Here is a 59215-nt window from a genome sequence, read left to right on the forward strand (position 1 = left end):
CTAAAATAACACAGCCAACAATAACAGAAGCCAGTCATGTCATGTATTTTTTAACGGTCCACACACACCCAGGTACACACCCACACAAACACACACGTGCCGACTTAACCTCGGAGGTCGGATTCCATTGGCCGGAACGGCAAGATAACAGAGACCACATGCTCATGTTTACATACCTTCAAATTTCAGGCGGGATTTGCTATTGGGGCTGAATAATAAAGTGAATCCACACTTCTTCTGAGCAGACAAGCAGAGGAGACTTGCCTTCACACATTTGGGGGAAGAATTCTGGAGGAGACACAAGATGGGAAAGAAACAGCCGTCACTTTTTCAGCTGATCAGCCTGTTGTCGTTTTCTAACCAAAGGAAGGAGAAGAGACGCAGAGAAGTTGGTGAGTCAGTTCTTTCTGCATGTATGTGAGCTTTGATTTGACTTCATATTCTAATAGTAAATGTGTATACGTCAATGCAAGTCAGAGCTTAGCTTAGCGAATAATGTACTGGATATATTGTGCGTATATTAAAATATATGGTATATGTGTGTAATATAAACACACGTGCACATACTTTATATATCCATAAATCCTTAAAAACAATTTAATTCACTACTTTAAGTAAAAAAAAAATAAATTAAATTATTATTCTATTTATTTTAAAATAAGTGTTCATAATATATAGGAAACATTCATTGCTTTTGCCTAAAATCTCACCAATTTGGCTCAATAAATATGATTTTATATAAATCATATTTTTTATAAAGTTCTTGTAAGTAATTTCTTATATAATGTGTATAAAAAAAGTCTAGACATGCCAGCTTTAATGGTACATTTTTTTGTGATATACAAAAGGAAACACACATAAATTCCACCTCTACTGTGAAATATAACATGTTCAACTAAGAAAAAAAAAATTGTAAATTTAAAAATAAACAATTCAGATAATGTTGTTGCACAATTCTACCTGAGGGGGTGTGGCCACATTCAGAATCAACCAATGTGATTGGTTTATTTGAAACACAGGCACATCACCAGTCATAAGAGGGTGTGCACACTTGCGCAACCACATAATCAGATGTTAATTTTCACTTTACCTTTGATTTATTATTTTTTTTTAGTTAATTCGTCAGGTTTTTGGTGGAAATGTTTTGAAAGTATTTGTCTTTGTCTCGTTTTTTTTGTATCGCAAAAAACCTGGCCTTGAAATCGGGGTGTGTAAACTTTTTATATCCACTAATTGATGCTCTTCTTCCTCTTCTTTTTCTAAATCACCCTTTTTTCATTTTCAACTAAAAAAAAAACTCTCCAGCAGTTGCCTTACAAAAGAATATGGAGTATGTCAAAAATATTTTGGTTTCTTAGAAAATTATGACACCAATCCAATTGAAAACATTTTGTATCATCTTGATGGTGACCTGGAATTTTTTCCCACCACTGTTTTTATTTAATTTGTATCTAATCCTGGCCGTGTTCTTATGTTCTGTACCAGTGTATCGCAATTAAACCTTGTTATTATTAGTTGAGGACAGACAGGAAATGCCTGTCCCTCAACTGCAGTCGGTTGGAGTGTTGTGCCGACAAAGATGAAGTCATGGTTTTCCCAGACCCGAGAAGGGCAGGGCGATGGGAACAAGACGGAAGATGAAGGACAGAAAGGAGGCCAAATGAAACATAGGGGGGAAAAAAACAACACACAATGCACAATGTCTTGACAGTAAAGTCTGTTCCTCCTGCACTTTGGATTAAATATTCATCCATACTTGGTGCTCCAAATGGACTCGAATTCTACGGGGAAAAGAAACCATCAAGTACCTAAGCCAAAGTCTCAAGATTAAAAGTAACATTTGACAAACTGTTTGAGACTGTGTAAAATAGGAACAATAACTTTCTTCATTTAAAAAAAAAAAAAAAAGTAATTCAGTTTCTGAAGCAAAATTGGTTTGCTCCACTTTTTGCACTTTTCTCAAGGTACGACTTGTGAATATTTCACACTATGATCCGCAAGTAAACTCCGATAAAGACAGCCAGCTTACTACAGATTGCTTTTTGTTTTCTGAATGTGGAAATACTTCTGTTTGGTACAGGGGCAGATCCTATTCGAGATAGAAACAAGGCCACGTGCCACCCTAAAATCCTGGAAAATCCTCAACAGTTTGCCTTATGACTATGATGGAGCAATTTTTCTAAATGGCTACGACATATGACTCCAGCAGGGATGGCAACTGGGCTGCATCTCACACCTGGAGTGGCCCCTTGAGTAATTAAAATAAAGAAATAATGATGATGAAAAAAAGTCATCGACATATATCCGATAATGTGAGTTGGCCTAAACATCTTTTTACAGATATAGAATGATATGCAGGACAGACATAGTACCTCAATAAAATTAACATTTGGTGATTTTTATGAAAAAAAAAAAAAAGGTACAAAATGAGTTCTTCCACTTAGTATTGGTTTCTTGTTCAGGGGTTTTGTGCCATCTTTGAATGGTAATTTACATCCACTTTAGTTATGTTATGTTGCTTCAAACCCTTTTTTGTTGGATTAGGATAGTGGATCTTTTTTCATGCATTTAAAATGTATTATCAAAAATTAAATATATCAAGAGCATGCCTTTTGCATGTATTTTATCCATATTTAAAATAGCATTTTCGTCATACGTACATCTATTTGGAAAGTGCGTGGTCCTATGTGGCCCTAGGAAGCACTGATAAAAAAATTGTGGGTCTTTCACATATTTAAGTTGCTCATCCCTGGTATACAGTATAAAAACAATAGATAATGTTTGATGTAGAGTTTTTAGCTTGTTTCATTAACAAACTCTTAAGAATGTTCAAGTGGCCCTTAATTCCTTTGATTTTTTTTCCATGCCTCTGAGGTAAAAGTTTGAACAACCCTAAATTAAAGCATTAAAGATGCCAACCATTCCCTTTTCCTTTTATGTATTAAAAAATTAGGCTAGTTTTGGTTTTCTCTGAAGTAACCCAACCAATAAAATTTGATATTGAATTAATGGCTTAGTGGCTTTTCCAATGGGATACTTGAATGCTCTCTTTATAGTGATAAGAATAAAGTCTATTCAGGCCAGCTCCACTTGAAATGAGACTCATGTGACAGGATCTTCTTTGTGTGTGTGTACCACTTTGCAACACAAGGCTGTGCTGTTCTTCTGTGTTGCTTCGTCTGCCTAGAGAGCCATGTGTTGCACAGTGCAGCCAAATACGTTTATGGTTCAGGAGATGATTTTAGTTAGAATAACCTGCATTGTTCTCTGACAGTACACATGGATCACATGGATCTGTTTATTCTTTTCCCTAGCGGCTGCATTTGTGACTTCGAGCAACAGATATGTATTGAATACTCTTTTATTTAAGCGATGCATATCCCTAATATACGGCTATCCGTTTTTTGAACCGCTCACAGTCACACCTAGGGACAAGTTATAGTGTTCAAACAACCTAACATGCATGTCAAAATTCCTTCATCTTGTACTAAAGTTTCAGCTTCATGGTATTGCTATACTGTCGTTCTTTGTCTTGTTATAACGTTATAGTTAGAATAGTTTGGGAATTTTCATTATAGCTAGTTTATATTTTATTTGACCTTTTTTTTTAAATTCTGTCTAATCCATTTTTAGGTTTGTTAATTTTCATTTATTTATTTTTTTAAAAAAATTTAGTTGGGTTTTTATTAGTTTTAATATTAGCTTTAGTTTTTTTTTTTTAAATCAGCGATTTATCTGGAGTACAAGATAAAAAGGCCACTGCGGATTGTGTAATAAAGTAAAGTAAAGAACAGCCCTCAAACGACTGAACTTCTTTCCACTGTACAGATGTATAGCAATAATGAAAAAAAAAAAAATTTAAAAACAAAATCTGACATCAATTGCAAAGACGAAAACAAAGGACATTTGGCTATAATTATAGTTAGGTTTAATTCATTTTATGAACGTGAGATGTATTTTCAGTTAGTTTTCTTTTTTTCTTTTTTTTTTTTAAGCATTTCTGTTTTTAGTTCATTTCGATACCATTTACAAACAGGTGATCAGGGTCCAAGCTGGCTAAATATGTGGGAGTGGGAGTCAGAGCAACAATTAGTGAGACAGGCAGCTTGAGAAAGAACGACTTTCACTGTCTAGCTATGTGCAAATTCCTAATTTGAAGTGAAGGCCTAGAAGGTTGAACCATAAAAACAAGAAGCTTTGGGGCAAATCAACAAGAACTTTGGTCTCTTTCTGCATTTGACATCCCCTGAGACGTTAGATAGACTTTAGGACAGGAAGTTCTCATATTTACAATCCCTTAAAATAGCCTCGTCACCCGGCACTCTCAGTATATCGGTGTCTTGTCCAAAGTGGGGGCCCCTGCAGAAGTTTCTCACACGTGTCACACGCCAACGTCCCGACAAGAGAACTCGAGAGAGTTGGGAAGAGATCTCAGGAATGGAAAGGAGGTGGGAACAACTTGAAGGAGCGGGAGAGAAAACAATGAGGAAGATAAAAGCGAGGGCTGATGGGGTTATGGAGAAGGTTTGTGCATGTTGGTTGGGAACAGGAAAAAGGGCACATATGAGAGGAAGCACTCAGCAGTATAGATGAGCTACCGGTCAACAGAGTATCTTTGAAACTGATGCCAAGTTCTCCCCCCCCTGACTCTTGGAGTCATGCACAAAGGTTATGCAACGAAACGTTTATGTCACGAACATGTTCAAATGACATCCCATTGATGACAAGTTGAACGAGGCTACAAGTTACCTGGTTCTGGATCTACTTGTTTACCTGCTGCAGCAGTGGGGCTGCATAGTGTACATTGTAACGTCTCCAATAAATGTCCTGTTCACCAGCTCAGTTTACAAGGTTCCCACTCGCTCACTCGCTTCCATGACAGGCTATCTTTGATGTCTGGTATGTGGTGGTGATACGCCGACGGAACCTTTAGATAGCAGATAGCTGATAGCACGCCACATAACTGCATGGATAGTAAAAGCTCCTGCTGCCTATAGCTTTTATGTTTAAATGTGAAGAATCTTGACAGCACTGTGAAAATGTTTTGGACCACCAAGTTACAACCCACTCGCGGGGTCGCTGTTGATTATGAGCATATATATATATATATATATAATTTTTTTAAAGCTAAAAAAATAAATAAATAAAAATTAAAAACTAAAACTAAAACTAAAACAAAAAAAACCATTGCAAGTTCACGTGAGAGCACCCTTGTTCTTTTAAACTAAAAAAAGGAACATATACCAAGTTGAAGAGAGCAATACTAAATTATCTACACTGTAAGTCTATTTTCCTAATTTAACTTGAATTGTTTTGGACACTCATAGGCTCATCCCTGCACATCATCCCCTGCTGAGTGAAGAAAAAAAAAAAACGCTATTGGAAGTTAGGCGACTCAGCCAACACGTTTTGCCAGATAGCAGCACCAAATTAGCCAAATGGCCTCGTTTGATAAAAACATGTTCTGCCCTCCAACTGCCCCCCTTTGAAGATGTCGGCGCTCGTGCTCATGTTGTTCTACTTCAAACGGGGTCAGCCAAAAGCAGGCTATCTTACACGGAAAAACAAAGCGAGCCTTTGCTGATCACTCTTCTGTGCTTTTCGGCTCATGTGCTGCTGCTGCAGGGCTGCACGTTGTCACCAGTCATGAGAGCTACTTCTCCATGGGAAGCAATTATGCATCGTTTGCTTAAAAAAAACAACAAAAAAAAAGACACGGTAACACATCCAAGTGGCTTTGTCCCCTCGTGTGCTGAAGTTTGCTTTTGTGAACAGTGATAAGAACACGATCAGAAGATGAAGGTTTATTGAGCCTGAAGCGCTTCTCTGTGAAGGGCATCCATCCGTCTGTCCGTCCAGCACAGAGGAGGAGGACATCAGCTTCAAACAGCTCCATGGGAACGGTTTCCCTGGAGACGTCAACTAACAGGAGCTGCTATCTAGCGCCACACATGCATTCTAATCAGCGGTGAGGTGGCAGACATGCCGTAGCTCCGAGCTCTTAGCATTTGTGACATTTTTACATGGGAAAAAGAAAAACACTTTAGAAAGGACTGCAGGTGAAATCACCAGAGATGAAGCAAATTTGAAAAATAATCTTATTGCGATTTTTTTTAAATCTCTCATTATTGCGATTGTGATTTATTATGTGATTATTTTTTCCTTGGTCCTCAACCTACATACTTTTTTTTAAATACAAGCAATATACATTTATTTGTAGTACAATAAACAACATTGGTTTTATTATACATAAATGTTTTAATCCTGTAAATTAGGCTACAAATGAAAATGTTGATTTATCGACTTCAATTAGAGTTACTAAACTAAGCAAAATTTAATTACTAAACACGTCGACTTGTAGTTTTGTTCACTACAACTTCACAAAATTCCACCAAACAAGTGCGGCGTAAACATGTTTGTAAAATACAAGTCAGATTCCAACAATAATGCATCTTGTGGCTTTATCACTTCAACTTTTCGTGTTTTGATGTGACACTACAATGTGTATTTTGACTGATCTGTCTAACTGGGCGAAAAACAAAATGGTCAACATTGGACGGCAATACTTGCCTGAAGGCTACAGCAGATACATGACAACTACAGGAAGTACATCTGAGATTACATAATTTAGGATCAAGAGATGCCTGCTTTACTGTTTGTTTGGCCATTCAATGAGCAGATGTCGATTTAGAAGATGACAGCTGCTGGCTGCTCTTGAACTTCTCTCATTTAGGGGGACACATGACAATCTTTCTTTGAACCAGGGATTACCACAAGCAGGCCTGAATTTCTTCCCTGGCTTCTACGGAGAGACCACACAAGGTTAATAATAGCAGTAGTATTTCAGGTCACGACTCGAAGCGCTCATTGGGTCACTCAGCTCACTCTGGTCAAGGTCAGGATCATGTTAGGCGCCACTGGAGTTACAACGTGTCAACAAATACGGCTGGTTGTATTGTTCTATACGTGGACCCTATAGATGAGGGATACGCAAATAGAAATCGGAAATGGCGATAAATATGATATGATATTCAAAAGAAAAATACAAATATGAATTATACAACATAACTTGCATTTTGACATTAATCAAAAGAAAAAGTTGTACAACAATTAAAAATGATCAAATCTGTCATGAAAAGAAAACAAAAAACTATAATAAGGTAGTTAAGAACATTTTTCTTTTTCTCTTGTGTGCGTGTAGTAATAAGCCAATATTATAAATAATTAAATAAGTAGACCTACAAATTATCTATCAAGATTGCTGTTAAATTAGCAACATAACATAGCAATGCTTCTACTTTTCTTAAATTGTGGGCAGTGTCAAATGTTATTTTCATCATATGCCCCGAAAAAATAGACTGTGGGCCATAAATGACCCACGATCCGGATTTACGTCACCTGTGACCTAGTTTGAGTGTCTTAGATGGTATAAGGATAGAGCAGTGCGTGTGTTTATTGGGAAAAAATATAATTGAGACCAATTTAGACTTAGCATTTTTGGAAAAACACTCAAAGGAGGAGAAAAAAAAGATATATGGCCCTTTTACATCTCAGAAACTTTACACTGCAGTCAAGACCCTTGTGTATTCACAACACAGGAAAAATAAAGTCCCTGATAACTTAACCCTGCTGGGGGGGAGAAAAAGTTTCCAAAGACTCTGCGGGAACATTTTTGTTTGGGGCAGGGTCTGCAACCCTCAACAACATTTCTGGTTCGATGGCGATGGCATTTTCTTTTTTCTGCAGTTTCTTTATCTCAGTATTTTTTTGCATTAACGAGAAAAAGTCCCGAAAAGCTTCCACAGATGCAAGGAATTTTGGCAGACGGAGTTTTGGACTGACTATCGTGTTCATATGAGCCAGAAGAAGTAAGAAATAAACTGTCCCTCCACTGAACTCAAAAACTGTCCAATTGTATTTGCTCTTGTTTGGATTTCACAATAATCCAAAAATGTCAACAAAATGAGTCTTATGTAGTCCAGAATTCCACTTGACCGTGGCTCAAGCTTCGTCAAATCGTGTTTAAATAAGCTTAAGCAAGCTTTACTCTACTTGATTTTGTGTCAAAGTTGTGTCTCACAATTTTCACATGCATGCAGTTTTTGTATATTGCTAACTTTTGGCCACAATACATTTATATGACAGAAATTTAAAGATTTATGATTAATTTCAAGGAATATTCTTAAATAATCAGTCGTTATTAAAAAAATATTTGATTCTTAAAATCAATGTCAATCATATTCACACGTTTATCTTTAACATGGCTGCGATGTCTTTGTTGATCATACCATCCACAGTCATTCTTTGATGGCATCAACTGCACAAAGAAACCAATCTTCCCCAACACATTCATAATAAAAGCAGGCAAAAAAAGTAAAAAGCAACATTTACAATTCAATAATTAAGATATTTTTGTGTGTCAATCGCAGCATGCAAAATGATGTCTGCCGTTAGCGATAATGGCGCTAGCTGACTAGCTAGCAAAGCAGCTGATGAGACAGAAGTAGAGAAGAAGATAAGTGGCATTATTTAGTAAATCAAGCTCAGCAAAAGATTGTTTTTTACATAGACTTGATTGTTTTATTATTTCACAGAACCCTGACTGCGGCTTGTACGCTAAGCAATGACGTCTCGCTTACAAAGGGGTCACAAATGTGCAGATGTAAGTGGCCATCCTTCAGTGAAATGCGTCACCTTGGCCTCCCCCACTAAAATATTTTGCGCTACGACTCCCATTTACATCATGTGCAGAAACTAAAAGCTCCTGATATTTTTGGTGGGGAATGGCTTCTATAGATTCAACTGGAAGTTGAAAGGTTCTGAATTGCTCACTTCAGCGATTTCCCTGAACTGCTCAAGTTTGCTTAATGAGATTTTGGATTGGTTTCTCCTCCTGCAACTTCAAATAACGCCATTTGGTAGCTGGAGGGCAAAATTCTGACAAGCCTTGAATTGCTTGCGAAGCCCTTTCCTTTGGTGTCATAAATTCTAATGATGTAAACAAGCCTAATTGGGAGCTTCTTAACAGTGCTGCTTCATATATCAAGTATTTATCGTGTTCCCAACATATATGGCTGTATATATTTTATAACTTTGCTTAAAATTGAAATGCTGCAGTTGAAAAACACACATCCATCTTTTTAATGGGAGTTTCACAAAACATTCATTATGTTGTTGGTACGAATACATCAACATAAGGCAAGCACCCAGCACACTTCCTGTCATTTTAATTCCTACTGTCTTATTAAAGGCAAAATATTGTCTTCTGTTTTGAAATGGAGATTAGAGAATACATAGTATAACCTTGTAAATGTTTTGCCAGAAATGTGCTAAGCATGCCAGTTATGTGGAGTCTTGTTAAAACGAAAAAAAAAAAATGTCCTGGATTTCCCCATTGTTTTGCCAAGCGACTGGACACCACTCAGAGCTGCGATTAGTGACAACAGCAGATTGATGTCATTTCCGCTGCATTAAGCATGTGACTGTGGAAGCACTTTAGAGCTAAAAAAAAAAAAAAACTTGACCTGTTGGGAATTATTCTTATTAATTATGAAAATGTTTTCTTCATACTTGCATGCTATGATGACATATAATTTAAAATATTTATGCTACTTTATTTTATTCGTACATTTAATTGATACAACAAAAGACAACAATTGGCATCCAGTAATAGTTAATCTTGCACTATTCATGGAGAAAAAAAATGAAACTGTATATTGTAGCTTTATATGAATGAATTTGGATTTTGAACATCTGCAGCCATTAGCTAGAAGAAGTTGACTGTGTTGTTCTAAGCTGAGTGTATTTCCTGCTTCTCCATCAGTGGCGCATCCGCTCCTTAGCTCACAGAACACTGAGACAATAGAACAGATGGAGGAAGAACACTGTCCATGCATGCATCTGGCTTAAATGCATTGATGGGCCATTTTTAGCACATCTCCCACTGACACAGAGGCCTAAAACAACATTAAAGAAAAGTCTTGCTGCTGTTTCGTAATCCAGAACCAGAAAACCACTCCAAGCGCAAAAACGCATTTCTAACAATGAGCAGTAAGCGTCAAGATGTTCAGATGGAACCTTATTGAATTTCCTGTGGGTCTAATTCTTTTCAACGCTTGACTGCACACATTGTGTTTCAGTAGCGGGAGAGCTGTCATGTTACGTAAGAACATGCTTTTAGACACATCTAGCGCAAGTCCGGAAGTTCCCAACACCCCAAAGAATTAACGTGTTAATTAAGGCTTCCATAGGAATGCGGCAACAATTTCCAGATTGACTTCCAACAGGATGTGGGGATTATGCCTCACCCATTTCTCTAGTTTGCCACATTCCCTGTCTTTGTCAGGAGTTCAGGCATAGTTGCGAAGATGTCACAAATGTAAAAAATTGTTAAGAGTCAGGAACAGACATACTAAAACTCCTTCCTTTTAGTATTGATGTAAAACGGAACAAGGTTGAACCAAATCCATTAGGAAGACTGGTCAATCTCTGACCAATCGTTCCCACGGGAATTAACTAAACTAATCCTCTCGTCATTGTCAAAAGTGCACAAGAGAGCAAACATTAAAGTATGAGCTTCACGCGATCAGGTCAATAAGTGATCAACAGGTTTGAACAAAACAATTTGATCAGCGATTTGGTTTGAAGATGTAGCACTATAATATGTCAGCATGCTAACAGGGGGGGTGTGGTTTGTATTCCCAAGAATTGGTTCCACATATCTGTGTTGAGTGAGAAAAACAAAACGTCACACACAACCAAGTACCACATATAACGACTGCCATATTGACTGCCTGCGTGACAAGTGACTGACCAACCAGTGACGATCACAAAAGACAGGACTAAAAATGAAACAAAATCAAAGGTGTGGCGGAAAAATGCATGCAGACTGAGGTAATTGACCTAAAATTTTATTTCGGTGCTTTTTGCAAGTCCGGAAAAAATGTAGTAACCAAAAAGCCTGGTCTCAGGATAACCATAATCAAGCCAGTGAATGGTTTGTGTTCATCTCCCAAATAATTTATTTTCTGTTTATAAAATGTAATTTCAAGCCATCCTTTTTTTCAACAGCACATGTCTTTTTAATTGTCATGGCATTTTAAGATGATCTCAAGCTAAAATTGCACCCATGAAACCAAACATTTCGTTTGCCACAATGTGTTGAGTCTCGTGATTCGAGGTTTTGGGAAATTGGAACAATCTGCACATGGCAATAACTCTAACCCCAATATTGCCCCAGTTAAAGGCAAATGATCCAGATGTGAATGCACTGGAGTAGAACGAGCTGCTCCAATGAAAACGTGACCTCTAAATGTTTTTTTTTTTTTTTTTTTAATAAATCTAAGATTCAACATAGCTGTTGTTTAGGTTCATGTGTGCGTTGCGGAGATTTCTCATTGAAAGTGGTATGACTCACGATGCCCATTAGTGCAAAGCTTGCGGTTTGGAGGGAAGCTTTTTTCTGATAATGTGAACCAAAAGATCACAAAGCTTTCCAATGTAATTTTCTGATCAGGTCTTTAACCTTGGACCCAGCAAAAAAAAACGAAAAAATTAAAAAACATGTATGTTAGATTAATTAAGGAGTGTATCTCTACGACGCAGTATATGAAGATTGTAACCGTTACCTAAATACAGTCCCTTTAAACTGTCATCGTAAAAATCCCTCGAACAAAATTAATTAGGAAGGTATAAGGTAGTTTAATATAGTTAACGGAAACTAATAAAATAACTGACTTAAAATTGAAAATAAAATGTTTGTTAATGAAATAAAGTTCAAATAAGAGTGATTTTTTAAATATAACTATATAACTAATTGAAACTACAATTTACATATATACATCTAAATAAAATATACTATTATCATAAAAAAATGTCTTTGGTTTCATTTTTGTCAATAAATTTCTTACGAGTTGTCGGAATTATTTAAAATGTATTTATTTCTGTATTAGTGTACTGGTCAACGATCAACGACTTTTACTCCGCAAGGATGCGCCTTTTGCTGTTCTGTGACCTCCCCGGAGGCAACTTGGTCTCAGTCATGCTGTCAAAGTAATCAGAGGTTGCATTTCTGCGCTAACAGTGACCGGGGGCATCTGGATAGAGTAAAGCGACATTCATATATAAAACCAGCGGCAGTCAACGTAGAGTGGGAATGTACCAACCACACCTCGACTGACGACAGCTAGTGGATACATTTAATAGATTTAACATCGATCTGATCGAATGGATCGAAATCAATTGATATTTTGCAATCTACGCAAAATCTCTGATCCACTGTAATGCCTTAATTTGCGCAATCTATCAATGACGTCACTGATCGCATAACCGAAATACGACATTATAGCAAACACTACCTTGTTCACTCTGGGCTCGTTTTGAGCTGCCGTAGTGGACATGTGAGCCTGAAAGCTAATCGATTTTTAGAAAGAAAGAAAGAGCTTAAAACCTATTTGTGGAGTTGTATTGTTGATATTTTGTGGTGTTACGACACAGTGGCGTGCAAAGGGAGGGGCCTACGGGGTATTGGCGCCGGGGATCCACAGCCCTCTCCGCCGTTGGTTGATAAATGGAGATAAAATAACATGAGGAGGGATATGTTGTATTCTTCGGTGAGAGTTTTTATCCAATCAGAATTCAGCTACTTAGTGTTGCCAGGTAGATTTGATAATACCATCGGCATGCTGCTCTTTTCCTTTGAGCCTTCAGATTGCCCCCTGCCCCTGCTGGCGTCTGCACTGTATGAGTCAACAGGCTCTCACAGTTGATAGACAAATGCGATAGCCAATCAGATCACGAGTTGGTTACAGTAAGCCATCTCGCAAGCTTTACGAAGGTGTGAACGTGTCCTGTGATTCAATACACATTGTGACAGGGCAAGGGCCAGGACAGACATTCTAAAATAGAATAATAATAATCTAAAATATATTCTTTCTTTTTTAATTCACAATGGCCGAAGTGTGGATTTGATTGCAGTTATACTTGCAAGGCCATTTTGAAGACGGCCCTTTCAAGAGAAGCACTCTCGTGAGCCGAGATGATCCAACACTCAGTAGTACTCAACGTGTGTCCGTATATTTTGTCTCCAGCTGTGGTGTCATAAATGATGGTAAGACGAAGGGGATTTATTCAAGTCGTGTGAAATGCACGGCCCGCCGCTGCTTTCACGCAATCTCTTCAGTGTGAAAAATTGAATTGTTAGCTTTGCAGACTATTTATTTGTGCTGTGTGAGTTGGAATTCAGCAAGACTTTGAGCGTCGGCCTGTTTTGCTGATTGTCTGGCACAGAATTGCCTATGAAAACACAAGTTATCGCACTCAAACGCTCCCACTTTCTCGCCGGTGACGTTGACACATTTTCAACTAATGTCAACAATTTTTAAGCATTCAGCAGCCTCCTTAACGATGGCTTAATCTACGCGCTAGGCGCAAGATCAACACAGCAGTCATTACACTCTCATCAAGCCAAGTGTGTATGCGCTCAGGCAGTGAAGCATCATGGGGATCAGCACTTGTTTCTGTGACTCGGCTGTGTTTACAGGCAAGGCTTGATTGCAGAGCTCATTGCAGGCTCCATATTCACTTCCTGTGTTGATCCCCTTTTGCCGGAGCAGCTCCTTTTCTATCTCATGCCACGGCGAGGGCGTGGGGGGCTGGGACATTGCAGTTCTGCTCCGCTTCGACCCAAACACCATTCAAGCAACGGTTCATATAAGGAGCCACAATATCCCGCTAAAACAAACAGCGCTGACGAGGTAGAAACAAATGCTTTTGTTTCGCAGATATATTTAGATTCAAGCCGCCTTCACCCAAATGGCATCTCGCACAGGCGGCTTGCCCTCAAGAAGAATAAGACCACTCCGAGCATGTTGGCATCAGCTGAAGCCCGCAAGGCATTTTCCTCATTGTGCAAATATTAATACAGTGCGTATGTGCAATGGAAAACAACATTTCCCCCCCCAATAAGATCTGAAGATTTGCTGATTTGGGCTAAAGGGAAAGTAAAAGTGGGATGGCAAATTAACGGTCCAGACCCTCGCTTCACCGATAATCTGAGTCAGTCGTCCAAGCCCTGCAGGCCATGACTCCTCTGAGAACAGTGTGGTCCAGAAGACAGGAAACAGCTTGAGAGAAGTCCAGCAGTCAAGGCCACGGGAGGGGTAGAGGGAAAACGGGGATTTCCTCATATGATCGCCCAGACTTTTATCAAAAGTGTGCCGTCTTTTATTTGGTGCAACATATGAACGTGATCACTGTTGTGGGATCGACATGACTTGAAAGTATCCCGTTGTTGGGAATTCCTTGATTTAGGGCAGTTCACCGAGAATAGCCCTCACTGGATATCACACCAATCTCCAAACTTCACAAATGCCAGATTGTTTCAGAACAATTTGGGTTTTTTTTTTTTTGTAGCACAGTGGTTCACATAGTAGCCTTTCATACATTATCTGGCCTGAGCTCAGTTACGGGACAATGCTTCATTCAATATTGGCCTGGGATTGACTCGTGATACAACCTGCTACCCTGTGAGCATGAGCAAGGTAAACAGTGTAAGGAAGTAATGAATACTGTGGAAAGCTCTTATTTGCGTACGGTACTCCTTATAGTGGTCAGGGGTCTTTAGGTACTCATCTCAGAGCATCAGCCGCGTATTTGAGACATCTGTATTTGTACAAATGTTTATTGAAGAGTACAGCGCATCTGTTGATATAAAAATACTTTTGCAAGTTTTGCATTAAAATGAGAGTAGAATGTACAACTGGATCACTCGCAAATTACCTTTCGAGTGTACTATTTAGTTTCTAATTATCCGTTCATTAATGCAGGGCAGGAGAAAAGTTTCTTCTACTTTGTAATGTATGCCATGTGACACAATGCTGCCTCACGTAGGTCAGTCTTGGTACTAAAACAGACATTTGCATCGAGGGGAAGGAGAATCTTAATTGCAGTAGCTACTGTAATATTGTGCTCGGGGGAGACACTCGTAAGATGACCAGTCTTGCCCATAAAAAAAAAACAAAAAAAATCTCCCCTCCTAAAAAACAAAATCAGAGTAGTTGTAATTGAAGTCGTTTCAGTCTTTCATGTTTGCCAACTGACAGCCTAACCAGTTTGGAAAAGGAATTTCCCCATTTCCTGGTGCTTGACCCAAACTGCAACGTCCACATTTCTACAAATTTGTGCAATGACAAATTCACTACTTCTGCTTAACGCTGCAGATGGAACACTGTTGGAGCTTTTTTTTTTTTTACATCGAGCTTGTTAGGGCGCATAAAAGCACAGTTAGTGAAGCCCAACGCAAACATAACTAAGAACACTAAATAGATAATCACAGTTGCAGCAAAGACCACAACAGCTGCCAAAAAAACAAACAAAACAAAACTACTGGTGTTTGAGAAGCAAGACAAGTACAAGAGCAACACACTACAGAGGCAATGGTGACAAGAAATTCGCAGTAACTCCTCCGTCTAAATACTCTGCTAATGATAACTGCCAGCAGGTGTGATGCAGGAGACTCCGCCCACTCAAACTCCATGGAGACTTCAACAGAAGGAAAAAAAACTAAGCAGGGGGCAACAAAATAAAGATATTGACAATTTAAGTTTCATGTACTAGTAAGCTTCCTGACCTTACTAGTAACACAATTCAATTAGTAGAATGATTTATTTTTTTAATATCTATGCATATATAATATTTGACTCCCTCCACTAGTTTATGACATTTCTTCACACCTGTAGAAGAACTACAGGTCATCAGTATCATAAAGTCTGAGCAGGCATTTTGGTGCAATTATGGTCCAGGAGGCTATTAGTGCATGACACATGGCTACTAGTAGTTACTACTTCACCACAGTGCTTTACTAATATGGTTTGTTAGGTTTAGTAACACACAAAAAAATCATTATTTGTAAGACACTCTCATTCTACCAGTGCAGGGTGCTGAATTTCCTTTCTGGCAAGGACAAAGCATATGTCAGGGACAGCGGCCGTCAATCGACTGGGTCTGTGGGGAGATTTCAAACATGAAATAGGCTGGCTGTTCGTGAATCTCCCAGAATTCCCAATGGCCACCACGCCCCACTTGGGCCTACACACATTGAAACAAGAACTCGTCATCTCAGCATTATCACCACCTTTGAGTCTGGAGCACTCAGTGTTGCTTTATTTTGGGACTATTCCTTGCTTGCTGTTTCTTTAAAGTGGTGTGCAACGTGGTCGGGAGCCGCTCCTAAAGAGAGGAGGGGGACTCTTTGGAAGTGTCCGTCTGTCTCACGTTCACGCTCCAGACGCGCACACAGTGGCGGTTTGGATTGAAATTCGCGCAGAATCTCGTCAGCATTGGAGAGAGAGAACAAGAGAGGGAGGGAGGAAGAAAGAGAGAGAGAGAGCGTGGGGATACTGTACACATGGATGTGCAGACGAACGCGGCAATAATAATCTGGATTAATTTCGCAGACGGTGCGCGGAATTTGTGGACATAATGGGGAATACGACACCCAAACCGTTAATAGGTGAGACTTGTGACTATTATTGTGTTGTTGGAGAATGTGTGCGAATGCGTAAGCGTGTGCTTTTGGTGCCATTTCCTCCACTTGAGCTCGCTCAGTTTTTGGAAAGGAGCTGCGCATCACGGGGGAGCTGAGCGTGATTCCACTGGAGCTCCCCTGCAGCTATCATTCACTCACTGTGATCTTTTTAATCATTTGTTGCACATACATATTAAAAAAAAATAATAATCCAAGTGTTTCCGAAGTGAGAATGTCAAATTGAGGGTCACCTGTTCACGAGGGGGCTCGTTTTAACAACGCCTTGACCACCAAGATGGAACAAGCTTATTTGTAACTCTTTGTTTAGTCCGGAGTACTTCTGAAATTAAATTGATGAACAAGAAATCTTTGGTTTTAGAAAATATGTCATCTAAAGGGTTTGATTTTCTATTACTCACAATGGAAGCATGAATAATGGTTCTGACGTTCTGGGTTAAAAATAACATGCATAATTGGCGACCCTAAATGGTCATTATGTGTGAATGTGCTTGCTTCTTCCTACACTTGTGTCCTGTTAGTGGTTGGTGACCAGTCTCGGGTGTACCCCTCCTCTCACCTGAAGTCAGCAGGGTTGTCCATGACCCGAATGAAGACTCATCACATCATAGAAAATAAATAAAAACAACATTAGCACATTTAATTATTGCTGGACATATTTTTTTTCATGAATAATGGATCATTAAAAATGAATGCCAGTTCTGTTAAAATGATAACCGGTAAATCATGTCAGACTTGGGTCAATTTGTGGAGCCAAGTTTGAAGCAAGCATGGTGAATCAGCATTTAGTTGTTATGCTGCATGCAAACGGAATAAGCAGTCAACGGAAATCAAGTTGACTCCAAGTGTAAATGCTTTTAAAGCCAGAATTAAAACAATGCTTCCTCAAGCCCTACCCAATATATATCATTAACAGCATTTCTAGAATTTGTTTTCCTAATTCTTGTTCTTGCACAGTACTTTGAGTAATTTTAGAGAACTATTTTTTTTATTTCCGTACTTCACTTTTTAATGTCTTAAATTATTTTGACTTTAAATATTGTATTTTGCCTTTCAAATTTGCTTTGAAACTATTCGAGGAATATTAAGTTACCTTTAAATGTGCTATGTAAGGCTAAATTCAACTACCTTGCCTTGAAGCGATGGGCTGATTGGTTTCATCTAGCAGAGGCACTGTTGTTTCCGTTTCAACTAGTTTGATGTTTGCTCAGCGTGATACACAAGTGCATAAGGCAAATTTGTCTGACATTTTGAGGTTCTGGGATTGAATTTTACCTTGTGTGGAGTTTGGAGCTCAATCGAGAACGTTATTGAGGACAAACAGTATAGACCACAGGTGTCTGGTGGCAAAATCCAGCCGGTCTTTTCATTGTATGTCGCCCATTGTTCTTGTTGCTGAGATACCAAAATTTGCAAGTTGTCTTCATTTTAAAAAATGTTGAGATACCGCAAGCTTTTTTTGTACCCCTTCTATGCATGTAATATTTGAACAAACTGCTTTTGCTGGCCTCTGATTTCAAAGGGAGTTGAACTACATCCAATCAGACCGTCACTGTGGCACAATGGCAAGATCAAACCAACAAACAAGAGGAGGATAACAATTAAAACTTGAAACTGAAAAAATAACAACGTGTGCATGTCACCATAATCAATCAGTGAAATTCAGTTGATTGAATCAAGCATGAATTAAGCAGCAAAATCAACCCATTTTCATCCATCTAAAGGGGCGGCCATTTTGCCACTTGCTGTCTTCTGTCAGTAACGACTGCCACGGCTCTCCTGCTTTCTGGGTTTGGTCATGTGACGTTCGCAAACTGAGCCCTGAGGCACTGTGATGTCATATTCAGTTGACTGAATTGCAAAAGGTAGTTAGCTTTGGGAACTTCTTCTAACTGTCAAGACATGCGGCTCTGCGCCATCGAGTACGTTCGCCACTGATGCAGGTGTCAGAGTCACGTGGGCCTAGAACCTTGGAGGTGGTCTATTTGAACGCTCCCCATCCCGGTTTCCCATGTGGTTTAGCCGTGGCTGTTTCGGGAGCGTCATTATTGGATAGTGAGCTTCACGATCACATCAGTTGTTGTGCCTTGGTGAAAATTTGGACTTTGAAAACATCCAGCACGCCAGTGCACGATCCGAGTGAGGATATGCCGTGCAGAAAATGGATGGATGGATAGACTTGATGATGACTTGATGCGGTGCAGCCTAGTTACCCTGGTTAAAAAAAAAGTCACGTTAATGCTTATGAATGAAGTCATGATATCAACCTACAAACAATTAACTTTACAAAAAGCTTTTAGAATGCATTGTTTTTTCCTTATCTCGATGCCTTATTAAAGAAAACAGACAAGACATATCAGAAAGTGCTCGTAAGCTGCTTTTTTCCTCATTTTATTTTCGAGACAGCTATCAAAAAGCAAATTGTTTTGCGATGTTTTCAGAGGTTGAAGTGGACCAAAGTAGAGAAATAGATATATTTTTGGGCCAATTGGTCCAGTTATTAGCGACAAACTTGAATTACAATGAATATTATATTCAGTAATATATATATTCAATGACATACAATTAATTTGAATGCACCATATTCCTTAATTTTAGAGGGTGGTTTTCAAATTGTGATTTAGACAGTTGATTGAAGATTTTTTTTCCTGATAAAAGAATACATAAATTGAGCTTGTTATTGAAAAACCATGCTGGTTGGATGATACCTTTAAAATCGTGTGTACTGTTGAGATACGTCCATCTATTTTCTATACCACCCGTTCTCATTCGGGTCGTGGTTGAGCTGGAGTTTATCCCACCCGACTTTGACCAAGAGGAGGGCGGACAGCCTGGAGTAGCTCCCAGACACTCGAGGGCACAACCAACAATTCACGCTCTCATTCACACCTGTTGGCACGTCGAGTCTTCAGTGAACCTAAGGCCTGCCAACTTTACAAATTACAATCAGCGACTCACACCTCCACTCCTGGCGATTGATCCTCGTGCACATAGCATATACAGGTGGCGTATGTTTATTGAAACAAAATCACTTCCTGCAATTATTTTGTCCTGACATCTAAAGTGCATTACTTGCTAATCAGTTCCTGATGCTTTGATTTACTGTCTGTCCCACTCCCACGCCCCCACTTCAGCTCGATACAATGTGGTTACTGCTACCAGCACCCCGCCGACGCGTGGACTCAATTAGTCACTGGTCGGTGGGGAGGAGCATTCACAGCTTGTATGAACCACACTATCTGTATTTATTTAAGTGTTGTCTTCTTGTCCCATTACGGAATTTTAACTGTCACTGTTAATAATTTCCACAAGAGGCTATCAGAGTCTTTCACCAAAGACGCAATAAATAAGAGCGTGAAATTCTCATTCAATCCATCGCTGGTGGAAATGACTTTGCTGATCAGAGACTCTAAGCCTAGAGAGGAAAGAGAATAAAGGCCCTGCTTATATGAAAGATGGGCTTTAATATATGTATGATCAGAATTACGTCAAAGTGTCTCGTGCTTGTCGTGACGCACCGTATCGGTGAATCCCCGCCTATATCTCAGTTCGTCTTTCATGGTATTTCTATTTTGTGGATTGTCAGGCGACCATTTTTTTATGAGTTTTCACTGTATACGGGCAAGCAAAGTCGCCCTCTTTGCCGCAAAATGATGGGAAGCACTAAACTGAATTGGAAAATATGCACCATGCTAGAAGAAGATGAATAAAACTTTATTCCGATTTTTTTTTACATTTTTACATCCCTCCTGAAGTATGCAGGGTCACACGGACAGGAACATTTTATGAAGCATATCGGTATAGTTTCGCTCGCAACCTGTTTGATGTCTTTCACACTCTTGCCCCAAAAAGGGAAGACTTAGAAAAATGAGATTGGCGCCCACTCGAGCTCCTCAGCACGGACTATAATATCCTCCTCAAGCCCTTGGCCATCTGCCTGAGAGAAGCTGATCCACCAGGATCAGACGTGCTGGGTGAACCAACACGTGGATGGTGGACAATATCTGCCTCATTTGAGATGTTTAGGAATTTCCCCATTCACTGACTTTTGCCGTTTGACCATGTTGAGCTCTGGGAGTCTTGACATGGGCTGATGCGCTATTAGATTCTGATGGTATGATAACCGTTTGGAAAAATAGTGTGGTATCACGGCATTAAAAAAGTGAAAAATATTCTAACTTTATTTATATAAAAACAGCATTTTTGGATCATTTTGATCAAATTAATTTATTAAAAAAAACTACAATGTAGACTATTTGATAGAGAATAAACATCTGCTATGTTAAGTTTAAATAAATAAATCACTTTTAATTCATCTTAGGAAGTAACCAATCATGAATCGTGTGTAGCAGATTTGAAAACTGACATTGTTTTATCTGCTTGGGCTGATGACGTTATTTTTAATGAAAGTAGGAAGGTCAACGCATTAGCAGAGATAACTGAAACGTTTTCTGTTGTGTTCTCAACCAAGGTGAATTGAAGAGAGTGAAGGACTTGGACTTGTTGTGAGGGAGTGGCTTAAAAGTGTCTGAAAAAAATGATGACGAAATAATGGAAATGGTTGCACTCTCAAATGTCATTTAGGGACAAAGTTGTGGTTTTAAATTGTGAGTTTTTTTGTTTGTTTTTTTTCACAGCGGCGTTAACTGTCCTGTTTGGACCCACCATCAGGTCTTTCATTGCATAAACACAGCCAAATAATGCTGCTATGTTGTTGACTGATTTCATTTTTTATAGTATAGTGTCATAAAACTTTTATCATGGTGTTTTTTTTCTTTATAGTCCTGCGCTCTGTTTCATTGGCACATGACGGTTAACTCTCTGTAATGGTTGCTATTGAAACCAGACTTGATGTCAGCTGTGATTCCATGCCAGGACAGATGGGGGAGCTGTTCAGCTCAACAACCATCCTTCATCCATCCATTCACGATTCAAACCGCTTCTTCTTATGAGGGTAGCAGGCGTGCTAGAGCCTATTCCAGCTGTCTTTGGGCAGTAGGCGGGGTACACCCTAACTTGGGTACCAGGCAAGGACAAACTAGTGGATAACTTTGTGTCAACTGCCTTTAAAAAGAATAGCCAGCTGATCTGAAGTGGAGGATTTTACTTGATCCGATTAGCGTTAGCAGCCTCACAGCACCACTGATTCCTCAAAAAACTAATTATGGTCATATTTCATCAGTGGCCTTAAAACGGAATCCAGAATGATGTGTTAAAATTAAATTTTCACAAATGTTATGTTTGTTGTGGAGGAGGACAAAACAAAATGTGTTTAATATTTAGAAGAACAAAAACAATCTGATTGGCTTACACTGGGCACTGGGAAGACAAGTGGATGCAATAACGCAATGAAACAAACGGACAAAGGAACACGAGAAAAACACGAAACAAAATACTTAATCAAAACCAAAATCAAATTCAACCTAGACAGAACATTTTTTTTTTTAAAAACACAGTTGCTCCATAAGTGAAAGAGCACCCAGTAGAGTGTGATGAACTGTTTGCCAAAAATATCACAGAGCTCAATATTTTCACAGGCTTGTTTACAAACAGCACGACAAGATTTAAGAAGCAGACGTCCGTTACGGTGAAGGATCTGCTGTATGTCATAAACATAAACCAATATCGAATCTGCATAAAATGCAAGTCGAACTCAAATATTACAAATTATAGTTAAAAAACAATGACATAAGGTGGAGGGCCAGTGTCTTTTTTGATTTTGGAGGTCAAGAGGAAATGCTTCCATTGTCATCAAAACAGCAAAGAAATCTAAATTGTTTAAAAAATATATATATAGATTTTAGATTTGAATCTAGATTCTATATTTTTTAAAATTTCTTTTTTTTATGTTCATTTGTTTCGCTGTGTCCGCAAGCGATTCCCAGATCAGAATGCGAGACGTTCAGTACATTGCCTGGACAGAACTCAACCATTTGTATTACGTTCCATTGTTACTCAAAACAGTGCAATCATTTTTCAGATTTGTACCCAAATTTGAGAGCCTCGTGCTTGTCAGGTGTAACAACTTTATGAAAATTCATTGTGGGGTTTTTGTCTCATCCTGGTCACCAATTAAGCATATAATCAATGACGCAAAATAACAGTTGGATCATACCTTACTGTTGCTTTAACCGAAGACGTCACTATATTTCATGTTTGAATGTACAAAAAAAAAAAATACATCTACATATTTCAAACAATACAGAATTTAAAACGATGCCTAAACTTGGACATGTAGTGTGCAATGTTTTTTATTTAATGCCTTTACAGTAAATCATGTTTTGTTTTTTTCTGCAGAAATATTGCATCGTTTAAAGCAGCTGACTTTATTGCCCATACGATCATTTACAGCTCAATTTGATTCGATACAACATAAATTGACCCAAATCATTCTTGTTTGATTTCTGACCCTTGCAAAATTCAATCTAATATGATGTCTTAGGGCACTGAATTGTATGACAACACGATCAAAGATAAAAGCCTTTGAATAGTGGGAATCTTTCCTGGACTATGAGGAGACAATAAAAGGATTATTGAGTTTGTTTATGCTGCTGGCGAAGGATGTTGTCAGTCTGCGCATAAATATGATCAACACCAGCACGTGAAGATGTGACTTTCTCTTGATGTGATTCTCTTTTGTCTCGTGCGATGTGACCTTTAAAGCGTTGCTTTTGGAAATACTCTTTGCTACAAGTCATATTTGCAGTTTGCAGTATTTTTACCTCTATAAGACCTTCATTTTCTATCACTAGTTTTCTGTTTTTGGCAGAAAAATAACATCAAGGATTGTCGCAGTAAACGATAGACTTAGGACGTGGTTACCAATAATTAGAATGTGCGTAATTTTGCCCCTCCCACCCTAAAGAAAAAACACATTTAAAAAAAATGTCTGGGTTCTATGAATCATTTGAACAATAAAATTTTAATTATAGCTTAAAAAATGGAACATATTTAAAACAAGTAAAATGTAATTAATGTCAAAATGTAACTATATTTCTGAGGGTAAATTATTATTACGATGTTTATTACTGTATTGTTGTATTTCACAGTCATTAATATCAGTATCCCGCGACCCTGGTGACGATTTGGAAAATGGATGGATATTATCAATTGTATTACATATAATAAGTAATGAGCATCACGTTGGATGTGTGGAGTTTGCGTGTTCTCTCCATGCCTGCGTGGGTTTTCTCTGGGTACTCTGGTTTCCTCCCACATCCCAAAAACTTGCATGGTAGGTTGATTGAACACTCTAACTTGACCCTACATGTGATTGTGAGTGCTAGTGATTATTCGTCTTTGAGTGCCCTGCGATTGGCTGGCAACCAGCCCAGGGTGCAACCCCGCCTACGGCCCGAAGACAGCTGGGATGGGCTCCAGCACGCCCACGATCCACGTGAGAAGAAGCGGCTCAGATAATGGATCGATGATATTTAATAATTAACAAAGACAAATAAAGATAATAAAGATGTTAAATGTTAAGAAGCCATTAATCCTTTCGAGTCTGGGTTAATGCATTGTTTTCGTCCCTTAAATGCAGAACCTTCACTAGTTTAACAATAAGTAAACAAATAATAAATTCAAAAAAATATTTTGTATGCTTGCAATGTTTAGTTTTTTGAATGTCGTGGGTTACGTGCTGAACGAGGTTGTTAAGAGGTGCATAGTGTCAGTGTGGGAAAGGAAGTGGCCAAGACTGTGTGGGCTCTTTTGCTCACGTGGCCTCTGCCCTTTCAAGCAGTGATGGCGTGGCGCATAGTGTGTGCCATGTGAGATCATCATCAGGGGTGCTGCGGGAAATTGTCCGATGGCACAATGTCAGACAGAAAATCCGTGCATCCGCCTGTGGCTATTTATACAACATTCATACAGCTTTGACTTCAACAGGTCCACATTTCACACAAAGGTGAATTAATGGAGATGAAGTCATCATTATTTTAATTTTCATGCTTTTTGTCAACTTTTTGTTCGGTGATGTGCCATGAGGTTTTCTTCCTTTGCTCAGTAAAGTTTGGGAAACGCAGTTTGAATGCAACTGTGGTGGACCACTCACAAATTTGGGTAATAAATAGCCCAATTATGGGTCAACAAGTTGGTGTAAATAACCCAAGTGGAGGTCGGCTCCTTTTTGACTCATAATTGGGTTCTTTTTTAACAATGTTTCTTTAGAGTGCAGTTATTGCTTTTTTTTTTAATCCAGATATCATGGTTTGACATTTTCGGCGTTTAAAAAAAAATGTTGATATTAAATTGTACTTATGGAATTTCTTATCCCGGTTTTGCTCTAAATTTGCAGATGCGACGCTGCAAAATCGCCAAGTGGCCAGCAGGCAGTACTACACCTTGCCCAACAATGGGAGCGGACCTGAAAGAAGGTCGGCACATCCGCTTCGCATCAATATGGAGTCGCCCCGCTTCCACCCCCACGCTAAAGGCAAGAACATCAGGCTGGACGGACAGCTTCGTCGCGCCACTCGCAAGAACAGCTTCTGCAACGGAATCACCTTCAGTCACAGGCCCGTGCACCTCTACGAGAAGGTCAGTTTGCTTCCCCTCCCGTAAAAAGTTATACACCTTTTCACCAAAACACATTGTTATTCTTTGGCTTTCAACTCAGCATGAGTCTTGGCATTGTTTTAGTATTTTATTGGGTTTGCTATTTTTATGTGATAAAGGTTTTAACTGTCTTGGTTTTTATATGGCCCGATTTTTACTTAATGTACAGCACTTTTTACGCAGCTGTGTTTTTAAAGTTTTGTTTTAAAATCTGTTAGTTCCAGAACAGTCAGACACTGGTCACATGTTTTTCACGACGGCGGCCATGTTGGCAGAGGCAACTTTCCCATTAAAAGCAATGTGCATTCTAACAACAGTTTGAATTTTGAGTCCAAAGGAGCATGTCTCATTAACCTGCTCATATCTATGGCTATTTTATTTTTTAATTTGACTTTAGCCATTAGTATATGCGTACCATACTCATGGTTTTTTGTAAAGCCCTTATCTATGGCATATAATTGTAACAAAGGTGAAAAAAGTACTGAGTTATTCGCTAACATCGTAACTCATGAACACAATGCCATTATCCGCCCCCAAACACTTATAAGGTAAGTACATCTGACCATTATAACTTTTTACAAAGTCAACTGGGCATTTTTATGCGATGAAAAAAATTTCAAAAGAATAATATTTGTGCTGTATTGGTTGTTGTAAAAACGTAATTCAATATAAAGAACGACCCCTCCCACCAATTGGTCCGTTAAATCAAGGTTGCAATTCAAGCACCATGCTTGGCATGCAAATGTAGTAGTGACACACTTTACAATGTACTTTTAATATTTTTAGTTAGAATACGCACTTGCGCACCACTTATGTTCATCCCTTACTCTATCAATGCTTCTCATTCAGGTACGGCTTCGTCTCACCGGCGTGCACACCGGCTGGAGTGGAGCTCTACGCTTCGGCTTCACCAGTCTAGACCCCAACGACCTGATCATATCTGACATTCCCAAGTACGCTTGTCCAGATTTGGTGACACGGCCCGGCTACTGGGCCAAGGCGCTTCCTGAGAGACTTGCCCTGAAGGACAGCGTGTTGGCATTCTGGGCGGATCGCCACGGGAGGGTATTCTACAGTATCAACGACGGCGAGCCAATCCTCTTCCACTGCGGCCTCAGCATCGGCTGCCCACTTTGGGCCATCATAGATATCTACGGCATCACTCAGGAGGTCACGCTGCTTGGTAAATGTTACGTTCGTCTGCCTCAACAAATGTCTTCATCCAGAGCCAATTCACTTAGCAGTATTCAAAACACTATTAAAATGACGCACAATCCAAGTGCTGTATCATAAATTCTACCTGATGAAGACAATAATAATGAAATTGGAGTGCTGCAATGACTTAAATATACGTAAATCAAACAAATGCCTTAATATAATGCACTAAAAGACTCATGATATTCATGAGTATTGTGATTCTTAATTAGCGTCACTCTATGGTAAATAATGATTAAAAATAAAAGTCTAAATAAATTATGTGATTAAAAAAAACAGTCAGAACAATATACATAGAATTTTAAATACATTTAAATTGTTTATATTTATAAAATTATATTTTTATTATCAGAATTTTTTTTTTTTTTTTAAGATTTAACAAGTAGATCTTCCAAACAGTACAAATTATTGCATTACTATATGATAACCGTGAGTAAAATGATCACGGTATTAAAATCACTGCTCTTATGTAGCCCTTGGGGCTAACTAGCACCCGCTGCCAACCAATATGTTTTTTATCAGGATAGTGCACGCAACAGAGCAGTCCTCTGTGTTTGCAGTCTCTTTCGTCTTGCGCCCTCCTTCATCCTCGTCCATGCCTAACCTGCTCACCCCTCCCCTCTCTGCTCTTTGAGAAAAAAGTTATTTGGAGGCGTTTAACTTCAAAGAAGTGGCTCCTTTACACAACTCTACAAGCAGCCAATCATATTGTACACTCCCTAGAAGTTCCCTACAAAAAGAAGAAGCATCAGTGAAGATATAGTAAATCATGAGAGGAGGAGACAAAGGCGAGTTGCGTGTCTATACTCTCCACAACAGACCTATCCATCCATTATCTGAGGAGCTTTTCCTAATTAATCGTTTAAAACAAGCAGCAAGCTTCTCTCCTTCAACCCGTTCAAGTCTAGCATCCTTTTGAACTTAAAGCTAAAGATTCCTGGTGAATGTCTCTCTCATGCGGGTCATCACAAGCTCATTACAAATGACAGCCGGTATTGGCGGGTATTGACACCTTTGCTTTATAAAGCCATGGTAAATGGTGAAAGCGCTAATCAGCCCATGCCTAATTATTGCCATTAAAAGAAAGGTTTAACAAGATGAATGCGCAATGCTTTAGGTCTGCATACTTTGAACCTTGCTTAACAGAATTGCCATGGAAGCCATTTTTCCCTGTCTGGGAGTAAGGCATCAATGCAGAATGGGGTGTCGGCGTCTGATGGTATCAGAGGTGTACCGGGAAAAAGCTGCCAGTGTGTGAAGTTGAAAATGCTCAAGTAAATGTCGCCGTCAAGGCTGACGCCGCTACGCATCTATCTATTTTGATGGAGACGCCACAAAGGCTGTGTGAACGCGCACGTTTTGCTTTGGTAAATTCTTTCAGATAAATTGGGACTTTCAAAGTTGTGTAGTGTTCCTTTGTAGCCATTTTTTATGATCACTTCATAAGGACTGAAAGGAATACGGGCATGTATTTTTTTTTTTTTGGAGATACTTAAACCTGTTTTATTGGACTCATTGTATTTAGACAACATAAAAGGTCGACTTGAAAGCATATGTAGGTTGAACATGGCTTTGATGACTGCTTAACCTCAGGAACATATTTACATAGTGTCAATAAATACAGAGCTAATTTAAGAAGCTTCCAGAGAAGGCAGAGAGCAGCTGTGCTGCCCAGTTCCAATGTCAACGTTGGGCTGGACATGTCGGTAGTGGCATCACTGAGTGAGCAACAACATATAGGAGATATCCAGGCTCCATTTTGCTGAACCTCTCACAGCGAATGACTCCTTCAACAGACTTTGGCCATTTCTTTGCCGCGCTTTGTTGGGCCCCTTTGTATTTCCTTTTATTTCCATCAGCGTCTGCCCTGTAGTTCCCTCCCTTAGTGTGTTTATATTCAGTCTGACAGGAGCTACAGCCATGTTTGGTCAAGGCGGCAGATCCCAGGAGCTTTGGTGAGGGGCCAGTGCGCTCTTCTGCTACGCCATCACTAGAAATAGTCATAAAGGAATGGACCATAAGTCAAATGAGATGCGACGAGTGCCAGATTAGTTTACAGCACTTGTGTAACGAAACCTTTACAATGCGCAGTGTAGTGAGTGGATCATAGTGAAGGGAAGTCATGGGGATGGTAATAAAATGCCCATTAGTCATGTGCTGTTATTTGAATTGAACTGGAAAAAGCCACTGCTAATTATGCAACCTGCGTTACGTGAAACTGTGGCAAGTCAACATTCTGAAGTCGTCCAGCAACAACATTTTTGTGGAAAATACACATTTAAACTCATGCAAATCTTCAGATGTCAAAAAAAATGCGGCCATGCAAAACCTCTGCTCAAATGAGAATCAACGGACCAAATATAGACTTCCATCTATCCATTATCTGAACCGCTTCTCCTCACAAGGGGGAGCTGGAGAATATCCCAACTGGCTTTGGGTGCTAGGCGGGGTACACCCTGAACTGGTTGCCAGCCAATTGCAGGGCACACAGAGATAAACAACCATTCGCGCTCACATTCACACCTAGGGGCAATTTAGAGTGTTCAATCAACCTACCATGCTTGTTTTTGGAATGTGGGAGTTAACCGGAATACCCGGAGAAAACCCACACTGGCACGGGGAGAACATGCAAACTCCACATGGGAAGGCCGGAGCCGGAATCGAACTGACGACTTCTGCACTGTGTTTGAGTTTGACCGTATCATCGCTTGTAGTTGTTTCCACCTCAACTGAACAAGAACATCAATGATACACACACAGATCACATTTTTAGCCTGAAAGCAAGTGAGTTAACACAAAATGACCCTTGTATAATCAAGTCATGCACTGCTTCTCCCCATACAGAAAGCACGTTTGCTGAGAGCGTTGGCTCGAGCTGCCTGAGCGCGGCCCGCCTGAGTGCCTATCTGCCTCAGAGCAGCCACGACACCGCCAATTACAGCAACAATCAACTGGAGAACAACCAGGTAGCCGCTGCCAAGATGGCCAACATCCAGCTCAACACTTACACTCAGCTCATCCCTTGCTGCTCTTCCAACTCATCCTCCACCACGCCAGCCTCATCTGCTACCACTGGATTCTCCAGGGTGGTCCGCAGCCTTCCCTCCCCGCTGGACGGCGACCTGCACTTTCACCCCATCCGCGGCTCCGACATCATCCTGTCAGCAGACCGCTTGGCCGCATGTATCCACTTTCTGGACAGCAGTCGGACTCTTGTGTTCAGTGATCGGCCGCTGCACACGGGCGAGACTTTATACGTAGAGGTCGGCCATCTGGGTCTGCCTTACTTCGGGGCACTCTTATTTGGTTTGACGTCCTGTGACCCGGCGAGTCTGCACGCCGGGGACCTGCCGGCCGATCCCGAGGTTCTGTTGGACCGAAAGGAGTACTGGGTGGTACATCGCGGCTTTCCCATGCCGTGTTCCGGGGACGTTCTCAGCTTCAATCTTCTGCCCAGCGGAGAGGTGCACCACGGGGTGAACGGAGTGGGACGTGGCCGGCTGCTTTGCGTGGACTCTTCTCAGGTTCTGTGGGCCTTCTTCGCCCTGCACGGGGCTGTCAACAGACTCAGGATACTTGGTAAGTTTAGAGTATATAAAGACAATTATTTTTTATAGTATTCACAACAAAATTTATCTAAATTATGCCTGTGTCGCATAGTGACAGGAAGTGCAATTAAACATACCTCCACTAAATGTCAAGGTACGCTTAACCTGTGTATCCACCAGTTGCCATTCACTTTAAAGTAACCGGTCCAGATTTCACACTGAACAAATATAAAGAAAAAGGTAAACCGTACCTTGGCTAAAAAAAAAAAAAATAATAAAATAAAGAAAAACTGTAGTAGAAAACAAGCATTAAATTCGAAATCAAACTAAGTAGAGAATAAACCTCTGCCAAGGTTGAGCTGTACAATAAGTAAAAAATCATGTAAGACTTTTTATTGTTTTTCTGCCCTCCTGTTTCGAAAAAGGCCCTTTCCTGGTCCACACGGGGTGACGCAAGACAAAAGCAGTTTTGTTTCTCTGGCAGGGCAATGGTTCCATTGTGACATAAATTGACAAAGTGAAAAAAAAAACATTGAGAGGAGTCTACTTCCTGGTACATGTAGAATGAGCTAAGATGACGAGACTGATCCATTTTTTACTCTGGGGCGCGGGAAACAGTTCCATCGTGACTCAAAAAGAAAAAAAGAGAAAATAAATACCTCAAGGAAAATAAAGTCACGGAGTGCAATGTCATATTTGTGTTTGTTTGTCCATCCATTTTATGGTTAAAAGGTGATTTTGTGGTTGACCAAATCATTCATGGGACTGTATCATTCATGATTTTGGAGTTGGGTCAAACAATTTCTTGTTGATTCAGAAAGTTAACCCCTGTAGCAAGATCATGTGTCATTAAAACGTATTCAATATGAAGAAACAAAGAAATTGATTAAACAAATTATAACATGGGTATTCACGGAGTGATCTTGTGATGCTGATGTCGGGCCGTGCTTAAATTGTGAATCAAACAGCAAAATGTAAATCAAATCTCAATCTGCCTTTTTACCCAGATTTGCTCAGAAAGCTTGAATTAGAATGTCTCACTGTCAGTTTTGTGTTTCTGTTTTGAGCTCAGGCCTTCTTAGAACCCAAATGCAAACTGCAACAAGCCAATGAACAAGTTGCAAGGTTGTTCATTTTCAAAGTCCAGATAAAGAAAAGTTAACATTTGAGTCCAGACAAAGATTCTTTAAAGACTGGGAAGGGGTTTGGGGACAGGTCATGTTGGTCCACAGATAGCAGGAAACTGAAACCCGCACTAGGTTGTTGTTGTAGCGAAACACCAAACAGCCCCGGGGACAGGGAGCATGCTGAAGCAGAATCCATGGTTGAGGCAAAAAACTGAAGGAGAATGACAAGGCAGGAAAGTCAGGGACGGACACGATTGACAACGGAAGACCAAAATCCATGTAAAACCGTTCAGGAGAACTTTACGTAGCTGGCTGGCAAAGGCAAAAACATTGGTTAGCTGGGGGAAGCTCCATCTCACATGTGATTCTAATGAAGACAGAAAATGGACTCTACCAGTCCAAAGTCACACCGTTTCGCAATCCAAACAACAACGTCATTTTAACTTCACGTTTAGTCATTTGTGGCTGAGCAGGAGAAATCATCTTTCTGTTCCAGTCCCACAACCCCCCCAAAAACTCCCATTATCTGGGAACCATTTTTTCAGATCCAAAACCAACAGCATCAAAGAAAAAGAAGAACCCTCCCAGGATAACTTTGCGACATAATAATTATTATGAGCAATGGTTCAAGGCTGTGCTTGCATCATGGCAAAAATATGCACTTCCTATTCTGCAGCTATGCATACCACTTCATTATTGTCTTTATCTTTGTGGCCCAGGAACGCTACAGCCAAGTCCCCCCTCCACATCTCCCGGCACCTCCCAGAGTAGCAGTCCAGACGACAGCGATTCAGATCTGGCCTTCAGCGTCAACAGATCCTCCTCTGCGTCTGAATCCTCTCTGGGTGAGAACAACACACCAGCAGTTCATGATCTTACGGCGCATGGCGATTTTTAACTGCTCTTCTAGTTGTGTCTGACAACAGTCGGAGCTTCAGGTCGCCCAAGAACAATGGGATTTGCAGTTTTGTATATTGACAGTGACAATGTTAACATTTATGATTGTCGGTCCAGACCCTTTTCTGAGACGATCAGGGTGGAAAAAATACTCTCAAGCCACCTTCACAACACAAGATAATCAGTCAGGATAAGCGTACAGTCGAGCTTTTGCTGAATTTGATCATCATGTTCAAATTTTTCAGTGAATGAATGTTCCACGCTTAACAAGGTCAAACCAACTTGGTTGGTGTCCCACATGGTTCTCTTTTGGGGCCCTTGCTGTTGTTGTAATACTTACTGCCCCCTAGGTTCCATCTTACGAAAACATGGAGTTTCCTTCCATTGCTATACAGATGACAGTCAAATCGAAGTCAAAAAGAGGCTTTCTCCTTGAGACCACTTTTGTCCTGTGTAGAGGAAATCAAAATCTGGATGTCACTTAATTTCTTAAATTTCAATGAAAAGAAGACAAAAGTTATGGTGTTCGGTCCCAGTGGCCCTTCTACTTTTAACTTGGTTGACCTCGGCCCGCTGGCATCTTTTCTAAAACCAACAGTCAAACTTGGGTTTTAAACTGCACAGTGATTCTAAATTAGATCGGCAAATCAGTGCTGTTGTTTGATCCATCTTCTTTCATCTTAGGCAGCTGGCTAAAGTGAAACCCTTTCTTTCCCAACAGCACTTGGAAACAGTAATCCATGCATTTGTTACTTCTCGGTTAGATTACTGCAATGCGCTTCACGTTGGAGTCAGCCAGTCCTCCCTCGAGCGCCTCCAACTGTTCCAAAATGCTGCTGTGTTTCCATGTGACTAGTAACTAACACTAACGTCTTTGGAATGAATTTGCTCAACGGTGTTCTTTAAACATTTTCTCTTATTCCATGTAGTGACCGCTCCAAGCTCCCCTCTCAGCCCTCCCGTCTCGCCCGGCCTGGCTGGCTCCGAGTGGCCCTCTTGTGAAAAGAACGGGGAATGCACCATTTGCTTCGACCAAGAAGTGGACACGGTCATCTACACGTGCGGCCACATGTGCCTGTGCAACGACTGCGGACTGAAGCTCAAGAGGCAGATCAACGCCTGCTGCCCAATATGCAGGAGGCCCATCAAAGATGTGATCAAAACATATCGGCCGTGATGACTGTTTGCATGGAAGAGCTCGTCTCCTTCTCTCAGGCATGGTTAGACGCCAACACCAGATTAGCCATAAGAGGACATCATTGTGCCTATGGGATTTTACATGTTAATCATCTCTGGGGGCAACAAACAAAGCTTCGCTGTCTAATCATCATCTTAACAAAGACTGCATACATGAGCGGCTACATTTTTTGTAAAAACAAAACAAAAAAAATGATGCGATGTATTATCTGTATGTGCCAATGTTCTTCAATCATCATCAGTACGCTTTCGTTGATGTCGCTACATGTAGTCACGGAACGATAAATGTTAAGATCATCGTTTCAAATCTTTAACGCTTCAGCTGGAGAGACTTTTAGTGCCTTACATTATTATTTTGTCTCATCTTGCGTTCAAGTGATTAACTGACAATACGGGCCATATTTTTTTATGTACAATACGGTTTGTGACGGAAAAAGGAATTTCAGCAATTAAAGGCACCCTGGAATGTGGAAGCAGTTTGTGAACAGTAAACAAAGTCATGTGTACAGAGAAGTTGTTGGAAATTAAGTATGAGTCGTGAGTGTGGTTTTGCACATTGAGAGCAAAATAAAAGTGAGTGTATATGTGTCAGTATGTTTTTCGCTTTAAAACAAGACACCACTACAAAAGATTTTTTTTTTTTTTGGGAGGGGGGGGGGTTTAATCCAATTGGCAAGCTTGATCTCACAATATTAACTCCAGTAAATATTAAATAGAACAGTAAAGCGAGTGCATTCATTATACATTTATAAAATTATATGTAACTTAGAAAGAAAAAGGGCGGCATGGTGGACACGTTTTCCTCCTTTGTGAAAACATGCATTGTAGGTTTACGGAAGCTTCTAAATAGTTCTTGAGAGTGGTTGTTCGTCGACATATGCCCTGCGCATGGCTCGCAACCAGTTTTGTTATTCTCTCCTGTTTGCTGTTTCGCCCAACATTGCACATTATTCCGAGATAAGTCTTTACCGCCCTCTAGTGGTCATTAATGGCACATGCAGTTTCAAGCGGCATTAAACAGACGAGTTTTTCCAAATTGATGGTGAGCTACAGGCATTTCTAGTGTCGGAGGTTCAGGGATGCCGAGCAACCACTCAGGCAAGATAAACTTTAACGCAATTTCATTCACACATTTATGTAAAAGAAATATTCTTGGAGAACATGTTTGACTGAAAATTACAATCTAATAAAAGTGATTTAAATGTTGAAGAAGACGATGAATTGGATTTAGAAAACATTAAACATAATACTGGTGTCGGGCGGAATCCTCATTCTTCCAAATGTCGCATTTGTTCAACCAGTAACATTATATCCTCAAACAGAGCAAGCAATTTTTGATATAGATTGGTCGATAATTTCTAAATAAATAAATAAAATAACAATAATAATGAAAATTAATAATAATAATAATAAAAATGAATAATAATAATAATAATAAATAGTGTTATTAAATATTGTAATCATACTCATGTCCAGGCAAAAACAACTTAGTTTGATACAGCAAAAATGCATACGTTTAATGATTGACAGCATGCATTTTTTTAAGAGTAAACCAGCCCTAATGAGTGAAATGACTAAATGACTTTTTTCTTTTATATGAGATGCAATGTACAATATAAAAAACACATTACTCCAACCAAACTCTGGTAAATACTTTCAACTCTCGTAAAGAAAATCCTCTCTTTGTTCCTCCTCTCTCGCTGTTCTAATAGGAGTTAAGGGTCATGGCCATCCAGTCAGTTTGACAGTGGCACCTTGGATTTAATATTAACACATGCACAGGACGTACTTAACTTGAAAGCTTCTTTCATTTCAAACACGGGGGCAGGGGTGCAGCGAAAATGAGGACAGGTAATAATGACAGTGTGTTGGTATTGAGTGGTAGAAGTTAATGAATGTTCCACGTAACCTTGTTGAAGACAAGCACGACTTACAACACATACTCTGCATATCACTAAAGCAGTGCTTCGAAAGGCTGCTACACACCAGTCCGTCGTTGGCCGTCCTGGCCAACTGTCATGAGCGGTCATCCCGGCCTAGGCGCCGGCCTTCCCGGCGACAGACCATTTACCAACTCTTTGTGTCATTGTCATTCCTCACAAGACTGCCTGGCGAACCTTAGCCAGTACAAAAGTGGATGAGCTGGGAGATTAAATCTTACAACTGGCATAATTAAGACAATTAAACCTGATGGAGAGGCCAGAGCTGTAAATAAATTATACCATTAGCTCACTGATGACATAAGAGGGCACTAACGTTAGCGTTGTTGTCAAAAATAAATGCACTAGTACCCTTCCTGGGTGGAGTTTGCATGTTTTCCCCATGCCTGAGTGGGTTTTCTCCAGGTACTCCGGTTTCTTCCCACATCCTCAAAACATGCATCGTAGGTTGATTGGACACCTTAAATTGCTACTGGGTGTGTTTATGATATATATTATGCCCAATTTAATAACAAGGAGCCCCGTGGCTATTAGTCAGAAGCGGCTAATTTATGTACAAAATTGTTTTTAGGACTAAATTTAGCTATTGTGGCTTTTAATCAGGTGTGTTTTGGAGTCCGGAAACGGTAACTGGGTGTGAATAGGAAATTTGCTGGCTAATGAGCTTTAAATAATGTTTAGGATTGATGAAACCTCGGCCGCTTGTTAATTTTTTGGGTGTGAGCGTTGCTGAATCAAAGGTGATTTTCTTTTTTGCATGTAAAAAGCACTGTGCGGCGATGCATGCTGTGCAGGGAAAACAGCAGCTTGCACAGAGTGATTAATAATTGTCAGGGATGACTCTGACTGTGAATTAAAGATGAAGCGAGAGTTGGATGAAAAGCACAAATGGAAAAATGCACTTTTGCGTGACTCCATTTGAGCATTTCAGCTGCAAGCAGGTAAAAAGGGGTGTTTTGTGATGGACTCACGCGCATGCTGGAATCATATTTTTTATTCTGCTCAACACGTGCCTTTATGTTTTTAATATTACACCTTTAGAACATACATAAAATTGCAAACATCGCCGGACCTTTATGTCAGAAATGTAAACAGTTTTTTAAAGGCACTCTTGATTCGACTTCTGCCTCTCCGACAAACATGGACATCAACAACCGCAGATAATGCCCCCTCCTTCCAAGGTGTCTCCACCCCCTCAAGGGGTACTACTACATCACCTCTTTCTAAAAAAATATGTATATATATATATATATATATATATATATTTTTTTTTTTTTTTTTTTTTTTTTTGTGGATTTGGAATGACATGCAGGACCAACATAGCACCATAATAATATTACAATTAAGAGTGAGTTGATTTTTGTGAGTAAAATATACAAAATGAGTTGATTTTCAGCAGTTTTGTGTCATCTTTAAATGGTAATTTAAGAGTCCTAAAAGAGTCCTTTGTGCTTCATGGCAATGGATCTTTTCATCTTTTATTTATTCACTGAGCATAGTTGAAAAAAAATTAATATGCACATATTTTGTCCATTTTTTGGCATTTTTAACATATATCTGCTTAGGAAATGTGTGGTCTGATGTGGCCCTCCTGAGAGGTGCGGATGAAAAATTGTTGGCCCTTCCATCATTTAATTAAGTTGCCCATTGCCGACACACTTACAAAAATGCTGGTTGGGTTGATTATTTGGACCCAGCAGATTATATTGAAGATTGGATTTGGGCGTGCTGAAGAACTTAAGTTTGGAGTTGTTTGGAGTGTTTTGGTCACCTCACCTCATTGGAGAAAAAAGAAATACATTTAATTTCAAATGAAAGTGAACAAAAGCATTACAACAATATATATGTCTTTGAAAAGCCACAGTATTTAGAAAATAAAACATTAATAAGGTTTATTCGTTTCATTTTTTTCAAATTCGGCGGGCCAGATTAAAACGTTTAACGGGCCGTAGTTTGCCCACGCCTGGAATAATAACAATTCTGAAATGAGACATTTTTCTTCGCATTAAAATGATAAATCAACTGTGCAGCCTTCTTTTATCAAAGTATATTAATCATAGACATAAACTGGCAAGAAGGTACATCTTCCCTTCGGGGCATGTTCAATGAGATTCATGTGAATTCACACTTAATGCTTTTTTAAAGGATTAGGCAGGAACATTAGTAATCATTTTGTTTGCCCATAAATGTCTATGAATGCATATTTTTCAAATCAAGAAAGCGCTTTGAAAGTTCCCAAAACAAAATACTATGACGTCAATAACCGCATTGTGAAGCTTGATTCTTGTGTGATGGTCTCAGATCCGTGAAATCCTGGTGTACTTCTCAACAGTGGTGCCTTCTGAGTTGATCGGGGTGTGATGAAACGGTCTGTGGCTGTTTCTTTGTCTTCCTTCAGGCTTTTCAAAAATAAAGACGTCTTTATCAGAGCAAGAACGCACTGTAGACTTTCCTTTTTCCTGGCACACAACGAGAACAAACTGCAGAAGGCTGTTATTCCGTGAAAGACAGTCACTATGTTCCCATGCAAAAATTAATCAGATTACTGACATAGTTCTCTCTGCATTTTCTTACCAGTCTTACCAGTTTCGATGCACTTGGTTGTTCATCATTCTGCGTGACCACACAGCTGCACGGGACAGCTTTTAAAAAACAAAAAACAAAAAAAAACAGTGCACTGCTGCCTCGACTGACCTCGAGTAAATCAGGGCCCACCAAGCCTTTTCTGGTAGACTGAGGACATTTTCTGTTCCGCACTTCGAGCATGAAAGCCAAAATGGTGAGAGAAAGTCGATTGGAATTGAGACTAGCTAAAAGCAGGTCTAAGTTGTGGCGCAAGTGGTGTAACACGATTGTGGTGGATTTGATCGAGGCAGGCAGGCAGCTTGTGAGCTCCGCAAACGTGTGCGGTGGATGTCATCATGCGCGTGTCCAGTGAGTCCTTGCGTCGTGTAGACAGCATGTCTCTCATTCAAAGGAAATGAGGAGAGTCCACTCCATTGAATGGCAAACAAATCGGCTGTGTTTCCTCCCACAATGGCTAAAACCCCACTTTGCTGTGCCCCCTTCCCAGAATTGCAAAAAAAAATAAATAAAATTCACCCACAAGACTAGACTGCAACGGAGATATTTCATCAGCCTCCATCTATTCTGTCCGTTGTGTAATCTGTCTTGTGCTTCATTCATCCAGTCTCACATTGTCATGAAATGAAAAAAGAAGAGCTCATTCACACACTGCTGAAGCAAATGCGTAAGAATGAATATATCGTATGGATGATGAACGGGCGCATGGTTAGAAGAAATCTTTTGCCCTCGGAAGTGCTTGAAAGCTGAAATCTACATGATTGAAAAGCTTTTAACATAATAGATACGTGCTGTCAAAGACTAAACAAAACACCGATCTATTTTGTTCTTAATAAACACAACATCTCTGAACTTTCTAAATGGACCGAACATTTTTCGCATTCATCTATTTGGTGTTTCTGTTCAAAAACGGAAAGCAAATGGAATGTTTTGGCTCTAAATTATTTTGATGTTGATGAACAAGGCTTACTTTCATTATGATTTTTGGCAGACTGAACAAACATTCTGAATGCTGTCTCTTTGAATTAATTATGTGTTTATGCCGTACTAAAGTTGACACAATCAAAGAACCCTGGTAGCTTTGGCTCCAAAAGATATTCTTGAAATACTACTTGTGGTGTGCGAAAGAATCATTTAATACTGTCCAAATAAAACCTGTCCATCCATTATCGGGCGTGATAGAACCTATCCCAGCTGTCTTTGGGCAGTAGGCACAACCTGAACTGGTTGCCAGCCAATCGCAGGGCAGACAGACAACCATCCGCTCTCACACTCATACCTCGGGGCAATTTAAAGTGTCCAATCAACCGGCCATGCATGTTGTTGGGAATGTGGGAAGAAACCAGAGTACCCGGAGGAAACCCACGCGGGCACAAGCGGAACATGCAAACTGCACACAGGTAGGCCAGAGTCGGAATTGAACCCTGGACCTCTGAACAGTGAGGCCATTGAGCTAACCAGTCACCCACTGTTCCGCCTGTGCAAATACAATTTTAAACATGAAAAACTGTTCAACGTGTAATGAAGTTTGATTTGCAAAGCCTGTTGGAACGTTTTATTTTTATTCCATTACAGGACCTTTTTTTTTTTTTTTTTTACTTTTGATGTGTACTCATTTTTTACAATTCAGTTGTGCTGCATTTAACTTTTTAGAACAGGACAATGCATTTTATTTTTTTATGAACTATTTATTTGAAACATTTGCTCAAGTACATTTAGCTCTTTTTAGCTTTTATGAGCAATACAATTTGACTAAATCACAAATTATGCAAAATACAATTTAAGATCAGAGTTAATTTTCTAAGTCTGAGTGGTTTACAATAATATAGGGTATACTTTTAACTTGACTACTACGAAGTGAGTATTTTTCCTCCTCTACCAATGTTAGAATTGTTGATAGAGCTCTATAAATCGCTTTCGATTGTGCGAGTGGTCAGAATTTGATGTATTTACTTGGGCTTTTTGGCAGCTGTAAAAATCTTTAGTGGACACACGAAGGCGCCATTTGCTCGTTCCACGCTCAGGAGATCAATATTGTCATCATGTTTTTAAACCACATACTTCCATCGCCTTTTGATCTGTGAGATCTCATCTGATGGGTTTCTCCACGGGTCGGTCGGGACGCACGCCGCGCCACACGCGCGCGTACTTGTAATGAAGGGCGCTCACGAGTCATCTGCCTTGGAGAGCGTGAACACAAGTGCAGTCTTTATTTAGATGACAGAAAAAGCCAACACGGGACTCGGGCTCAGTGTGCATGAGTGATGAGGCTCGATCGCATCCTTCCATTACGCACCGGAGGTTTCTCATGGCCCCCCAGAGCAGCACTGTTTGGTATCGTGGACTGAAGGACCTTCGGTGACATGTGAGGACCACCTACGGACCCCTATGTAGTATCTACCACTTCGTCTGCCAACTTATTTCGCTGAATGGCGTCAAATTCGCACTGTTGCTGATGTTCCAACATCACACACGAAGGAGCGTGCTTTTGGATTCGGACCAGCAGCAAGTTCCGCACTCTCTCCTGTTAAGTCTTTTCTGGATCTTTTTTAAACCTCACTCAAAAGCGGGAGCAACACTTGCGCCATGGTCGCCGTGCCCTGAGGGGAGATGGATTTAGAGGGGAGGGAGCTGAACGGCTCCACTTGTTTGTCCCGGAATGAGAGCGGTACCGGACTGAGCGCCTCGGCCGGACTGTCCACTGCGCTGGCCAGCGTGCTGATCTTTACCATCGTGGTCGACATCCTGGGCAACGTTCTCGTCATCCTGTCCGTGTACAGGAATAAAAAGCTGAGGAATGCAGGTGAGGAAGTTGAAAGAAACCATGAGTGGCAAACAAAAACAGTAAACCTTTCTATTTACAGTATCTGTCGGAATTTCAGAAATTGCATTCTCTTGTCCCATGCAGTATTCTTTTATTTGTATGTGTAATGGATGCCAGCCAGCTCTGCCATCGTTACACATGTATTACATAATCCAAACACAATCCACGCACATAAAAACATTCTCTGGCAACAATTTCTTTTGTCCCATTTTTTTTTTTTTTGGAAAATATGATTTGTAGACCGAAATCCAGAAGATGTCAAGTGGGATATATGACCGTGTTATTTGCAAGAAAAATTTGTGATGAGCCGCAAAGTCGACTACCAGTTAGTATGTCTGCCTTAAAGTTTTGAGGATTTGCGTTTGAGTCTCACATGAGTCTGCATGATGTCCCTGGACTTACTTGGGTTTTCCCCAGGTCCTCTGGCTTTCTCCCACGTTCTAACATTATGCATGCTGGGCTCAATGAAGACTCTAAATACTCCATCAGTGTAATGTGCCCCGTGACTGGCTCCAAAAGTCAGCTGGGAGAAGCTCCAGTTCACCTGTGATGATTAGCGCTATTGGATGGAAGGATTGAAATTTATGACCAAACTCAGCAATTTTGGTGGCATGGATTATAGTTATCTACAATTTATTCCTGAATGTTATTATTGTTTTAATGTTGCCACAGGAATATAATGCATAAAGACAGGTGCATTATGATCATTTATTTAAAGACAAAACTTGCCGGTTAAAGCACTTCCCTTAATTTTCTCCTTATTTGTACTTTTCCACCCACTTGTTTGACCATTTATTATTGAGGCTTGTTTTGTTGCATGTGCTTGTAAATCGTCAGCCTGACAACAGTTGTCTTAATGGTCTTACTCGTATTTATTATTTAAATTGTTTTGGTTGTGATTTTTTTTCTTGCGCCAATGGTCTTTGTCCTTTTGTCGATGATGCTTCGTTACAACATTGAACCGAGGGACAAGCATGCCAGAGGACATGTGGAAAAGGGCAAAAATTGGATGGTTGTAAGTCAAATAAAATGAGAGAGAAATTACAGTAAATGGGACAGGAGATTTGAACCACTCCTGTAAGTAGAGCGCGTTAAACACCAACAAATGAACTAACACCTGTTAGAAAACAGTTGTTTGTTTACATTCAAACTTCAGCTTCAGCAGCACAGGCATACGACAACATTTGCGCTGCAATTGCGACATGACAATTTGCAATGAACAACTTCACACGTGTAGACTACAACTCTGTATGCCAAACGCTAACGTGAAGATAATTGAAAAATAAAATATTTAGTTTTTTTTTTTTTTATGTGCATGTGTTTTATTTAAGTGCTGATGTACAGAGCTTTGGTACAGCTGCAGTTGATTGTTATTTTTTAATTGCTTTATAAATAAAGTTGAAGTGAGTTTCAAATCCTGCATCATCCAAATACAGCTGAAATGCAGATGACTGATGAAATGCAGAGCAAAAACACAAAATGATGACTTGTCACGTTCCATAACGACTTGGCTTGGGGAGCGCAGGACCTCAAGTTTGAATACCACTTCACAATATAACGTGAACTTTGGGACTTCCTATTGGAGGGATGCTACTCGAGATATAGAATGTCTAATATTAGGCCCGATTCACATACATATTTTGATAAATACATCAAAAAGATCCTAATATGACTTGGAAGTCGCAGCCAATCGTGTACTTGAAGGCTGTTATCTAAAGTGAGACCCTCTAGGTGTGACGGAGTTTCCGCAGCCTTGCCTGTCTTCTGTCACATCTCTCCATAAATAATAACACCCCCTTCCCTCCCTTTGGCTTTATCCTTGGTCCACCATCCCTGATAAATCACATCCTTCCCCGTATGAGGACCTTTAGTGGCTCACGAGCGGCCAAGGTGAGAGACTGTTGCATCACTTCACACGATCAAGTTGTCATACACTTGAGAGGTCCCAGGAGCAGTGTGAAGGTGAGCCAGATGTTGATTAAAGTCACTTTGAGCGCAAAGTCCTGCCATGGTGGCATTTAGCATATTAGTTGTTCGTTTTCAGCCCGCTGTTGATGGCCAAAGTAGAATGACGACGTGAAACAAACAATTTTTTTTTTTTGTTTCCATCTCGGGGTGTTATTTAAACAAAGCATCCATCTGAGGCTGTGATTTAGTTTGCAGAACAGAACACTTGAACTAGTTTACACAGAGCAGCACAGTTCAGTTCAGGTCATTTTTATTATTTTACTTTTATGGTGTCAGTTAACCTAGATTCGGTGTGCTTTTCTCATGATGGTATTAGCCGCTAGCAATTGCTGCATCCGCTAGATAAACTGTAAATTCAACAACAAAAAAAAGAGAGAAATTAATGAAATGTCAACAACAGAGGAGATTCAGAACGCTTTGATCGGGAAAGGTTGGGTGGTATTCCACTTGCAAGAGATTCTCTTTTGACCCAGCAAAATTGCCTGGCGATCGTCTGCCAGTGCATGGTGGAGTCCGTCTTTCACTTAAAGTCAGCTGGGATACGCTTCAACTCACAGGAACCTTCAAAATGGGAAAAAGAGGATGAAAAATAGAAAGGGTGGACTAATAAAAAGACGGCAGTGTTTTAGCTCCACGACTCAAATGATCCTTCAATTGCTAAGAAATCAATATCCACTGATGAGAGCCAGGTAATCCAATGTACAACCAGCCTCAAGTCCACCCCTATCTTGATTTTCTTTTATAAATCTCAAGAACATTTTTTTTTCCAGCTTTCATCTCCCAAAATGTGTGACTCGTGGCATTTGTATCACAAGGCATCACTGTATTGGGTAGCTTTTTATGAACTTTATAAACCTGCAAAGTCTCTTTATTTCTCTTTGAAGAGAAACCCCATTTGTAGAAACCATAAAAAAAAACAAATCAGGTCAAGAAAATGGTAAAGGAAGGCGAGAAAGAAAAAAAAATGAGGTTCATTATAAAAATGGTTCCCACGTTAGAGATGACAGTGTGGTCATCAAAAAGAAGATGAAAACGAAATGAGTAAAAGAATAAAAGTGAGTGTAAGAAAAAAAAAGCGGAAATATTAGGCGAGACAAATTAAACATGAAATTGTTTAATAATTAATAAGCGCCACAAATGAGGAATTATGCTGCATCAATGTAAGATTCGGCAAATCACCATTGGTGGAGCTTTCTTTCGTTTGTTATTTTGATAGACTTTGAATTGAGTGTAGCGGAGCGTTTGCGCCTTTGTGGGGTGTCTTTCCGGCCAATCCTCGTTATATCCCTAATTAGCATAAAAAGTCAGGGTGGTACCAAGCGTACACCCGAGTACGCTTGACACGCAGAAACAGACATTTTACTCGCTGGAGTTTGTGCATGACATTAGCATAACTATCTTCCCTTCGTCGTCCGTGTGTGTCACGTGGGCAATTGGAGTCCATGTGTGGCATAATAGTGAGAGGGGTGCTATTACAATATTTTTTAAGATTTTAATGATTACAAAGAGTGAATTAATTAATGAATTATCTTCTGCGGTGAAGCAAAATCCTCCGAATATGTGAACTGTGCGTGTATGGGTTGCGCGGTAACCGCACACCAAAATATGGGCATTACTTTGGCATTATTTTGCTTAGGGCCCCAAATGACCTGGGAACACAGCCCCATTCACGCTAGACTCCGTAGATTTATGCTGGCATGAAAACAGTTATGCCTGTATTTCCGTGAAAACAAATGAAATAGAGCCCTTTGTGTTGTTGCTCCTGACTTTTGTCGGTTGTTTGTTGGATAATAAAGTCTTATCAATAACAATTGTAAACTTACAATTGACTCCTTTGACCAAATCACAAGTGTGTGGTCAAATCTTATACAGGTACAATATTTTGAGCCTGGTCACACACCAGGGTGGGTTGGCACGCAACTCCTCAACCAGGAAACATTACAAGTCAGCTAGCGTGTTTGGGTTGCGACTCCCAAACAATCCACATTCCTGAGTACTTGCGGTACTCACAGATGGAAGACTGCTCCATTCGTTCTGTTCACAAATTCCTGAGGCAGCCAGGGATAACCAGTAATTGAAATTGTGATTTCACACCCACATTGTGCGCGATTATCACTCACGTTTGCTTTAAAATGAGACGAGATTGAATGTAAACAAACAACTGCACTTTCCTAACAGCTAATGGTTTGCTGTTGGTGAGAAAAATTCAGTCTGAAGTAACAGTTCAATTGCACCGCCCCATTTACTCCTCTCCCTTGTTTCACTTGACTTTATTGCATCAATGCATTTTTCGTTGCAAGGACGTCAGATTAGCTTGAAACTCCTCACATTTGTAGCATTGTAGACGATGGCGAAAGTCTAATAATAGAATACAGCCATCTCTACGTTGACCCCAGCTCCGGTAAGGTCTGTAACCATAGCAGTGTTCGCCGTTGTTTGAGAGGTAAAAACCATCTCCCGGTGTTTAGAATATAGCTCATACCAAATTTAATAACATGGGGTCCCATGGCTATTCATCCAAAGCGGCTAATGTATGTACAAATTGTCTTTTATGGCTAAATTTAGCTTTTGTGTCAGGTTGCAGTCGCAGTGTAGGAAGACCCAAATGAGTAACTCAAAGGAGTAATTAACTCATTCAATCCATAAGACATACATATACGTTATCAAAAATGTAGTCCCTACCTCCCAAAGACGCATTTATACGCATTTTTTTTTTTTAATAGCATTTGAACACAATATTCTGTTGGGCCCGCAAAATCAGTCAACATCCAGAAAAACGCTGAAATTGAGGGGTTTCCGCTAGTGAAAATTTCTGGGATTAAATGAGTTAATGTAAAGGGAAAAAAGGCTAACAAGGGGCTGGGAAAATCAAAAAATACAAAACAACAAGGATCAACAAAACATAAAGACTTGATTTAACATGACAAGGTGAGACGAGACAGGCAGGAGGACAACTGCCATAAACAAGTGACATGGACAATGACCCGACAAGAACCGAAAGGGAACAAGGAACTAAATACAAGCAAATTAACGAGACAACGAGCAACACCTGGACAAGACACAAAGGGTTGGAGGGAGCTGATTGGTCAACACAAGGGAGTGGGAGGACAAGCCCAGGTGGCTACAATAAGCTTTAACGAGAGACATTGGAACACGAGGAAAAACATGGAACTAAATTCCAAAACCAGAATCGACAAACACAGACCATGACATATTGCGGCTTTTAATCAGGTGCGTTTTATAGTCTGGAAATCACGGTAAGTGGATGTGAAGAGGAAATTAGCGAGCTAATGAGCTTGAAATGATGTTTATGAATTATGAAACCCTAGTCTCTCATCACGCATGGACGCTCTTTTTTTGCTGGTGAAATGCAAGGACAGAAGCGCTTTCAAGGATGCAGTACAGGTGAAGGGTTCGATTCCGGCCCTTCTTGTGTGGAGTTTGCAAGTTCTCTCCATGTCTGTGTGGGTTTCTGACGGGTACTGCGGCTTCTTCCCACATTCCAAAGATATGCATGATAGGTTGATTGAACACTCCAAATTGCCCCTAGGTGTGATTGTGAGTGTCAATAGTTGCTTGTCAATGTGTGCCCTGCGATTGGCAACCAGTTCAGTGTGTACCCCGCCTACTGCCCGATGACAGCTGGGAGAGGCTCCAGCGCCCCTCGTAATCCTGGTGAGGAGACGCGGCTAAGATAATGGATGGATGGTTGGAAGAAAGCAGAGAGAGAGAATAAGCAATTTACACACAGGGTTGTTGTTATACAGTTATATTCTTGGATATATTTGTTATTATGCTGCTATTAATGAAAAATTGTGCCAGACTTAAATGACTGAGCCATTTGTACCATTCCCTCTGAGTGAAGTTGGTAAAGTCTTGCGAGAAAGCCAATAAGCAAAAGTCGGTGGTCGCACGGTGATGCTAATGAGGACATGAAAACCAGGCGGCGCTATGTTGGGTCAGAGAGTGCTTGGAATAATGAGCTATTACACTTTCAAATACATTACATAACAAGATGGCCTCCTGTGTTCACGTGCCAAAACTGAGTTGGCAAGAAGCGTCGCACCAAGGGGAACAATTTGATGATCAATTTTGCAAAAATCACACAGTTGGCTGGTCGCAGACAAGAGTGCCGTGGGTAAAAAGCCCCCGTTGAGAACTCTAGCATGCATGCGGTTGGGCTTTAAGAATGGTGTCTGTTGCACATGGGTAACAAAACAAGTAGGATTGACTGATGAGAGCAGTCATATGAGAGTTTACAGTTTTCACATTTATTTGCCGGGAGTGAGAGTCTCACGAAAGAAACAGGTAGGAAGAGACGAGGAGCAATCGATGCATAACTCGATTCATCCACAAGGGGAATTCAGTCCTCTCTGCCCTTTCCATTCCTTTCCTTCTATGAAGTGAACGTAATGTGTAGCACTGTCAGCGTCTCAACAATCTCGCCTCTGTTTTTAAGAACCTATTTATAGCGTTGACTTTTTCATATGAATGTTTAATTGTACAGATCTCCTTAAAGGAAAGCAAAGTCTTGGAACAAAGCGGTACAAGTTCTCTTTGGTGTTTAGTGCATCTTCTCTAAGATGTGGCTGTCTCTTTCTATTTTTATTTTTTAAAGAGGTGGGAGTTGTTATACAGCAGGAGTCACACTACTGTCAAGATTGTCTAGCACTGTCACCTCATAAGCAAAAATAAGTTCGGAATCATGCTTGGACTTTTCCATGTGTTGAGGTTGGCGATGGGTAAATGAAGCTTCAAATCTGCTTCATGAAGCAGTTGTAGTATTTTTGGACTCGTGTAGATGGCGCTCTCTGCTCAACATTGGGCTGAAAGCACACTAAATTGCCATTTTGTAAACCCTGTATTTAAACCAACAGCGCCATCTAGAAGACTCCAAAATATGGCAGCTGCTTCATGAAGCTAATTTAAAGCTTCATTTTCCCATCACTAGTTGAGGTTAAATGTCGACTCTAAATTGGTCGTAGGTGCGCGTGCGATGGTATGGCAGTATTACGAAGTGATGACATACATGGCCACAGCTGAGCGTGGGACAGAGGAGAGTACAGCAGAATGGGGCGGTGTCTTGATCAAAAGCACCTTGGTCATGCACCGAAAGTCTGCAAGTGATTCTCATCCGGTCCAGAAGAAGGGGGCGATTTTTCTTTCTTTACAATATGAATTTAATTTGGTACATTTTATTATGAATCACAAATCACAATGTTGAGTTTTCCCTCAATCTACTTCCAAAAAATTTCCTCCCAAATGCCTTGCCCACCTTTGTTTTTTATCCAACCCCTCTTCATTTCTTGTCAATGTAAATCTCCAAAGCAATTTTTGTTCTGCTCCACTGCTAATGGCCGCCGTTTCTCTTGATTCCCTCGCTTTACAGGTGAATGCTACTCTTATTCTACTCAGTTTCATTACCTGATGTTGTAAACATTCATCCATCCATTTTCTATCGTGTTTATCCTTGTTAAGATTGTAAGGAGCGGAAGCCGGCTCGTCAATCACAGGGAACGTATAAATAAACAAGCATTTCAACTCACTTTGCCACCTATGGATCATTTTGACACTAAAGGTAAACTGACATGCATGTTTTTGGAATGTGGAAGGAAGCGGGAATGTCAGGATACAACAGAGTCACGAGGAGGTGTCAACTTTCATCAAACACGGGTCAGGGAACATTTTGGTTTTTTTTAGTGCAGATGTCGCAAGGCACTTCACATAACACCATGAGGAAAAGCAATTGAGGCGCATCGTGGAATCAAATGACTGACCTGTCATACCTCTTTAAAAAGTTATTTTTTACAGGCATGTTGTATTATTGCTGATTTCAGAAGTGGTTACTGTTGACCGTTGCGTTTAACTGTCAGTGCTGCTGATCATTATCTGGTCTCTTGCCACATTTGGGAAGTACTGCATACCTGAGTCCGAGTCTAATCCAACGTAATCTCTTCAAATAGCATTGATCCATCAGATGACGTACTTGTTTGTTGTGCAAGCCACACCCATCATAGCATTTATCGAAAGAGTTCAGCCCGCAGGCCGGGAGTTTGGCACATATAAATGTACATATAAACATACTAGAGAGACTACAAGCTAGTCCGTACTCGTCAACAAACGTGCGTTTACATCCTTAAAGCCAACAACAATTTGTTACACTGCATTGTGAGATGTTTCTAAAAAGTGAGTGCAGCCATTTTTAACCAGTGTGGTACGCGAGCACATCATCTGAGTAAATATTTGTCCCAATATGTTTCTTAACAAACATTTGTTTTAGAACTGAACTATTCAGAAAAAAAATTTAAAAATCAAATAGTTTCAGCCTCAATTTTGCAGTCTTGTGAGGGTCCACCTGTAAACAAACATGGACCGCCCTTCTTTAAGTGTGTCTGTGGTGGTCAAAAGGTGGAAAAAATATGGTTTATATGTAAAAAAAAAAAATAATAAAAAAACCGCATCCAAATGCACATTTTTGGCTGCACTGGTTGTGTTAAAGAAATAATCAGGCGCCGCATGCAAAGGCGGAAGCCCGTCATTTATATGAGTCAGGTTACATCCTTTTTATTTGAATAAATAAATGAATAAATATCTGAGTCCAGATGCCACGTTCACGACCATCTAAGCGGCCGGGTGGATCCTGGTACGTTTCGCTGTTGGATGAAGAAGAGGGCAGTGCTGACTCACTTGCTCACGATCTGCTTGGCAGTGGAGTGTTTTTTTTTTTTTCTCTACAACGGCATATTAAGGTCACCTCGCAAGGACGGAAAAGAAAAAGAAAAGACATTCACATCCATAGGCAAGTGATCTGGCGTATCATTCAATAGCAAGTGGCGGGTGCAATGGACGGCCGTGTCAATGACTCGACGTCTCATCCATTCCTAACAATAAGATATTCATTTAAATCCGATTAATTGTTCAGCCCTAATTTGCCCACAGGCGTTCTAATGTGCCGAAATGTAAGAGGATGTCCAAAGTGTTGATAGGGGGCACATGACATTGTGGCACTGCCAACAGAGTGTTCACATTACAATGTCCCAGTGGGGTTAAACAAACTAAAAATACACTCACAAAAAATTGCTCAGAGAGGAGCAGAGTGAACAGATGGTGGAAAGAATGACTTGTGTTTGAACCCCCACGTCTGGCTCTGTGCTTCATGTAAATTTGGGGGGGGGGCTTTTTTTTTAAAGTCATATAATGCAGCTTATGCTGTTGTCATGAATAAAACCTCAAAACTGGAGCATCCCTGAGCGTTTGTGGCGTACGGGGGGGTAAATTGAGTCATTGGACTGACTGAGTCAAACCAGGGCGGACATCTTAAATTGACAGGAGGGTTCCAAGCAGCTAAATCAGAGATGACATTTTGTTGATTTCTAATGTGATGAGCATGGAGGAAGTTAGAATAATACGATTTAAATGACACCGGAAAAGATTATGACAATTACATTATGCTGCTTTTTTTCCCTTCAATTCACATACGGTTAAGTGTAGGGTGGGTAACATTTACATGAACTGAGTTACCGCACTAGTGCAGGGATGTCAAACTCAAATACACAGTGGGCCGAAAAGTAAAACTTGAACAAAGCCGCGGGCCAGCATTGAAAAAATTAACCTTTTAATATGGACCCAAACAAGATTTGCTTTTACATTGAATATGGGGCATGCAACACTTATTACTAAGCAAAATATAACTTAAAATGCAAAATCAAATTTAAAAAAACAAAACATCAATGTCATTTATTTATTAAATAAAATTTTAATAATAATAAATAAATAATAATAATTAAAAAAAATTACATTAAAATTAAAAATAAAAATAAAAAACACAATAAACCAATCAACCATTCAAGCCCATGTCTCGGAGTGACAATAAAAAGTGTTACTATTATCATATAGAATGTAAAATGGTATAGTAGTCATTTGGTATAGCCTCGCGGGCCAAATATAATTACACGGCAGGCCAAATTTGGCCCGCGGGCCAGAGTTAGACACCTATGCACGAGTGCAATAACTTTACGCTAAAGAAGCCCAAATTCCCGTTGTAGTATTCACATGAGTTGGACCCACGCCAACATTCCGTCACTGTCATACATCATACATTTTCCCAAAATTGAATGTCTAACGGCCATACAATATAGTTACGGTTCATTAGAAATAATGTTTAGGCAACAGTAAGGTGTTGCTGGCATTATTACAGGAATGCTTCATACTCTTTAAGTGTGAGGTGAGATGGAGGGACGAATGTAAACCCAGAGAAATTGGAGAATCATGTGCAGCCATGCAAGTTGTCTTGCTTTCTGTTAAGCCGTCCCTCTTGGTGTAAACTCTCTTTGTTTTTGTTGCATCTGTCTGTAGGCCAGTTTTTATGGATGACACAATGAGCCAGAAATATGCCAACATATGGAATCTATTTTTATGCCGGCATGCAAACTTGAAGGCTGGAAGGGAGGGAATGAGTCACGTTATATTTCTGAAAGTGTTGCAGCCCTTTAGTACGCTGCTGACGAATATATCATGCAGACGTATGGCTCCTCGCTGTTTTTTCTAAGACGTACATTCAGTAATATAACTCTGTTGCATATAAGACGGGCCGTCAATCAACCCAACGACGCCAGTTCTTTGTTCCCGTTTCTTTTGATTTTGAGCGTCAAAAATTACTCAAAAGTAAAAATTGTATTGAATTTTTTTTTTTTTGTAGCTCTGTGCCTCAAGTAGCGCGAACACACATATCTTGGTGGGCAGGCACGGCTCCTGTTGGACCCCAAGAAGATTCATATAGTGCTGGACACTGCAGTAGTATACTCCCCAATATCCACTTAGCTGCAGCAGTCTGTTTTCTTTATGCTGCCCGAGGCTAACAAATGACTTCATTTGAACGTTATACTGCACTGTGTAACAATGACGAGCCTGCTCAGTGATTGAGTGGCGAGAAATTCTGTCTCACAGTTCTGAGGTTCGGGATCCAATTCTTGGCTCTAGTCGTCCTGAATGGAGTTTTCATGTTTTCTTTGCAACTGTTTGAATTTTATCCTGGTACTCCGGTTGTTTTTCTCTCTCTCTCTCTCTCTCTCTCTCTCTCTCTCTCTCTCTCTCTCTCTCTATATATATATATATATATATATATATATATATATATATATATATATATATATATATATATATATATATATGACAAATATTGCCCGATTATTTTCAATCGATGGTGCTCGACTCTGCGTTGTGCATGGTTGTAATGACGCTTACTTCTTCCGTGGAGATAAAGGCCGACACCCAATTTATAGAGGACAAATTAGTTTTTAGTGAAATAGGGGTGCACAGTAGAATTAATGTCCCCCATATTGACACTGAATGCTGCATTAGTAGAACACGTCAGGTTATCGCTATTTACCCTTGTAAAGATTTTGTGCAGTCATAAAACAAGAAACACTACATTGATAAATAATACAGGACATTTACAACACCTTAATTGACTCTGCTGTATTATACATTAGCCCTAGCGCTCGTAATCTAAGAGGCACGGACTGTTGCTGTGACGAGACTATTTTCTTTTACTAGTCATTTTCAAATGATGATGAAAATGAAACTGTTGTTTGCAAGTTGCTTTACTACGTATAGTCTTTTTAAGAACAGTGATAGGAATCATGGCGAAATTATTTGCAGCGATCCTCCCAGCTGTGTTTTAGTACTTACCTCATCCTCTTGACAATAACGAGGAGAGACGGTTGAGCTGGCCAGAGTTCAGGCTGCAACCCAGGCCGCCCGGACAGTGCAGACGCTAACACTGTGCTGCAGCATGTCAGCCAGAATTCAAACCCATGCACAATGACAAACGCGCCCAGCAAGCTGAGCATCACAAACACAAACTGACAGCTTTGCCCAATGAGCTGACTCAAGAAGGAAGAACAAATCCATTTATTTTTATTTTAACAAGGCTGAGCAAAGACCTCGGCTGTTTTTCTTAACGCTCTGTTAGTACCTGAAAAAGGCTCACTCGTGGGAAGATAGTAATGTTAAAAGCAAAAAGTATTCAAAGAGACTTTTTATGAGGGATAATATAAAAACCGTGTTATAGTTTGGCTTTAGTCACAGGTGCTTCTCAACCAGCAAGTAAAAAAGAGAATTTACCAGCATGATCTGGTTAATCCGATTATCAGGATTATTAATATTAACATGGCAATTTACATACTCCATTATCAACGACATTCAGTTATCCTTTTTAAAATCATTATTACATGGCACTGGAATTATGAGAAAATATTTGTACGCTTATAATCTAACCTTGCTGTCATGTTTCCAAAGCTCTTACGGTATGTTGACCTGCTGACCACACAACAAATCGTTCACTGTATGTAGTCATACACCAAAACGTAAAATGTATTTTCCAGTATTCGATTCGTCAGTGTATATAAGGAATAAAAGTGCAAACATCAATGGCATCTTATTTCCTGATTTTCTTTTTAAATTTTAATCCGAATAATTATGACAATGCAGTGTGAGCCTCCAATGCAACTCCCATCATAACTTTACGTCCATAAAAGATATTGTTTTCCACCCAACAACCAAAATGTATGTGGACATGTATAAAAATCAGATAATCAGAGTCTGAAAATAGAACGAAACTCGCAATATTTTGGAATATAGTCATTGCCTCATTAATATATATACGCGTATTAAGGCTTATGCATGTTCAGGATTTTTGCTACCTATCATGTCTTTCTTGAAAGTATTGGAGATTAAATTGGGACGTCGGATATGTAATCTGAGACAACATTACAATTTGATTTATATTTTATCTTCCTGGGCCGGCAACAGCTGCACTGTAACAACATCAGACGTCATTTTCTATGATTCATGCCCTCTGAGATGATCCAGTGTCACGCAACCTCCAGCTTTGACCTGAGGAGGACAGGATAATAACACGCACTACCGCACTAAAATCACAACTCATGTTTGTGTGTGTCTGTCTGTCTTCCATTGCAATTTCCTCACAAATGGATATTAAGAAAAGAAAAATTGACATTATTAAGTTGCAATTCATAGAGTAACCAGATGCGTGTGCTGTATGAGTTGGGAAAACGTACAACTTCCATTTGTGGCATTGATTACATGATTGTGTACATATAATCACACTGGACACTAAATTAGGCACAGCTGCACGAGCAAGTGAAATCCAATTCAAAAGCTGCATCAAAAATCGGCATTTACATACGTTATAAAGTTTCTAAGTGTCTAAACAAAAATAAAAAAAGAAAATTAACATTGCGTTACAATCTGCTTGCATTGGGCCCACATGATCACGCAAGCTAAGTAACTCATGTGTGGCTCTCTCCTCTTGAAATTCAAGACACACTCTTTTCTTCTCATATTACTTCAGTTCATATCAAAGCAGAGAAGGAAACACTTTCATCAGGATAAGCAATTTGCGATCCTAATCAAAATCCTGACTTGGTCTTTAAACTGCTATTTTGCCCCTCATTTAACTTTACACAATAGGAAGACAATGTGCTTTTTATGACTTGAAAATACCCAATTACTTGTTACAACATTTGATTTTCGCAAGGAGGGCCTTGAATGGAAGCTTCATCCACAGCAGCCCATGAGCAACTTTTCAGAAGTTAACTATTTGTCTGTAATCAGGAAATTTTTTGTCCTTCGACGTTGCTAGTATTTTATGGCAGTTGAATCCAAGACAGGTTTTCACTCCGAGTAAATATTGTAATGGACCAGGCTAACCAATCTTTCATAGGATTTATACTGAGGCGACTAAGACTGCCTGAGACATTTTCACGAGATTAGGTTGAGACTAAGGCTTTTAGTGGAAGAACTGAAGTCGAAGAGGCAGAATGAGCAATTTGTCAAAGAAGTCTCAAATGTTGCTCTTATGAGAAAGTGACAAGGTGGTCTGTTCTTACGGGTTTCCAGTAGTTAATTGAGGTTGCATGAAAGACTGTTGTTGTCTGAAGTAAAGATGTGTGCAATCACTACAGGATACAATCTTTTTGGGTCGATTCTTGGTCAAAACAAGTCTCAGAGGGCATAATACACTCGCTTGTATCGCGAGGAAGTCACAGTTGGGCTTCCAGAGTCACACTTTGAGGCAATCGGACACCATCTGCTGAGATTAAGCCTCCTCTGTTTCTGCAGGCAACATCTTCGTGGTGAGTCTGTCAGTTGCGGACCTGGTGGTGGCGCTGTACCCCTACCCTCTGGTCCTGACAGCCATCTTCCATGACGACTGGACCATGGGGGACCTTCACTGCCAGGCGAGTGGCTTCATCATGGGCATCAGCGTCATCGGCTCCATCTTCAACATCACGGCGATCGCCATCAACCGCTACTGCTACATCTGCCACAGCCTGCAATACGACCGCGTGTTCAGTCTGAGGAACACCTGCTGCTACCTGGGGCTGACTTGGGCTTTCACCGCCATCGCCACAGTACCCAACTTCTTTGTGGGTTCGCTGCAGTACGATCCTCGCATCTACTCCTGCACTTTTGCTCAGACTGTCAGCTCATACTACACCATCTCAGTGGTGGTGATCCACTTCCTGGTCCCACTGCTGGTGGTGTCCTACTGCTACATGAGGATATGGGTCCGGGTGATCCAAGTGAAGCACCGGGTAAAACCAGAGCAGAGGGCCAAACTAAAACCAAGCGACGTGAGAAACTTCCTGACTATGTTTATGGTGTTTGTGTTGTTTGCAGTTTGCTGGGCGCCGTTGAACTTCATAGGCCTGGCGGTGGCAATAAACCCGGCCAAAGTGGCGCCCCACATACCCCAATGGCTCTTTGTCACCAGCTACTTCATGGCATACTTCAACAGTTGCCTCAACGCCATCATATACGGACTACTCAACCAAAACTTTCGAAAGGAATACAAGACAATTCTCCTCGCTTTGTGTGTGCCACGTTTGCTCCTGGTGGAAACCTCCAGATGTGCCACAGAGGGCTTAAAGAGTAAACCCTCAGCTGCTGTAACTAACAATAATGTAGCAGAGATAAATGTATAGCAGAAAGGTTGCCCTGAGGAAAATCAAGAAGCTTGTGTTCAACCAGTGCCTTTCGACCTGGCATGTATATTTTTCCTGTTGGTGGTCACAACAGGTGAGCACGAGACTCTTCTCTGGACTGTTGATCAGTTTTTAACAGGGTGTTTGTGATCAGAGCACTGAGTGGGACTCGGCAGTATATGACCCACTACATTACCAATGGTGCATTTATATTCCAATTTGAAAAGTCCAAATCCTTTTGCCAGTCTTCACCCCACCCCCCAAAAAATCATCAGCTGCTCTGGCTGATTGCCCAAAGTCTGGAATACAATGTTAGTTATTGTTTTTTTGGGGTTTTTTTTTCAAGGCCCATCCCTGCATCATCACATCACATGTGCTACTGAATCACTGCATATCTCGATTAGATCCGTTATGAGCACGTCTACAAATAAAAAGAAAGAAAAGAAGTGTGTGTTTTGATCTATAGATGGAGCAGTAATGATAAATACGGGGTGGTTCCCTTTAGTGCAATCCGTTATCAAATCCAATGTGGGAATCATTCAACACTTAGCTCAGATGCCAAAGATTAGAAATGGAATGTGGTGGCCTAGAATATTAAAAGTGGGATATGGAGTTACTGAATGTAAAATTGCTGTAATATTTTATTATCTATGCACATACCGTAGATGTCAAATACAAGCCTTTCTTTCACCGTGAATGTCTACTTTCTTCATCATAACTTTGATACTGTTGGACTGCTGTGGGTCTAATCCACTCCGAAGTGTAACTCCATGTTTTAATGCGATTGTTGCATGGCATTTATTTTACCGTAGAAAGTCAAATTCCTCAGGGTTTTGCTTCAAAGTCACTCACCAAAGGAAAGATCAGATGCTACACAAAGTGTACATTCATGCTTATTAAAAGTCAGGCACAGGGAATGATATGCATCAGGGAGCCAGCCCGTGGTATGATTGTGTGATAATGCATAAGTTCCCAACAATTTTATCTGCGGTTCACCTCACAATAAGGCCCAAAGATGACTAGAAATATGATGTAAAATACTCATTTCCATTTTGCAATTAAATATTATCAGTATGTTTCACAATCAGTTCCATTTTCGGTTTCCCTACGATTAAACTTGAATAAGCTGTGACTGAAATCAAACAGGATGTTTGTTGATGCAAGGGGATAATGCCAACGTGATTCAAACTCCATTTTGGGTGCAGATGCTGTCACATGGCAGAGCAGCAAAATGACCCAAAACCTATGCTTGCAAACTTTCGAGTCAGCGTCTCTGATGTGGAAAAGAAATATCCAACATGCCAGTGCAAGGTCAGCCACAGATGCGTGGCTAAAGGAGCTCCGGGGAGGATGGCGGCGTTGGTTGTACCACACCAAAAAAATCACAGATTAATGGGAGGGGTCATCCTCCGCCTTATCACTCTACTCCTCTCAACTATTTTATCGAGACAAATTCCTGCATCCACGCAGGGTGCGTTAGATTAGGCCTCTTTGGCACATACGTATATAGGTGATGAGCTTGTGAGTCGCTGTGACATTATTCCTGGCCCTGCATCTTTCTATCCATCGGGATCGTTGCAAATTTACCAGTTGAAACCAATTAAGAGCATGAAGTCACTCATGGAAAGATAGCAACACATTATTTAAGATCGGCAGACCCCGTGTGGGATCCGTCAGAATAGTATATGGATATAGATCAGGTGTGGGCAAACTACGGCCCGGGGGCCACATGCGGCCCGTTAAACGTTTTAATCCGGCCCGCTGAACTTGAAAAAAATTAAATGAATAAACCTTGTTGATGTTTTATTTTCTAAATACTGTGGTTTTTCAAAGACATATATATTGTTGTAGTGCTTTTATTCACTTTCATTTACAATTAAATGAATTTTTTCCTACGATGAGGTGAGGTTACCAAAACACTCCATCCATCTGCTCCTGATCCAGCCCCTCTGTCAAATTTTAGAACCCTTTGTGGCCCGCCAATCAAAACGTTTGCCCAACCCTGATATAGATAGAACTACTTTGGAGAGATTAGCTCTTCCTCCGCAAATGGCAGTAAAGAGTTCCATGGCCGTGTCTTGAACTTTCCGGCCTCCATTAAATATTTTAACGGATAATATACAGTCTTCTGGCAGTTTACTGCTTGTGTAATATTGGGAGCATTAAAGTTAAAAGGACCGGGAATCATTCACTCAGGATTTTTGAGGTGGAACTTCATTTGTTCTGGCATGATGGTTGACAGCACATCTAAAACACATTTTTCCCATCGGAACAAATGAAAAACTAAATTGAATTTTCATGGCTCAAAGTATTACTGTAAAGCCAGTACGAAGTGCACAGCGAAGGCTTTTAATTGGGTCACTGATGATGCAGTGTTTCACTCACCTGTCTTCTGTGCAGGCAACGAGAGTTCAGTAACTTCCCACTCAGTGATGTGCGAAGGCTGAAATGGTGGGATTTGTTAATGACGAGTGACCAGTTCAGTGTGAAGTCTACCTTTTGTTCCCTCGGACCCTGGACAGGAGAGGCACTATTGAAAATTGAGGGTTTTAAATTCCATATTAACATCGTTAACTCATTTACTGCCATTGACGGTTAAAGACGTCAAAGATCCAATTAGATTTTTTTCCTTTTTGTTTTTTTTTTTTTACTTGGCTGGTAGTGAATGAGTTAACGATGACACCTGAATGAAAATAAAACTTAATACAAAAATAATAAATAAACAATCAGTTACATGGGAAGTTGCATAAAAATGTTGAACATTCTAGGCTGTATTTTCATAGACAAGTTCGGGAATTTGGCACATCGCTCTCCGCCTTTCTGGGCATTCCAGTGGACCGAGGGTGTTTTCTCTGACACAGTCACATAGCGAACCTTACAATTTGGTGACAAAATAGATGAGACTTTTGACCAGGTAAAAGAAGGTCTAAGTTGTGGTGTAGGTGGTAACGTGATTTTCATGAAAGCAGGCAGGCCGATAGTGTGCTCCGCCGATGTGATGCATATCATCGTATTTCATTCATGACCATAACAACAGCATGCATGGAACCCTCTGAATCCTTGCAGAAATGAATGAATTGATTTATGCATTAAAACACCCTTATGGTGTTTTACGTAGCGACGCAGAAATTTACAAAGAGGAGGTCTGCTTGCAGTTCCTTATAAACGTACTTTGTGCGCCTCTCGCGTGTACTTTAGGAATGGACTCCCACTCCCACAGTGGCGCAAACGCCCATTTCTCATTGCGCCTGTCTACGAAAACACCAATGGTAAGAAAACTTCAACCATGTACACAGTTAGACTGAACTTTGCACTGGGCACAAAAAAATTCACACAAGTGTACAGAAAAGCTCACTAATCAATGAAAAATTTTAAAGCAGTGAAAGCTTGTATAATAAGGGATGACATGTAAAGCACCTAACCACTCAGTCATGAAAAAGCCAAAGAAAAAGCTAAAGATGCGAAAAGTTAATGCTTTGATTCAAGATGAACTGGGTTTGGTTTTTTTTTTTGTTTATTTTGTTTTTTTTTTTATACCGGGCTTCTGGATGTACATACTTTGGAGTGTTGTAATTTCCAATGGTATTAAACCAATAAATGATTTGACTCAGCACAGTGTATTTTCATTAGAATTTTGTGTTGATTGTAGTCCTTTGTGGGGTATGGAAACATATTTCGTAACCTACATCTTTTTTTTTTTTTTTTTAAATGTGCCAAGTAGTAAACTCATGTGATTTCTTCCAAGTAATGAGGTAAGACAAATAATGAGACTGGTGGAAATGTTGTCAGGAAACTTTCATCCATCCA

At 40.1% G+C, this 59215-nt stretch overlaps 2 protein-coding genes across 3 annotated transcripts; both read left to right on the top strand.

Moving 5' to 3' along the window:
* Positions 1-255: 255 nt before the first annotated feature.
* neurl1b (neuralized E3 ubiquitin protein ligase 1B) lies at positions 256-33674 on the top strand. 2 transcript variants are annotated; one of them, XM_088294116.1, is made up of 6 exons: positions 256-392; positions 24840-25081; positions 25949-26282; positions 29159-29893; positions 31709-31834; positions 32816-33674. In XM_088294116.1, exons 1-6 carry the CDS (start codon positions 305-307, stop codon positions 33061-33063), a joined length of 1773 nt encoding a protein of 590 aa, XP_088150242.1. In that variant the 5' UTR covers positions 256-304; the 3' UTR covers positions 33064-33674. The 2 variants fall into 2 exon arrangements, with proteins under 2 accessions (XP_088150242.1, XP_088150243.1); XM_088294117.1 differs by lacking the exon at positions 256-392 and adding an exon at positions 16271-16510.
* A 6036-nt stretch (positions 33675-39710) lies between these two features.
* Positions 39711-58964, top strand: mtnr1c (melatonin receptor 1C). Its single transcript, XM_088294181.1, has 2 exons — positions 39711-40409; positions 54543-58964. The coding sequence occupies exons 1-2, from the start codon at positions 40217-40219 to the stop codon at positions 55406-55408; spliced, it is 1059 nt and encodes a 352-aa protein (XP_088150307.1). The 5' UTR covers positions 39711-40216; the 3' UTR covers positions 55409-58964.
* Positions 58965-59215: the final 251 nt, after the last annotated feature.

Source organism: Idiotropiscis lumnitzeri, chromosome 4, assembly GCF_059441095.1.
Source record: "Idiotropiscis lumnitzeri isolate Australia: NSW breed Sydney's pygmy pipehorse chromosome 4, RoL_Ilum_1.0, whole genome shotgun sequence".
NCBI lineage: Eukaryota > Metazoa > Chordata > Actinopteri > Syngnathiformes > Syngnathidae > Idiotropiscis > Idiotropiscis lumnitzeri.

Bases quoted from the DNA above. Each gene is read 5' to 3' on its own strand.
- neurl1b (XM_088294116.1), top strand. From the start codon at position 305: ATGGGAAAGAAACAGCCGTCACTTTTTCAGCTGATCAGCCTGTTGTCG. The intron at 29,894-31,708 runs GTAAGTTTAGAG...TTTGTGGCCCAG, and splicing joins CAACAGACTCAGGATACTTG to GAACGCTACAGCCAAGTCCC. The intron at 31,835-32,815 runs GTGAGAACAACA...TATTCCATGTAG, and splicing joins TGCGTCTGAATCCTCTCTGG to TGACCGCTCCAAGCTCCCCT.
- mtnr1c (XM_088294181.1), top strand. From the start codon at position 40,217: ATGGATTTAGAGGGGAGGGAGCTGAACGGCTCCACTTGTTTGTCCCGG. The intron at 40,410-54,542 runs GTGAGGAAGTTG...CTGTTTCTGCAG, and splicing joins TAAAAAGCTGAGGAATGCAG to GCAACATCTTCGTGGTGAGT.